Source organism: Bidens hawaiensis, unplaced genomic scaffold (assembly GCF_021521415.1).
Source record: "Bidens hawaiensis isolate Kalapana, Puna unplaced genomic scaffold, B.hawaiensis_p1.1 tig00017943_1, whole genome shotgun sequence".
NCBI classification, from domain to species: domain Eukaryota; kingdom Viridiplantae; phylum Streptophyta; class Magnoliopsida; order Asterales; family Asteraceae; genus Bidens; species Bidens hawaiensis.
The window spans coordinates 226,688-298,776 of NW_027492708.1; the positions used below are offsets into that span (position 1 = coordinate 226,688).

Sequence of the window (72,089 nt, forward strand, 5' to 3'; positions counted from 1 at the left end):
TTCTCAAGTTGGTGGTTCGCAACCTGCCGCAGGTCCTTCTGTGACCGTGCGAGGCGTACAGGTTATTGTGTCTGAAGGAGAGGCGACTGTTGGTCGGCTAGTACAACAGGGCGGCCAATCTAGCGGTATTGGTGGTGGTTATGATGGTGATGAAGAAGATGATGGTGATGAAGAGGATGATGATGATGATGAAGATGACGACGACGATGAAGTTCATGACAGCTTTGATGATGATGATGATGGTGATGGTGGCAACGGTGGTGGTGGAGATGGAGGGGCCGGGGCGGCAGGAGGTGGAGGTGGAGATAACACTCAATCACCTCCACACTCACAACATGATGCTCAAGACCCTGCTAACCCCGGTTCAGCCAGCAAAGTTAGAGAGGATGACTCACTACTTGACAACTTGTACAAAGATATCATCTCTCCAACTGACAATACATGTGTGATCGTTGATTTCATCAATGCAGGTATGAGCTTTGAGGAATTCATCGAGGGAACGGGAACGGAAAAGGCAGTAAATGAACAAGACGATGACATTAACTACTCGCCAAATCCGGATACTCCTCCCGCTCAAGCTTTAGAGGCACCTGCAACCGATCCTATCATTGGCCATCCGACAAAGAAGAAGCGAAAGATGCACATTATCTCAAGCTGTGCGTCTGCCCGCGTGCTCAACTATCCGTATCACGACGACTCGCTGATCGTATATGCAAAGTATGATCAGCGGAATAAAGTTTGGGCCATCAGACGTTACAGCGGGGACCTCATCTATCTTAGTCATCACGAGCTGAAGACTCTACCTGAGCTTGATCTGAACTATCTACAGAAAGCTCTAGGTCATGGTGCTACTGGAAGTACGCTGGAAAGTTGGGTCCCGACTTATCTACAGCGTCAATCGAGAGTCAACTACAAGGGCTTCGAGCCAAATAAGGGTCGCAAGTACAAGAACCCAAAAGAGATAAACCCGGCTACCGGAGAGCCTCGCATGATGTGGAGATACAAGGCGCCGAAAGAATGTCACGAGATTTATCATGGCGAGCCTTATCTTCCCAACACTATCCGAGACTTCATCGATTGGGAATTAGATAACACAATCGGCGAGGCCGTCATTCACTGCCGTGATATGCACGAGATCAGAGTGTTTGATAAGCATGAGCTTATGGGACTACACATTGAAGATGTGAAGAAGCTCTACAACAAGCCACTGGGAACTGTCGAGGATTTGAGACGTCAGAATACCGACCGGATAGTGGAAGCCTTCAACAAGTTCGTGCTTAGACTTGTTGAACTTCCACTAACCGAGGACGAATGCCTGATATACGACACCGACGGGTTTCAATACTAAAGACTAGAGGGAGATTGTTAGGCCCCGTTTTGTATATTTAGTCTTTTGTATTGATTCAGTTATGTATTTAGGCCGATAGGTCATTTTGTATGTAGTTGGGCCACTGTCCATTGTAAAGAAGCCCATTGGGCATTAAATTTGTTTTACTTCTCATGCATGCTTCCCTATAAATAGGAAGCATGCCATGAGAAGTGTGGGGTTGATTATTCAATAGAAAACCTTTTGACAAAAACTCTATCATTCTTTCTCTTCTCATCTCTCTCGGCTATCTCTCTCTCACTAACCTTTCACTAACCGAAAATAAACTCAAGATCCGAGACCTCTTGGTTGCTTAGTGTGATTTCCGCTAGCACTAAGTTAGGTTGATCCAAAGACGTTGTTAGATCCACCCGGATCGGGACCTATAGAAATTATAAACGATTATTATTGCCTGTGAAATGGGTATGTATAATGTATAAGAGCATGAAGAGCACTACTGTTGCCTTGAAATGAAAGACTCGGTGGCATGCTATGTTGAAAGATGTTGGCATTCTTCAAGTAATCGAGCCAAAAAAAAAACTCCGAAAACCATTTGGATACTTGCAAGAGATGGAAGCTGTAACATTTCGGTTTTGTTTACTCGTTTTTGTAATCGTACCCAACCCATTTTGTAGCCGGGTATTTCATCAATAAAAGCCCCGCAATTTCTTAATTTTATTGTTTATTTATTTAATTATTTATTTGATTAACTATTAGAAATATACAAGATACACCCCTTATGTAATTTTAATCCACTTTTGCACCCATCTCTAAAGATCAAGGACCATATTGTAATTATTATTCAAAAAAAATATTATCTTTCTTCTTCTTCTCTCCCCGTCGCCAACAACCCACCTCAAAACCTTTCCTTGGACCTTAATTCTCCAGTATAATCAAGAAATTGAATTCACCAAATCTTTTGTTAACCAAAACCAATCCTACTGACACGTTAATCATGGTAATTGAATCAAAATTGACAGCTAATTAACCCTAATTTAAGCCACGACTGCCTTAACCTTAAAACACTATATAAACACGTCTATAATTGAATTAAACTTGCACACACCTTCCTCATAGCATCACGATTCAAAACCCTAACCTAATTTACCCAAACAAAGCCGTCAAGACCTGAGTTGATTTAAAGTTCCAGCCGTGATCAATTATTGCTCAATAACCCTCAATTCTTAACTGTTAACGGTAATATTCATTTGCATTAAACTCGATTTTAGTCGACAATCAAAAACTCTAAGTCAATTTTAACATACAATGAGTGAATCAACGAATTTGAAAGTCTAGGGTTTATGAGTAAATAAGAATGGCTGAACCATATGTTATATATATATATATATATATATATATATATATATATTATTTTGATCTATTAACTGAGTTAGACACCTGCCCTAATGGCAGGTGCATATGCGTTAACTACGAACCGGCCTGGAGGCGTGGGTTCGAATGCCTCCAGGCCAGGTTTTGTGTTTTTGAAGTCTATAAAAGGCATGTTTAATGTTAGAAAAATAGTATAATCGACTGAAATACACCGATGAATAACATCTATCATAATTATCATTCATCAAATCTCTGTTTATGTAAGTCCATAAGTAATTATAAATGATTATTATTGCCTGTGAAATGGGTATATATAACGTATAAGAGCGACTCGGTGGCATGTTATGTTGAAAGATGTTGGCATGTCTTCAAGCTAAAAACAAACTCCGAAAGCGTTTTGGATACTTGCAAGAGATGGAAATACAAGTATAAAAGTGGGTTAAAGTAACTATGGACATAGCCACAAAACTTCCAAGGACACAGAGGGGACACGACAATATATAAGTTATAGTGGATCGGCTGACCAAATCAGCACACTTCCTATCGATTGGAAGGAGTTACTTCATGAATAAACTAGCATGTATGTATGCGAATGAAACAGTGTAAGATATGTGGTAGGGCTGAGTATGGTTCGGTTCGGTTTTTAGGTGAAACCGAAAAGTTAGTTTTTCAAATACACAAACCGATCGGTTTTCGGTTTTTCGGTTTTTGGTTTTTTTTCGGTTTCAGTTCGGTTATAATCGGTTTTTTTTTTGTGTGTAGACATTGCAAAAAAACTCCAAAAAAATGAAAATGCACATTAGATTCAAAACACAACAAACTTGCAATGGTACTAGAGTTTAAAATTCAATAAAGTTCTTAATCAAAAAACACTAAAAGTTTAGTTCCAATCTTCATTCTTCATCTTATTCATCTTCAAAGTTTACTCCAAATCTTAATCATCTTCATCACCATCAACGGTAGATCCTTTCGGTGTTTTGTTTCGGTCATAACATCTAAAAAAACACATATAATTGTATTAATATTTAAGTAAAAATACATATCGGTTCGGTTTTTTCGGTTTTTTAAAAATAGAAAACCGAACCGAAACCGAAAATTCATTTTTTCAAAAAAACAAAAAATTAGCCGTCGGTTAATGCTTCGGTTCGGTTTTTTCGCTCCTATTTTTTCGGTTAATTCGGTTTTGTTTCAATCAGCTTTCTGCTCACCCCTAACATGTGGTACCACTTTCCATAGTGCCCCAAAGTTAAATCAGACTAAATCTCATGTGTAACAAAAAATAAAAAGTTAATGGCCATTTTCGTCCATGTGGTTTGCTACTTTCGTCACTTCAGTCCAAAGTTTGAAATTTTGTCAATTTAGTCCTTATAGTTTTAAACATTAGCCAATTACATCCCCTCGTCTAACGGCATCCAACTATGCCGTTAGTTTAAGGGGTATTTTTGTCTTTCTCCTATTTATTTTTAGTTAATGGTCATTTTCGTCCCTGTGGTTTGATACTTTTGCTACTTCAGTCCAAAGTTTGAAATTTTGTCAATTTTATATTTAATTTAATTCAGTTTTTTTTTTTTTTTTTTTTTTGCAACTTCAGTCCATGATGGAATTCATTGGTAAAGTGGCCAGGATAATCCCTAAAACCGAACTATACCGACAAAACTAAAATAGCTTCTCTGATTAACGTATAATAGTTAGGGTGTAGAGATTAACATATCGTAGCAAACATCTGGGTTGAAATCAACATTAGGAGGTCGAATATCCCACATTTTCATGTTTGCTCAAGAAATCGATGCACTAAATCACATGTGTGTTCTTCAAATCGTGATATTGTTCTTGAATTCGTCGGATTCAACCCTAGAGTTGTTGTCGATTTGAAGAATTCAAGAACAACATCACGATTTGAAGAACACATATGCGATCTAGTGTATCGATTTCTTGAACAAACATGGAAATGCGGGATATTCGACCTCCTGATGTTTATTTCGACCAAGATGTTTGCTACGATATGTTAATCTATAAACCCTAACTATTATGCATTAACCAAAGAAACGGTTTTAGTTTTATCGGTATAGTACGGTTTCAGGGAATTACCTTGAGCACTTTACCAATGAATTCCATCATGGGGGAGAGTTTAGGAAATGTCTATAAACTAAATACAAGGGGGGGATATGATTATTATTGTCGACAGAGTAAATGTAGACCTGTTTTGTTCAATGCTCGATGGTTTTGGGCTTGGATTATGCTCTTAGGGGTTATAGACAAAACAAAACAAACAAAAAAAACAACATAAAATTGACAAAATTTCAAACTTTGGACTGAAATAGCAAAAGTATCAAACCACAGGGACGAAAATGACCATTAACTAAAAATAAACAGGAGAAAGACAAAAATACCCCTTAAACTAACGGCAAAGTTGGATGCCGTTAGACGAGGGGACGTAATTGGCTATTGTTTAAAACTATAAGGACTAAATTGATAAAATTTCAAACTTTGGACTGAAATGGCAAAAGTAGCAAACCACATGGACGAAAATAGCTATTAACACAAAAATAAAAATTCGTTGTTAATTAAGATTGATAGTCCACAGACATCTTGAACAATAAAGAAAAGATTGATAGCCCACAGATATCTTGAACAATAAAGAAAAGATTTATAGATTTATGTAGTATATGTTTAGGATTTTCCTAAATCGTAAATTGGACATTAACGGATCAAAATCCCTTGATTTGCAATAGGACCACATGTGCAGTGCATATATTTGTTTGCTTGAAACTTACACACAACCATGTGCTATGTGCATTATTTTGTTTTACTTGATCATCAGGACAATTTGGTCACGTGGTAAACTTGTGGTGGCTTGTTATACGGTGTTAGTGCATTCACAGCCCATTCTCTTAAAATATATGAGGGTTTGTAAATTTCATGGTATGGTTATAAGTGGTTATGAGTAGAGAAGAGAGAAAATGTTAGTTAAATTTGAGGATTCACGTACAATTTTTTTAATATTTTCTAAAAGTGGTTGTGAGTGAAGGAAACAAAAAAATAATGATAAAGGTATAAAACGTATTATTTAATTAAACAGAAGAGCGAAAAAACAATGATTTTTAATATAATTATACGATATATATGGATATAGGATAAGAAATGAGTTGGGAATGCTCTTAATAGACTTGTAATTTGGAACTATTGTCTTAGTCATTTTTACATGAATTCATGCTAAGACTTTAACATTTGGAGTTTTTATTTTTTTTTTCCTTTAGTTGAGTTTTGAAATTTTGAAGTTAAATTGAATCGCATGAGATTAAAAAAACGGATCGAATAAGAATTCTAAGTCGGTTTACTTTATGCGAATTAATAAAAAGAAAATATAAGTGTAATCCAATTTAAAAGCATTTATTGTTTAAATTTTATACATAAAATTAAAATGAAAAGTTATTATAATTCAAATTGAATTTGATTCTAAATATTTAAATCGTTTGAAAATTGAAAACCAAAATCGAATCTTTATTCCCATAAAATTACATTTTTTCTTTTTCTAAAAAGCAACATGCAATCATTCGTAACAAATCTATAACGTATATGCCAATATTCGACCGAGGCTTTTTTTAGTTAAATTGATACTTGTTTTACCAAATCAAACCACTAACTAAATTAAAATACGTAATTAAACCCTGTACAGATCATCAAAACAAAACCAATCAAAGATAACAAACTGGAACCTTTTATTCAAGAATTTATTACCCAAAGCTACAAATGAATTCATCATACAACTATCAATTTAGTTCATCAAAACTCATTACAATTAGACTTCTTTCTTCAAATCCTAACCCCTCATCGATTATACATCTCCGGATCAAGAATTTGAAAACCACCCGCCGCCCTCCATCACGCAATCACCGTCGGATTTTCACCCATATGTCCAAGATTCATGATCAAGATTCGAAATTTACGCCTCAAATTGATGCATAAATCAAGAAATTTGTTAATTGCATAGTTTAACAGTGCAAGCTACTGCTTGTGCCCAATATTTGAGCCTTGCTTTCACTTCCTCAGGATGATCACCTACAAAAATTAAATCAAATAAAATTAAAAACCAGATCTTACACACTTTATGAACGTTTATAAAACTCGAATAATAAACTAAAAATACACATTATGTTAATAAAATCAATCAATATAATCTTATGCAAAAATATAATTAAAATTCACCTATATAATTCAAATTCTAGTTTCAACAATAATAATCAGACTAAACCCGGATCTCGTCCACTTAATGTACATTTGTTGTGTTTGACTACGCGTTTAGATCACAATAAATTTCTAAACGCGCATTCAAACACCGTTAATAAATAATGTTATGTTTTACATCTATACATTAACAAAATTACAGATTAAATATAAATTTTGAATTCGAATTTCGAATAAACCAACAATGATCTGACTAAACCCGGATCTGGTACACTTAATGTACATTTGACCATTTGGGGTGTTTGCGTCCTCGTTTAGATCGAAATAACTTTCTAAACGCACACGCAAACGCCCATCATTAATTAATAAATAAATATATAAATAAATAAAACTCACCAGGACTGGAGATCTTCCAATTAGCAATAGGAGCCGGGGGCGGAGACGCGGTTTCATTAACAGACTCCGCCTCCGGCTTCTGTTGCTCATCAAGAAACTTCTGACTCATGGAATAACACAATTCAAGCGCCGGAAGCGTATTGCAAAGCTCCGGAATCTCATCATAACTAAACCCAAACCCCAAATCAAAGCACCCTTTAAGCTCATCAAGATCTTCATCTGTTAAGCTCTTGGCCCTCACAAGATCATCTTCATCTGATGCCTCCACATACCCTTCAAGGAACACTTGTTTCTTCTTCTTCTTCCGAAACCCAGATCGAGTTTCTTGATCGACCGATGACTGGTTTGAGAATTCAACATCTGGGTGTTGTTCCTCGTGGAAGATTCTTACGGAAATGGATTCCATTGATTCGAGTGAACAGCTGCCCATTGTGGATTTGATGATCGTTTGTTGTTGAATCCCCTGTTTTTTCTGGGGTTCTGTTGTTTGGGGTTTGTAAAGTGGTTTATGTGAGAGAGGAAAGAGTCAGGTTTTAAAGACTTGGGAGAGTATAATTGTCATGTATGATGGATGTATCCATGTCATGTGTGATGTATGTATCATATATAAACCGAATTTTCCATAAATACCCATATTTCATCAATTTGGTTTTTGTAACATTTAATTTTCAGTGTCTAGCTCAAAAATATCTCGAGTGAAAATAAACGCAATTGTTAAAAGTTTTTACTTGTTTAAATTAAAAGTTTTGTTATAAGAGAAAAAAAAAACCATACAATATGGTAGATGAGTAACTCTATTGTTAGTTTTAGTACTAGTTTATTTCAACAAGCTAAAAAGACCACACAATATGGTAGATGAATAACTCTGGTATTAGTTTTAGTACTAGTTTATTCTAACAAGTTAAAAAAACCACACAATATGGTAGATGTGTAACTTTGGCATTAGTTTTAGTACTAGTTTATCTTAACAAGCTAAAAAACTCACACAATATGATAGATGAGTAACTCTAGTATTAATTTCAGTACTAGTTTATTTTAAAGTTAAAAAAACCACACAATATGATAGATGAGTAACTTTGTCATTAGTTTAAGTACTTGTTTATTTTAACAAACTAAAAAACTCACACATATGATAGATAAGTAACTCTGGTATTAATTTCAGTACTAGTTTATTTTAAAGTTAAAAAAACCATACAATATGATAGATGAGTAACTTTGTCATTAGTTTAAGTATTTGTTTATTTTAACAAACTAAAAAACTCACACAATATGATAGATGAGTAACTCTGGTATTAATTTCAATACTAGTTTATTTTAAAGTTAAAAAAACCATACAATATGATAGATGAGTAACTTTGTCATTAGTTTAAGTACTTGTTTATTTTAACAAGCTAAAAACCCACACAATATGGTAGATGAGTAGCTCTTGACACTTGTAATAACCGGAGCTAGGATTTTAGCTTGTTAAAATAAACTAGTTGATCTAAACTAGTTTAACTTTGAGATTGAGCCTGAGTTTAAACCAATCTAGACAACTGAGTTTGTTAAGCATCCTGTATCCTTATTAGTGTTTTAAAAACCGGTTCAAACCGGCCGGTTGAACCGTTAAACCGGATTTCGCACAGCAACCGGTATTTTGAGCCCGGTATTTTTGGTCGGTTTGCTAAAACATCGTATCGATGGTTTTTTTCTAAAATACCGGTTTTTACCGGAAAACCGGTTTTATGTCCAAGAAATTTTTGATATTTGCGGCCCATATTTTATCAAAATTACGTTTAACCCAACAATTAATATTCAAACGTGTAAACTTTATGACTATTTTTTTTAAATTGAGTGCTTTAGTATTATTTTTTTAATATGGATTAACTTTTAGATTATTTTTTGTTATGAAATCATTTACTTTTGGGTTATTTTTAGAGTTAAGGTTGTATTTATAGGAAATTATAAGGTAAGATGTTCAGCCGGTTGAATCTCCCAGTATAACCCGGTTCAACCGGTTATACAATTTTATAGCCAATCCGATACGTGTAAAAAACCAGTTTTTAAAACATTGATCCTTATGTTAAATACATAGTCGTCCCCATCACTTATCCAAATAAGAAATAACATATCAAATAAATTGTTTTTTTTTATAATGTTTAGAAAGTATTTTTGGGTTTTAATCTATGCAATTTGACAATGGTTATAATATTAGTATTAATTTAGTTGAAGATAAATGAATTGAAACTATAAAACTATATTTAAAGAGAAAACTAGTTGAAATTCTTAGTAAAAATCATTAAGTTGTAAATTATAAATACAAGATTTATTTTGCTCAAGACTGCTGTTTTCTCGAGTGAATGAGAGGTAGTTAATTTTAACTTTCTAACGGTGTAGTTTAATTCAAAAAAAATAAAAAGGGCATAGCAGACCCATCAAAAACACCTAAGGTCACTAAGTTACAATAGTAAATTGAAATCACACCAATTAGTTCATACTAATGCATTATTTTCATACTATTTTTTATCCAATAAACTTTAGAACTTTTATCTCTTTGAAAACCTTGGATGGGTATGCTCATCTTTTCTTGGAATGCTTTTTCGTTTCTAGTTTTTCAAATGCTCCATACTCTGACAAGAAAAATAGCATGTAGAAGCTTGCTTTTCTTATCAAATGAAGATACCAAATGAAGAAACTCCATGAGCCCGTCAATGTGGTTGAGGAAATTGAATTAAGCCAGCACCATTGTTGGATTCTAATCCAAATAATTTTAGCGAAATTATAATGCAAAAAGATATGTTCAATTGTTTTCAAGAAACCGTGACACTTTAAGCAATCAGTCAAGTTTATCATAATGCCCCACCTTACAATATACCCTAAATGGAAGTTGCTTCAAGAAGTCTTCAACTAAAGAAATTCACCTTAATCAATACGAAATTGCTCCACTTATACTTTTTAGTCGGCACCAAACTATTGAAGCCATGCATAAGCGATCGTATCCATGAGATGGAAAATCACTGAAGCATCAAACTAATAATAGACGGCTGAAATTCTGTTTCGGTACTTGAACTCGGATATTAATGATTGATAGAACTAATAGCCTGTTACGTAATCAAAACGTTTAAAAAAACAAATGGATACCGTGTGTCATATAAAATATGGGATGTTCTAGAGAAGTAATTAATACGCGAAGATGATTTCATGTAGTACCAAAACAATTTAATCAATGTTTCTTGCCCGTTTCAAATAATGTGAACGAGTAATAAATGGACACGTTTCAAAGGAGGTAGTTGATTAATTAAATTGTCAATGAAATTCAAATCCGTTTAGTCAAAGGCCAATACCAACTAATTTAATGTAATTTAGTTTGCCACGTAACTCTAATTTGTTATTTTATCTTAGTTAAGGCCAGGGGTATATCTTAATGTTCAGGACATTAAAGCTGATTGGCAAGGGTTAACAAGTGGTATACCCACTCCTTTCATGGGTTAAGGGACGTTAAATGCCAAGGTTGTTAAATGTTAACATGCTTTAAAATCATCTACACACACAATAATTTAACAATCAATTTACATTAAATAAAGAGAGGTATAAGGAGGTTAAACAATTTTCTTAGAATGGGGTGGAGTGAAATGGGGTAAAGTAGTTGATGTGGTGCCTATGGAGAGTTAAGGAGCTTGAATATATACCTCATGGCCTACGACCAAAGGTAATAGAACATGGGTATAATCTCTAATGGTTGTCAATGAGCTTTTAGCTTAACTGGCATTGGAGGAGAATTGAAGACTTTGGTAGAGACTATAAGGTCTAAGTTCAAATCCCAAGCGGGTTTTATTACAATGAACCTTGGAACAAGATATCGTGGGTTTGGGCTACCTAAGGCTGTAAGCGATCGCGGGCATATGGGTTGTCTTTTTCCATTGAGTCACTCCAAGTAGTAAAGGTATATTTCATTTGTAGTAAAAAAAGGGAATGAAAAAAATTTAAGGCCAACTGCCATGCCAGCAAACTTGTGCTGTCCTTTCATCATCCACTTGATATTGTTATTTCACAAATAAAATTTAATTTCATAAAGTTATATATTTATGTTGTATGTTTAATCTTATAAATAAATAGTTAACCGTAAATTGTATATCACCAATAACTAACTCTGTGTTATACCAAACTTTGCCTTATTGTTACATTCATCATCATCATCGTACTCAGTAACACCAATAGCAAAACTATGATAGGATCTGAAGAGAGTAAGATGTAGACAGCCTTATTGTTACATTGATTCATACAATAAGAAACTTTTTTAGTTGTTGGTGATTTTAGTCGTTTGGTTGTTGTTTCATATCATTTTTATATGGTTTCAACAGTCTTTGTTTATAGAACCCTCACACACTCTATTTCCTAGCCTAAACCATAAAAAATCCATGATCACTAAGTTTTGTCTTACCGAGCTCATCTAAATTCTTCATAACTAGATAGACACATACGTTTAACTATGCACCAAGAGCCTAACAACAAACATCATTGATGAAATAAGTGTATTTGATTTATTAATTACATTGATAATATTCAATCAATAATAGGTTTACTTTTCTCTAAAAAAAATAAAACATATTTAATAACACTAAAACCAAAAAGGAAAAAAAGATAACTTTGTGAACTAAATTGAAAGTTGTAAATCATGATTAGTGTACTAAAAAGTTTTTTTTAAGTGTTTATAAAAATCATTATTTTTTTTGAAACTCTAGAAAGTATTATATTTTAAGAAATAATATTAAAACATGGCATAAAAAGAATATTCTTTTCTATTTTCTAATTAGAAAATGGATCAACCGCCGAATATGGGGCTTTTTTCACACCTGAAAGTTAAAATTTAAGTGAGCCAAGCCAACAGAGGTTTACCTGTCGACGTAGGTGACAAGTGTCCTCTTACACCTTTTACAGCCGGGTCGGGTCTTTTGAAGTGGTCCAAAGTGACAGCTCATCACATATGGAATATTGATGCTACACCATACATCATGCATGTATGTGTATTACATTCATATCATGATGGCATGTTGTATTCAATCAATGCCCATCAAATACACATATAATATTCTACTCTATTTTCAAATTACAAACTCTTAACTCTATCCTAAATAAGTAAATTTCACAAACTTACACACTCACTCTTTGAAATGAAAAAGTTTTACCTAATATCAGCATTTAGTATTATTCGGAAAGAATTGGCATATGTATTATGCACGAGTAAGTTATGCAAAGTATACTTGTGAACTTGTAGTGAATATTTTCAGGGCCGTATCCGAGAACTGTTAAAATATCTTGAGTCAGATGCGAAAAATATTTTGGGTCTTAAGTGAAATGAGTATTTTGTTGGGTTTAAACAATTTAAGTTTTAAATTGGCATACTTGGTTATGATTTGGGTTGTGTAACAACTTTTGTATAAAAATAGGCTTAAACATATTTCAAATGAGACTAGGCATAACCTTTTGGTTGGGAGTCATACTCTTTGCCACTAGACCAAGCTGGTTGTTGTCACACACACACACACACACACATATATATATATAGGCTAAGTATAAAATGAAAACTCACTTGAGTTGTGAAAACTCTAGAAACTCATTCTCAACCACATGTTTTTAATTAATGTTTAAATCTTGTGGTCCACAATTAAAGTGAATAAAAAATGTAAATATAAATATAACTTTTTCTCTCTCCTGAAAACATATATAAAAATTAGTAAAAAAATGTTAAAAAATAGCAAAACATTTTTTTTTATGTTTCGATGTTTTGTATTAAATGTTACAACATATATTACATGTAACAAAAAAAATGATCTTATATGGGGTTTTCACAACTCAAGTGAGTTTTCATTTTAACCTTACCCTATATATATATATAGAAAAAAAAATCCGGGGCTAGCGGGCTGTTGACCTGAGGGCTGTCGACCATCATCATGCATGCATGTATGTGTATTACATTCATATCATGATGGCATGTTGTATTCAATCAATGCCCATCAAATACACATATAATATTCTACTCTATTTTCAAATTACAAACTCTTAACTCTATCCTAAATAAGTAAATTTCACAAACTTACACACTCACTCTTTGAAATGAAAAAGTTTTACCTAATATCAGCATTTAGTATTATTCGGAAAGAATTGGCATATGTATTATGCACGAGTAAGTTATGCAAAGTATACTTGTGAACTTGTAGTGAATATTTTCAGGGCCGTATCCGAGAACTGTTAAAATATCTTGAGTCAGATGCGAAAAATATTTTGGGTCTTAAGTGAAATGAGTATTTTGTTGGGTTTAAACAATTTAAGTTTTAAATTGGCATACTTGGTTATGATTTGGGTTGTGTAACAACTTTTGTATAAAAATAGGCTTAAACATATTTCAAATGAGACTAGGCATAACCTTTTGGTTGGGAGTCATACTCTTTGCCACTAGACCAAGCTGGTTGTTGTCACACACACACACACACACACACACACATATATATATATAGGCTAAGTATAAAATGAAAACTCACTTGAGTTGTGAAAACTCTAGAAACTCATTCTCAACCACATGTTTTTAATTAATGTTTAAATCTTGTGGTCCACAATTAAAGTGAATAAAAAATGTAAATATAAATATAACTTTTTCTCTCTCCTGAAAACATATATAAAAATTAGTAAAAAAATGTTAAAAAATAGCAAAACATTTTTTTTTATGTTTCGATGTTTTGTATTAAATGTTACAACATATATTACATGTAACAAAAAAAATGATCTTATATGGGGTTTTCACAACTCAAGTGAGTTTTCATTTTAACCTTACCCTATATATATATATAGAAAAAAAATCCGGGGCTAGCGGGCTGTTGACCTGAGGGCTGTCGACCATCATCATGCATGCATGTATGTGTATTACATTCATATCATGATGGCATGTTGTATTCAATCAATGCCCATCAAATACACATATAATATTCTACTCTATTTTCAAATTACAAACTCTTAACTCTATCCTAAATAAGTAAATTTCACAAACTTACACACTCACTCTTTGAAATGAAAAAGTTTTACCTAATATCAGCATTTAGTATTATTCGGAAAGAATTGGCATATGTATTATGCACGAGTAAGTTATGCAAAGTATACTTGTGAACTTGTAGTGAATATTTTCAGGGCCGTATCCGAGAACTGTTAAAATATCTTGAGTCAGATGCGAAAAATATTTTGGGTCTTAAGTGAAATGAGTATTTTGTTGGGTTTAAACAATTTAAGTTTTAAATTGGCATACTTGGTTATGATTTGGGTTGTGTAACAACTTTTGTATAAAAATAGGCTTAAACATATTTCAAATGAGACTAGGCATAACCTTTTGGTTGGGAGTCATACTCTTTGCCACTAGACCAAGCTGGTTGTTGTCACACACACACACACACACACATATATATATATAGGCTAAGTATAAAATGAAAACTCACTTGAGTTGTGAAAACTCTAGAAACTCATTCTCAACCACATGTTTTTAATTAATGTTTAAATCTTGTGGTCCACAATTAAAGTGAATAAAAAATGTAAATATAAATATAACTTTTTCTCTCTCCTGAAAACATATATAAAAATTAGTAAAAAAATGTTAAAAAATAGCAAAACATTTTTTTTTATGTTTCGATGTTTTGTATTAAATGTTACAACATATATTACATGTAACAAAAAAAATGATCTTATATGGGGTTTTCACAACTCAAGTGAGTTTTCATTTTAACCTTACCCTATATATATATATAGAAAAAAAATCCGGGGCTAGCGGGCTGTTGACCTGAGGGCTGTCGACCATCTAGCCCCCCCCCCCCCCCCCCGGGTAGGCTCTGAATATTTCACCTTTAATTCTTTTATAGAAAATTACGTCTCTAGTTATTACTGTTCACTTTAGTTGCACATATACAGTTGTTAGACATGAATATCGTAAGATATTTATATTAAATTCGTGTGAAATCAACATTTAAGGTTAAAACTCTGAAGCCTCTACCAAATTCCCAACATTTACAAAACCGATTTGAAATGATCAAATTCTCGTGCTTGATTATAAGAATCATCTAGCAATTTCTTGGTTTATTTCATAGCTTTAACATATTTAGTTACATTGGATCCATCTTATAAGATTTTAAAGTACAAGTTCTTGATTCATTAACAAACTCCATCTCCCTAGGTCCGAATCTATGTGGCGGACGGCAAAATCGAGAAAAGCCAAGTCCACCTTTGTGGAGAAAGGTCTTTGAGAGGAAAGTTTGCTCCTGCAAACTTGAAACAAACCTTAGGTGGCACTTTCTCTCTCTCTCTCTATCTCACATACATATATATACACACATTATATGTATATAACTTTAATAATTTTTTAATTATAGAGGTTTGTTGTTGAAAAAAGGTAAGGTTTTTGAAAAATGTTTGGAATATGATGTGACGATGAATAAAGTTTGTAAAATAATATTTTGTTACCTATCTCTAAAAAGAACTCATTTCAACTAAAATAATAAAGAAAAATTAAAATGGATTAGCGGTGAACCTATTTTGGTATCCCCCCCCCCCCCCCAAAAAAAAAAAGACGCGTTTCTAACCCGACACCATTTTTATAGAACCAGTTTTGACCCTCAACAATCATGCTTTAAAAAAATAACACATTTTAGCCCGACCTCATTTAGCTCAGACCTTATATTAACCCTTATATTAACCCAAACTCATTATGACTCTTCACCCAAATTTGCATGACACACAATTTGGCTGACTTTAAAATCATCATTTGATAAGATAAACTCCAGAAAACTACATTATGAAAAAGAACAAAATAAATAATTTTATAATGCTTAAAAGAAAGAAAACATAATATTCGATGTTTTGTTTGATATAGAAGAAGAGACATGGTGATGGTAATTGACTAGAGCGATGACCATAGAAAATGGGTGGGGGCTATATATAATGAAGAAGAGACAATGTAAGATCCAACATACCACATGGAGGGTCACCATCGGACACCGGTCATAACCATTCGGGTGAACCATGTCTTTCCCTACGTCCCCACCACACCAAACCACATATTCATTGCACCCATCACCATACAAACCACATGATAATACTCATTTGTTAATTTGTGGTTTGGTTTAGTTTAACTTGTTGCGGACTCGTTGTTTATGGTCGATTTAGATTTGTTTTAATAGGCGATTTGATTTCGGGTTATAGATCTAGTGAAAGAGACTATTCTCGAGCTAGCCTGTCCCTTATAGGGACCATATTTTGTACTTTTCAGAAAGATAAAATGCTAATAACGACAATTAAAATAATTTTGTCGATTTAAGATGTATTGGTTATTTAGTTTTCACTATTTTTAAAAGATTCAAAGTTTATCACATTAAGTCAGGGGACAACTAGTAAAAAATGTTGATGGTATGCGCTGAATCAGCCGATTTACTAATTTTTTTTATTAGACAGTCTCAACAATCGGATAACTAAATAAACAACCTAATAATTAAATATATATATAATTTTATAAAAAAAGTATATATACTAATTAAAAGACAGAAACTAGAGTTAAAAGTATAAAAGTATATAGTTTTGTTATCATTATGTCATTATGCAACCAATCAAATTACAAGAATTATCTTCTTCTTTTTTTTAAGAATAAAAAATCACACACCTATCTAATCTAATTAATAGTTCACAACAAGGCTTAAACCATTCGGGGACACCAAATTATCATTGAGTCTTTATGATCAGAGATATCTGAAATATAAACACTTACATAGATACACGCGCACACAATTACATTGTGTTCAATTGCGAAATAAATAAACTGGCCAGTTCATCCTATAGTTGTCCAATCCATACGAACCGAAGCAACATGTTCTTCGGTCCGCTCCATGTGTAAAAGCATTCTCAAATCATTGACTTGCAGGGGTGTTCCTTACACCTATTCCCTTTTTGGATATTTAGGTTTGAATGAATGTCCACATGTTCTAAATGTGCTCTAATGGTTTAAAGATATGAATGATCACATTCGTTACTTCATGGATCATGGACTCATGGTTTAGTTTTCATGTGTTAGGCTTCTTTCAGATTGTTAAACCTAATTAAATCTAACCGAAAAAGACAACCCTATAAATATCCATAAAAGGGTTTTTAAGTTTAGGCACGTTTTTAATAATTTAATACTTTGTTCCTAACAACTGTTTGTGGGCACGAACGACCTCACGAAAGAGACCGTGGGCTCCTTTCAGTTTTAATTCCTTTACTTTTCTATCTATAAGTATTAAACCTATAGTACAAAAACAAATGAAATGGTGCCAGGACCAGCCAGACCTCATTCTAGGCTTGACGAGTGTTCGGCATGGTTTCAGTGGGGTATATCCGTACATAACTTTTAATTATTTTTAATTATATATGTATATATACACACACTAGTAAGAAACCCGTGCGATACAGTGGCAACGACAATTTATAACACGGTATTTGTTTTTCGTTAGTTTATCCATCCTCTCGTTATATGTTGTATGGTACTTTTGTTAGTTTTCTTCTTCGTAGCGGTAGTGAGGTCTACCTATGCCATGAGACTTTCTTGTATCCTCTCCTCTTTGAATGCTACATATACGAGAGCAAGTTTGACACTGAAAAGAACAATGTTCAATCTCTAATCTGTTTTATCGAAACAACAATGCTATATATTTCGTATAAATAGATAAACTGAACAACAATTGTTAGATGTTAAATTGATGCGTGAATTTGCCCCAAAAAATAAAACATTAGCAAGTGAATTTGGGCAAAAAAAAAAGTAAGAAAAAATGGCCAAGAAAATTAGCAACTAGTCTTAGGACTGATCAACCCGATTACACTTTTAGGGTGTGTTAGGACTTAGGAGACCCTTTACCCTACCCTAATAAGTATAAACGGGCCGAGTCCTAAAAGGGTTGGGTTAAAGGGTCCTTACGAAATACCCGAAAATAACAAATCCAATTATTATCATAGTGTTTTATAATAAAATGCAAGTCATATGGGATTTGAACCTGTGTTGATGGATTCAATGTTCCAAGTGCTAGCCACTGCACAATTAACAACTTTTGTTATGAAATGTAATAATAAGAAATGATATCATATTCAAGTAAAAAAACACTTGTAAACACTGCTGAAAACTAAAACCATATGTAAAATGTAAACACCATTTGAAAAATATGCAGAGTTCAGTATACTTAGAATTTTTTGTGTACTGGTTTGAAAAGTATTTAGAGTTCACTTCAATACAAACTTACAAAATGTTTGTTTTATTATTTATTTAACAATATTACAAAATAAAGATATGAGGCTTTAATTTAAACGAGCGAGCCTCAAGTCGAGCCAACCCGGGCTCAGGCTCGACTCGTTTACGGACTGAGCCGGCTTGGATTGTTACAAGCCGATTTTGAACAGCCTTTTTTCAAATGAGCTGCAAGATTTTCAATTAAATATGCCTTATTTAGATGGAGTTGGAGCTGCAATTGAGTTGGTGACTGTTTTCATTATTCTACAAACCAACCCATCTAGAAACAGTTTGGTTCAATCAAGTAGACCGAACTGATAAAAAGCTTGGTTCTATCGAATTGACTGTTTTGACCAAAATATTAACTCAACAATCATTGTTACATGGATTATATATCAATATATAATACATCAAAACTCCCATAGCAGATTGTGAACCAAAAAAAACACCTCAAAGTCATAATAAACCACATTATAAAGTCATGATGGTAAACAATTATTCATTAAAAAACGCAAATACACATTGTTTCTTCGCTCTTCCCTCATGCTTCAAGACAGATTTTCCATAAATCCTCATGCCATCTTCATTGACTCGACCTTCTCAAAAACATCTAAATAATACTAACGATTAGAATGTAAACAAAATAATAATAATAATAATAATAATAATAATAATAAAGTAGTATTTGCTATTGATAAAATAATAATCTATACCTTTTATGAACTCGTCGAATTTCTCATAATCTTCCCCATCATTAATTTCTTTTCTCCCCTTTCTAATCCAGTCTTGCCTGCAAAATAGCGCCTCGACAATGGTGGGGGGTAACGAACTTCTATGCTCCTCGACTACCCGTCCGCCCGTACTGAAAGCAGACTCAGAGGCTACAGTTGAAACCGGAATAGCCAATAAATTTGAAAATAATATAAATTAAGTTCAAGCTAATTTTCAAAAATTAAATAACTTTATGTAATAAATACTTTTTACCTTTCACCATTCGTGCCAAAGTTGGATATCGAGTTGAATTTACCTTCCACCAGTTCAAAATATGAAAGTGGTCTCTCATTTCTTCATGATCTTCCAAAATATATCTTTCCAATTCAGTTTTCTTAATAGACGACTAACCAACACCACCCCGAAACCTCTCAAGCTGGCCCATCCATGATTTTTTACAATGGACTTGTTCTACTTGAGTTTCTGTAGTAACCGGATTGCTTGAACCAACATTATTTAAAACCTTGTACTCTTTTAATGTTTGCTGCAATTCAAATTTCACCTCATCAATCATTTCTTTAAACCTTTTCTCACACTCATCAGCCGTCTTCAACACATCTGATTCTTTCAACAAGTTACATGTTTTTTGACACTCCAATTCTACCGTTAGGCAAGTCTAGTATGCTTATTTTTAATTGGTTCAAAATATTTTGAGAAAGAGTAAAGTGTCATCTTCATCTTCGTCCTTATGGTTTGACAGATAATGCGAATTTAGTCCAAAAAGTTTATTTTTTGCATATGGACCATCCATATTTCCCAATTCTTGCCAATTATATCCAAATCACTAACCCTGTTAAATTTAATAGTTAAGTCAGGGGTAGACATGTCTTTTCACTCTTTCTTTATTATATGAGTAAAGTGCCAAAATCATCCCTGATGTTTGGTCTCATTTGCGAATTTCGTCCAAAATTTTTTTTTTTTTGCAATTAGACCCTCGATGTTTCCCAACCATTGCCAATTTCGTCCAAATTATTAACTCGATCTAAATTCAAAGTTTACTCAGGGGTGTTAATGCCATTTTACATGTTTGTTTACATTATTAATTTATTATTATTATTATTGATTTATTATTATTATTATTATTATTATTATTATTGGTTAGTATGTGTTTGTACGATGACATATATAACATCTCACGATTCCTATGTTTGAATCTAATATAGTATCCATTTGTTTATTTTTTTTTTATTTTTAGTCATATAAAGGGTTTAGCTTAGTGTAATAATAATAATAATAATAATAATAATGTAAACAAACATGTAAAAAGACAATAACACCTCTGAGTTCACGTTTAATTTAGACCGAGTTAACAATTTGGACGAAATTAGTAACGATTGGGAAATATCGAGGGTCTAATTGCAAAAAAAAAGTATTTATGGACGAAATTCGCAAATGTGACCCAACCTAAGGGACGATTTTGGCACTTTGCTCATATAATAAAGAAAAAATGAAAAGACATGTCTACCCCTGACTTAACGATTGAATTTAACGGGATTAGTATTTTTGATATAATTGACAATAATTGAGAGACGTGGATGGTCTATATGCAAAAAATAAATTTTTTGGACTAAATTCGCATTATTTGCTAAACCACAAGGACGAAAATGACACTTTACTCTTTGAGAAAAGAATCAAGTAATTTAGCAATTAGTCTGTTTATATTTAATTTGACTAAAAAAATCTGAAAATAAAGGCATAGTACCTTTTTTTATATATAAAATCTATTTTTCTTATTTGTCTTTAGCACTAAAAATATAGATGACTTTTGATGCTATGGGTTGTGTACATTGCACGATGAAAGGTATATAAGAAGAAAAAAAAATATTATTTTATATTTCCTTAATAGAGTATAGATTGGCTTCAAGGAAGAAGAGAAGATTAATTCCTATAATCTATTTTCCTATTATTATATATCTTTTCACAAATTTTAAGTATGTGATATAGTTTTTTATTTATTCATATGTATGAGAACACTGAAAAGAATTTTATAATCAATATTTTGTTTATGAAAAGTAGATGTGAAAAAATATAACGTTTTTTATTTGAATGGATGGTGCAGAAAAAGTTTCTAGTTACAATTGTCGGTTGACTATGCACCACTATTTTCATGTTTTTTTTTAAATCGTACACTACAAATGGTCTTTGGGTATTTATCTACCGACTTAGGCTTAATGAAGTAAACACCTAATTAGCATTTTAAGAATTCAATAAATATACATTTATAAGTAAATAATCACATGATCATTTATTTGTTAGTAATGAGTGAGATATACATGAGGGAGATAGAAAGGTAGTTTACATAAATATCAAAGTTATATGCATAATATGTGTGATATCATGTGTTCCATAACTATTTTATCTCAAAACTATTATAATCTTCACGTAGGGAACTCTAAATAAATATAACATAATTCTTTAAATCATATAATTCTTCACAAAAATACAAATCCAAGTCTTTTATTAAATTTGGCACTAATCTTGCTGCACCTTTTGTACAAACCTCAAAAATAAAACCCAACAATATATCTTACATTCAAGTTTTTAACCATATAAACCACACCTATACACATCTTTGCAACCAAGCCTACCACTACAAACAGGGTGCCTTTAGCCATCAAAATCGGCTCACGCACCACCCACCCGACCAACCCCCGGTCCACAACGCTCCCACGCCACACCTCACGACTCGACCCCCTTCTCAAGAAGTCCCGAGCCAAGGTCCCTACCCCAAGCCTTCTCCTTCCAAATCCTCTCAACCTCATCAAATGTCAACCCTTTGGTCTCCGGTACAAACACGTAAACAAACACGAATGCCGCCACCGCAATACCGGCCAATATTAAAAAGGTCGAACCGGTCCCGACCGCATCCGCAACCGAAAGAAAACTCTGAGCCACAATCAAATTCGAAACCCAGTTCACTGTAGCCGACATTCCACTACAAGTCCCTCTATATGATTCAGGATATATTTCTGAGTTCACGGTCCATGGAACAGGGCCCATACCGGGGGGCAAAAAAGGCAATGTAAAGTGTTAGCCCAAGAACAGCGATCCAGCCCACATTAGCAGAACCCGATGATGAAAGGAAGAATGCGACAGCGAGGAGGATTAAGGAGAATATTACGCCCGATAAGCTGCTTAGGGCTAACTTCCGGCGGCCCGAGTAGTCTATTAGGTGAATGCCGACAACGGTGCCGGCAGCGTTCATTAATGCTACTATTAGGGAGAGTAATAGGGCTAATTGGTTTGACTGGAAACCCGCCATTTGAACTATGGTTGGACTGTAATACATCACGGTGTTGATCCCAGTGAATTGTTGAAACGCCTGCAAACCAGAAAAACGATCAGAACCGAATTTATGGATTTTCATGTTAAAATTTTAATTGCAAGTGATTTATAGGAACTTAATAAATAATGTTCAAACTCATTATATTGGCCAAAGGTAAAGCAAAAAAAAAAAAAGCTGAAACCAAACAGTTTTCAAAAACTTAAAAACCGAATTTTCGGTTGGAGCCCAAAAGTAAAACCGACCTAAGCACACCCCTACTAGACAGTCAGTTTAATTTAGATAAAACACATAGGTAGAAGTCTCAACCCGTTTATTATGAATAGATCGATCGGGGTTGTACTTTTTCTCAAGTGAGTCAAATGGGTCGCAACTTTATGGGCCAATTCTAAAGTAGGCCCGTAACAAAAGCAAACTTACAATTTATAACTAATGTTAGCAATCACATTAATTCAGTTGTATCAACAACTGACAAATTCAATGTGTATAATGCCATATTTTTGCTGATATTCAAAATATGTAGCATGTAACATGTTATTTGTCATATCAGTACACATGTACATCCATGTCACATGTCATCTGACCTAGCATTTAACATTTATTTTTTAGAATAGATTATCTTTAAGAACATTATCTTTTCAAACTTGCATTTAATTTATTATTTTAATTTTAGAAAATGTGGCTTAAGATGGTTCATACGTTAGGCCTAATGTAAAACCGGTTGACGAAGTCAACAGTAAGCTTTCAATTTTCATACATAAATACTTTTTGAATATGTGGCTTAAGATGGTTCATACGTTAGGACTTAGGCCTAATGTAAAACCTGTTGAGAAAGTCAACAAAAAGGCAACATTCTAATCACTTTTACAAAACCCATTTCGGCTCAGCCCAACCTAACCAAATTCAGCATACGTCAATAAACTGGCCATCTTGAACTGACCCATTTGACACGACCCATTTTGGCCCATGGCTTTTGTAATCATATTTACACACTAACAATTTATAAATAAATAAATTTTGGACAAACCCCATTTTGACGTATTGCTCAAGTATCACATTTACACAAACTATTTATAAAAAAATAAACTTAGGACAAAAGCATTTTGGGTCAGCCCAACCCAGCCCATTTCAACACGTGCCAAGAATGGCCCATTTTGACCCTTTACCCAATCAGTCAGCATACCTGAAGACCGGCGCCAGCAAAAAACGCAAGTCTGATTTCTTTAACTCTGAAAACATCCATATAACTGACGGCATTTTTTCTCTGGTTTTCTTCCTCTAAAGCAGTAGAAAGCTGATTAAGTTCTTCCTCTAACCGAAACGGATCATAAATTTTTGACATCACAACAGTTGCCTCAGATTTGCTCTTCTATATAACATAAAAGAATAATAAATTGTAAATTGATTTCTATTTTAAGTAATAAGAGTTCAGATATAATTTCTTTAATTTGTACCTTCATGTAAAGCCAGCGTGGAGACTCGGGCAAAAACAACATTAAAAAAAATTGAATAATAGCTGGCACAGCAGCTACTCCAAGCATCCATCTCCATGTCCCGGGAACCTGTTTCACAAAACCGTTTATAAAATAAGATCGAAAATATTATATAAAATGTATCAACATATTGTTTGGGGAAAGATATGAAATCATATGATTATTATAAAAAAAAATATAGTCTAAAACTGTATCATGTTGAAAAGTATTAAAAAAAGATATTATGGAAATATGTAATGGCAGTCTAAATAATACTATAACTAGTAAAAACGAAAAATATAAAATGGTGATGCACAAAAAACCACCTCCGTTATGGGGTAAGCCAAAGATCTAGCAGCAAATTAGTATTCCATGCAGGCTGCCTTTGTAAAAGAAAGCAAGATGTAACAGGGAACACATGTTATAATCTCATATGACCTAAAATAAATTCCAAAATCTTTGTATGCAATGTTAATTTTAGTAAAAGAATAGTACTCCTTTCATCTCAAAATAAATGCACGATTACTCTTTTTACCCTTTTGGCAAAGTTTCATTCTTGAACTAGTTCCTTGCATATTTGGATTAAATAGTAAATAAGTAAACAGTTTTATATAAAAAGTTGATAGTTATTTTGAGATTGAAGGAGACATTTGATTGCAAAAATTATGAGGTGAGATATTAGAGAGTGATTTTGCCTCTTTGAGCAAACTTATTAAGCGGGCCCCGCCCCTAACTCAACCTTGAAGCTGCTTCCTTGAAAGTTGAAGCTGCACAACCACAATCTTTCATGTTTATCAAAACAAGTTGAAGTGCAAGTTGATCATAATTTGGGGTTAAAACTTACTAAAACTATCTTTTTTTAAAGGTTTATTAGTTTATACATCATACATATAGCAAATGCTTTGAATAGTAGAAGAGTAAAATAGATGAATATTCTTAGTCATTAGCATTTACTAGTCATGCATCAATCTAAATAGTAAAAGTGTTGTCAATAATCTAATATTATTAAAACATTATTATAAATCTTTGAATAAAAAGATGTGCGAGGTCATATGCAATAAAACATAGTTGAATTACATTCAATTTTATGGTTTTTTTTATCAATTTAAGATAAATCCACAAGCCCTAATCAACCTGCTCATAATTTATTTTTATAATTGAGTACGAAAAAGCAAAAAGAATTAACCTGAGTGAAAGCAAGATTAACAAGGTATGAAAGAAACTGTCCACCAGTGATCATAAGCACATTGGTGCTCACAAGACCACCCCGTATTTCAGATGGGGCTGCCTCTGCAATATACATCGGTGCGGTAACCGAGGCTACACCCACACCCAACCCAACCAAGAACCGACCCAATATAAGCACATAAGGGTCGGGTGCACCTGCCATCACAAACGAACCAAGTGCAAAAACCACATCAGCAAGAAGTGTTGCACGCTTACGCCCGTATGCATCGTTTATCCAACCTCCAGCAACAGCCCCTATCATTGCACCCACTAAAGCCATACTAACAATTGTCTCCTGTGAATAAAAATAAAATAAAATAAAATAAAATCTTTTTAAAAAGAGGATTGTGTTTGGATGTGGATTATAAAACAGGTTATCTGATTATTGATACTTAAAGTTGTAATAACTAATGCTTTGACGAACTGATTTTGATTATGATTATTCAACAACGGAATAATTAGTTTCATGCATGTTAAGAGCAAAAGTTATTATTTTAAAAAAATATGAGCATTACTTAAAAGACATGATAACTGGAATAACATATACCAGTACCATTGGCCCACAAATAGTTTTAACACATAATGAAGTTGATAAGAGATATATATTCATATTGTACACGTCACTACGCCAATAATATATAAAAATGTAAGTTTTGGTCATTTTAAATTTTAATTGTTATTTTCTTAAATAATCATAATTTGCCAAACGCTCAACACCATAATCTCACCATCAAATTTTAGGGGAAAAAAGCATTGGCCCACAAATGCCTAATTATAGTTTGATACGGCATATTTTCATATTATATACTGATCACTTCAATAACATATAAAAATGCAAGTTTTGGTCATTCTATTTGTAACTTTCTTGATTAATCATAGTTTTCAATTAGTTGATAAGACATATTTTCACATTATATATTGAACAAATAGTTTTAAAATACACTCTAATAGTTGATAAGATATACTATTGTAGTTAATAAGACATATTCTCATATTAAATATATTGAACACTTCAATAAGATATAAAAATGTATTTTTTGGTCATTTTACTTGTTACTTTCTTAATTAATCATAATTCGGTAAACACTCAAAACACCATAATCTCACTATCAATCACCATATCTGGCAGCATGCTTATCATAATTCATTATGTGATTATCCGACAAGTTAAAATTACTTTGAAAACGCACATCCAAGCAATCCCAAAATAATGAAACTATCAAGGTGATCAAAATAATTTAACTTGTACCTGTAAAAGACTACTTTGATCAACGGCCTCAAATTCATCGCGGATGTACAGAAGTGCACCAGATATGACACCTGAAACACATATTTCAGCTTCAAATATTAATAAAAACGTTTCATAAAGATATGTAACACAGCTACGTAAGCTACCCGATTAGCCAAATAACACGTAAATCGGTCACCAACAGAAATTCATTAGTTATCATCATCTAAAATTTTCAAAATTTTCTTTTCAAGGAACAAAATTTGTTTATGATTTTTAGATTAAATATTAATATTTCTAAACAAGTTTACTAGCTAGTCCAATAACAGGAAAAAGCTCTTAACACAGTACAAATTTCGTAACAACTAACATCTAATAAGACAGCAACATCAAAATCAACTTAAATCATTGTGTAGAGTTACAGGAACAAAATCTTAAAGAAAAGTGCTTAACAAATAGACCTGATACAGTTTTGAAATGAAAAATAACAAAAGATCAAATATTATTATTATATTATATTATTATATAACACCCTCTTAATCCTTTTGTTAATGATGATCAAAACTATAACTGACTAGAACAAATAAAAAATCTGCATATGCACATATATCAATCAAAGACAAAAACTTTTTTATCAGATCTGGCAAATATGATATTATGAGCATCAAATATGCTAAACAAACAAAACCCATGAACAAAATGAATCAAATCAATACCCGTATCGTATCCGAAAAGAAGACCACCAATTCCAGCAACCACAGTCAAACCCAACACATATGTGTTACTAAAATACGTTATCTTCCTATCAATACCCGCATCTATATACCCCGAACTCCCCGGAAACGATTCGATCGTCATCTATAAAAAAACCCACAATTTCAAACTTCTCACTGACGCAATTTATCAAACACCTGGCGTGCAAACGTAAAAACCCGATAAAAATTGGGGCTTTGGGGCTTTTCACATCAATTAAAAGCAAGCGGTTAACAGGCTACTTAAATCAATAATAAAGTTGGTTGATTATCAAAATATACAAACTTTAATGGTGGAAATGATGAGCAAATGAGGCGTGTTTTTGGGGGTTTAAAAGTTTGGTAGGCGGAGTATTCAGCAAAGACTATTATTCTTGTTGACTACAAGTTACTGAAAATATGGAGTAACGTGTGACAATTGCCGGTATCGGATGCTGAGAACCGAGTGTTATTTATAAAGCGGTTTATGAAGAGAAGTGTGATAAGGTTACAGGTAGGTGAGTCACCTGACTTGTACTTTATCGACTTTTTTACTTTTTTTCAATATTGTAATTAATGTATACCGAAAGTGCCCACATTATACCCGGTTTATTTGGTCACGTGATTGGGAAGTTTCCTAAACTATGAAAGTAACGTAAGGGCATTTTGGTAAATTAAAATTTATTTTGGTTATTAATTGATTATTAAATGGGTATTAATAAATTAATAATGTAATATACGGTGTGAAAAGACAAATACCGGATAACCATGTGATGGTTGTTGATGAAAGGTGTGATAGATATGGGCGTACTCTATGGGTTCTTATCTACAATCTACATTGCATGTCATGTATGTGTATGTAATTGTATTGTTATCTACAATCTAAATTATCTATTTTAGTCATTTTAAACTCGTGGTTTTAGTGTTTACTTACCGTACTAATCGTTTCTTGATTTAAAACAAATCAATCATGGAGATGTGAGTAAAGTTGTTTGCGACTTTTGTTAATTACGGAAAGGTTAAATCTTGATGTGTGTATTTTATTGGAAAGACTGAAATACCCTTCTACCAGACAGAAAACTCTAACCGTGTTTAATGAGGTGAAGTTAATTGCAACGAAAACAGAAGATCATGGACTAGAAATCGTTGTTTTTAAACTATTTGATATGGAAGAAATGGATTTACAGTAGTCAATGGTAATGATAGTGAGAAGAGTGAAAAGGTTCATGAAGAAGACTGGTTGAAGGTTCATGGGTCAAAACCCAGGTTTTGACAAATCTAAGGTTCGGTGCAACAATTGTCAAAGGATCAGGAATTTTGCTCATGAATGCACAAATGAAAGGGTTGTGAGAAGTTCAAGTCAACAGAAGAATTAGTTTTGTGGAAGAAGTGAGGTAAAAGCTATGGTATCTCGGCATAACAGGGAGTATCTGGAACGTAAAAGTTGAAGAAGTAGAAGAACAAGTACGTGTTGCAAAGTTGGATTTTAACATGTTTAGATTTTGACTGAAAAAGTAATTTTTAATTAACCACTTGGACCATAATTTCCACCTTCCAATTTTACAATTAGTATACAAAAACTATCAATTAGTACACTTTTCAATTTTGGTTGAAGGTAATGGAGTTGAGGAGGAATGGAATGGACAATTAAATGAAATGACTAATTGCCGTTGCTTTGTAGTGTTTGGTTAACATACAGGAATGGAATGAATTATTATAATTTTATGTTGTTTGGTAGAAAAAAAAATCCGTATGAATGAAATAGAAATGATAAAAATATTCATATCTCAAAATTAAAAAAAAATGCAATTTTGATGGTGGCACCATCAACGGTGATGGTGACGATGGTGGTGGTCAGGCTGCTATAGTGATGTTAGCGTTGGTAGTGTGGTGGTGATGATCGTGGTGGTGGTGGCGATGGTGGTTGTCAGTTAGTGTTACCTAAAGAGTAAGGTGGAAGGAGAATGAAATGGAAAAAAAAGGGGGGGTGGATTTGATGGGATGGGATTCCTTGTGTATATCGTTGATTCCATTCTATTGACCAACCAAACTCCATTTTTTCATACTCTCGTAATAACTCATTTCATTCCCCTTTCTCATTTTTACCTACCAAACGCTATCTAAAAGATGAAAGTAATGCAGGGACATTTTGGTAATTAAATAATCTATTTTGGTTATAACTTGATCTTTTTACGAAAATAATATAATATATACGATGTAATAAAACAAATACAAGATAAAAATGTGGTATGTGATAGTCCTTGATCAGGAGTAGATAATAAGATATGGATGTAACGTATAGCTTCTTATCTAACATCTTCAATACATGGCTTGTATGTTTGTGTGTACATATATGCTATATATGTTTATTATGTATCATTAATACATGGCTTGTAAGATTGTATGTACATATCTATCTACTCTAATAAAAGACTACAACTTTTACCACATGTCTATCTCATAGTTCTCCTTTCATTTTTTTCAACCAATTTTAATATACGGCTCTTATCTTTTAAGTCATTTTAATAAATGAATTCAATATTTTTATTCATGTAAATCATAACCGGTTCATTTATTAATATTAATGATGAAAATAAGAAAAGATAAAAATTGAAGTTGCAGATCTATTAGAATAAAATTTTAAAGTTATTGGTTATTGTAAATAAAGAAAATAAAGGTGGATCATTGTCGAAGAATTTGGATTTGTTTGGTAAACTATAAATTGTTTTTAAACTGGGTTCGAGCAACCGTGCATAATTTTTTTTATATAAGATTGGTTTCAAATTTGGATTTAATATTTTCTCATATCATTTGAACTCAATAAAATGTGTATTTTCTTAATTTTCTCCAAACATTTTGTATAAATATTGCAAACATGGAGAATCTATCTACTCTAATAAAAAACTACCACTTCATTAGTTATTTACACAATTTTAATATTATATAAACTTATTGATTTTATTTTTATACAAATACAGCGAATTGGGTTTACGTTAGTGTTACATGTTGGTTAGTACATAATTAAAGTGTTTATTATGGGTTGTATTCAAAATAATAAAGCGATATATAGAATTTAAAAAAAAATTACAGTCATAACTTTTATTATTAAAACATGTTATAAAAATTCATTAAGATCACACTTATTATAATGTAACTTAATAGAAATATTTATTATTTTTGTTTTATTTTTTATTATTTATAACTTAATCATGCTCCTCATTAAATTTCAAGGAATATTACATTTTCACATTATTTTTAAAAAATAGTTAATCCAGTTAAAAGTCATTTACCATGCTGCCATAAAATCCGAAATCTTTGTTTTTTTTTGTTTCTATAAGTTGTTAAAATATATATATCGATTAATTAAATATTCCAACAACTTCCCATAATATTAACTAATAACACGGAATTAGTATTCAAATTTAAGCATTTCTAATTTAATACTTTTAAGTACTGTAAATAAGAATAACTACCTTTAATTTATGCAACTTTAAATTTTATAATATTCTGCTAATTCATTGTTATTTGAACATGACTTTAAGGTTAGTATGTTTTTGTTATTTTTTTGGCAATTACATTTCATATGAAATGAAATAAATCATTTTGTTATAGTTTTTCGGTTTTATATGCTGCTTGATTATACAATTGTTAATTGTAAAATATAAAATCAATTAAAAATTTGTCATACACGGAATATTAGTGCCAACAAATTTATCATAAATTCTAAAGATTCTAAAGAAGATTATATCAACAACGTTCAGGTAATCTGGTTTTGGGATAATCATGTTTTTTTTTTATAAACATGAGCAGATCTCAAATAACATCATATTAATTGATTAAAAGGTATGATATTTTATGTGCATGAATATATATATATTTTTGTTAGTTTCATGGATACATTATCATTTATCTAGGTTTGTATGTACTTGAAGAACCTTATTTATCACACAGAAGAGAGCTATAAGTAGACCTATATGTTACCTTATCAAGAGTTACAAGCAGACATGAACTAAAGATGTTGATTTTTGATAAACAATATATACCGACCAATACAATCACAAATGTAGTGTACAAGGAAGGTTTTACTTTTTTTTTGAACAACAAATTAACAGTCAAGTCGTATGCGACGTCGCAATGTACATCCCATCACCCCTTAGTAGCAGACGTGTTGTCAATGGGTCCACGCTGGACCTTGGGGATCATCTGGTGTTCCCGGTAAAACCCCTGCTCACCCCGCCCGAAGGCACGACAAGTTTTTATGCATTAGGGAAAATCCGGTCGACATCAAGGCTCGAACCCGAGACAGCCGGGTCATCCTATCATGTGTCTAGCCATCTGAGCTAGCTTAGATGGTTAAGGTTTTACTTATTTGTAACATATTTATGTAATCTTAATTATGTAATTTCTGTAATTTTAATGTAAATTATAATTGTATTAACAACATATAATCATTTTATTGACTGTATTTCACTTAATGGTTAAATTTTAAAATTTCATCAATTATCTTGTGATACACGGGCCTCAAACTAGTATGTTATGTATCATTAATTCATTTGTTACATACAATTTTACCATAAAAAGGTTGTGTTTGTTGAGATCTTGAAATTGTGACAAGTCTTTTTGAGATCTCAGCAAATATGCTGATGTCTCAATGGCTGCATCTCACAACAGTTTATTTTTCCTTTCTTGAACAGCAATAAAGATATATTGATATTGAAAAAGTAAGTCTAACAAGTAGACGAACACACCCCAAAGCAAGTAGACAAAGAAAAGCTAAACAAGATGATTACCCAAACAAATGAACAGGGGCGGCCCTGAGAATTCACGTGTCCCGGTCGAACCGAAAAAAATATGTCCTCCTAAACATTAACGTACTAAATAATGTAAACAGTTTTTTAAACGACAATCAAAGTTATGACAATAAGCATAACAATAGCAAAATAATTGTATTAAAATGAGTTTATGACATATTGAATAAGCTAGTAGCTAACCAAAGATTTGTGAAGCTCATATAACATTCTTGATAGCAATTTGGTGAATCAACTCATCGAAGTTTATGCTCTCTAATATTTTGTTCTCGATAGTTATGATCACCAACCCGTTAAGACTTTTTTGGGGCATAGTGGATCTTAAATAAGAATTCAAAAACTACAATTTCGAAAAACTCTGCGGATGCTACCTTGACTGTTGGTGCTCGAAGTCGACGTTGTTGTTATCCCGCCTATTCATTTCATTTTTTCTATTTACCTTTTACTGATTAATAAAAAGTAACAGATCTTTTTCAATTTTTAATGATCTATAAGTTTTTAGGTAATTTAAAAAATTGGGTCTAAAAATGTGAGTATTATAAAAATAGTGAGATTATAAGTGCTTGGGTATTATACATATATATAACACTGGGAATTTTTTTAAAAAATTATATCCCCGCAAAAAATGTGTCCTGACGGGGCCTTAGAGCCGGCCTTGCAAATGAAACCTCAAACCAATCTTCCTAAGACAAAACAACCATTTTTACCTTATTCTTCACTCAAAGAAACCTAAGAACTTTAATCTCATTTACCAAGTTTGTTAGTAAGATTGGCTTTCCTTTGAACACCAAATCATTCCGCTTGATCCCAAACACCATAACAAATCAATCGAATAGCCTGAAAAGCTTTTCTCACTTTTCAAGAGATTGGAGAACTCATACAACTCAACCAGGTTCCGGATTCCAAAAGCAAAAACCGCATGGACCTTACTCCATTGTGAGATATTCTGCCGATATCGCATTTTTGATTGCTAGATAGGTACACCTTTTATACATCATTGGCATTAGTAAAAAAAGGTATAATAATCTTAATGACTTTGTACTTAGAGATTTTCATGATGAATTTGTTTAGTCTAAAACTTACATTCATTTTACAATTTTAGCATTAGCAACCACAACTTAACTGCCACGATTACATAAAAAATGTAATGGCCGAGCATAAACAACGAAGCATTCGATTTGGCTTATGTTTCAGGATGTGACGTTACTATTTATTATTTTAATAATTAATTTCCAAAGAAACTGTTAAAAACGTTAATCAATTGATGATGTGATTTCGTTTTTTATTTGTGTTTGGTACAGACCACCCACGTGTAGCATACATAAGAAAAGTAATAAGACGACGTTTTGTGACGCGCTAGAACGTACGTTTGAGAGTCACACTCTTATAGGGCCACAACTGTGTTTGATTGGTAGGTGGTGGTTGTCTTTAACCGTCAGTGCATGTGCACGCGCTTTTGCCGGTATGGTGTCTCAGTCAGTTGCAGATGCTTCGGCCCCTATCTGTTTCAGTGTTTCGATTTCGACAAATGCACGTACCACTCTATGTTACAACACGTGGATGGATGGATGGATGGATGGATGTCCAAGTTTGTTTTCTATCAACCTTTTCAAACTATAGCACAAACTCAATAAAATAATACACATAGGACCACTAAAATTTATTAATTAAAAAAGTTATTAATTAATCAATAAATTAATAATTATTAATTTATATATTAATTAATATTTTATTAATTTATAATAGAATGTTCTGACTCACCTAGAAGAAAATGTAGTTGTACAGTTATTGACCACTAAAATTTATTAATTAAAAAAGTTATTAATTAATCGATAAATTAATAATTATTAATTTATATATTAATTAATATTTTATTAATTTATAGTAGAATGTTCTGACTCACCCAGAAGAAAATGTAGTTGCACAGTTGTTGACTGATGAAGAAATTATTGAAAGCGTTATTGGAATTAATAAAGATGATATCGATGAAGAAGATGATAAAATTTCTACAATGGAGCCCCCTTTCGCGAAACGAAGCTATTAAAGCGGCAATCACATTGAACAATTTCTTGTTGAGCTATGAGAAAACAACACTAGAAGTTCTTACCATGCTAAGGAAAAAAAAATTAGAGACGAGATTCAAGGGGAAATTGATTTCAACAAAAAACAAAAGACAATTGAGTTATTTTTCAAGAAACCTTCATAAATCATTCATGTAATATGCTATATATAAGGAATTATTAATTTATATTTTATATGGGGTCTAAAGAAAATATCAAAAATGTATTATCTTATAATTTTAGCGAATTATTAATTTAGCACCCTATCCCCGAGTCGAGACTGACAAAAAATATTATCTTAGAGAGTTTATTAAATAATCGAATGTAACATTCCGAAATTTCAAAGTGATATTAATTATATTACTTACTAATAGAGGGAAGTTTACTCGGGTTGTCAGGAAATAAATAATAGAGTAGGAGTTGGTATGAGTCGGGCTAGTGTTGGATTAATGGAGACGGGTTAAATGAGAATGGGCCTTAGGTCCATGGGATTTCAGGGATATAAATACCCTAGCACCCCAAAATATCTTCATTTCTATCATTATCCAAACACACACATACACCACAACTTCGCCGGCGGCCGGAACCGGGCAGATCCGAGGAGAGGAACGGGCAGATCCGAGAGAGAGAGAGAGCGATTAGTTGTGTTAACAAGTTAAACGAGATCCAAACAAGCTCAAAAAGGTATGATTCTTGATCTTTGAAGTTTAAAGATCCAAGCTTTTTAGTGTATAAGCGACCGAAAATGGTCGGGAAGCGTAGTGGGTGATATTGAACCATAGCAAGGGTGTTAAAATCGCTCAAAATGCTGGAAAGAAACCGAACAGCGGCTGTCTGGGCAACTTCGCCTGCATCTGGGCAACTTCGCCTTCAAAGCGATGAACTTCGCCTGCAAGCTAAGTTCGCCTGATGAACTTCGCCTGCAAGCTAAGTTCGCCTGATGGCAACTTCGCTGTAAAATTAAGTTCGCCTAACTGGTAACTTCGCCTGAGGCCAAGTTTGCCTGATGACAACTTCGCCTGAAGCCAAGTTCGCCTGATGACAACTTCGCTGTAAGGCTAAGTTCGCCTAAGGTTTAACTTCGCCTAAAGCCAAGTTCGCCTGAGGTTTAACTTCGCCTAAAGCCAAGTTCGATTAGAAAATAAATTAAAAGCGATAAGTTAAAGTAAGCTAATACTAGGCCACCAGATTAGATCAGGCGAGTATTGATACGTGTAACTTGTACAGTCAGCCGAGCTCAGTTAAAGAAGGGATTTACAGATATCAGAGGAAGAAGCAGAGTCCAGGTGAGTTTCTAGCCCCATTCCTTGTTATGTTTTCGGGGCTGTGTACATACTCGATGTGAAGTGTGAATACACTTACCTTAAGTGGTAAGTGTATGCTATAGATGTTATACGAGGTATATATTTTATAATGCTTGTCGGTACGTGAACGATCTTCGGATATTGCACGTATCGCCAAGGATAGTAAATTCCAAGTGGTTGATAGTGTGTATGAATGTTATGATGTGACTTGTTTATTACATAAATACCGAACTGATATGAAGTGTGATATAGGCAGGTAGAGGTAGAGTGTGTTAAAAGTGGCAAGGGTCTAGTAAGGGTGTTAGTGGCATAACGTGAGCGCGTGATAGGGAAAGCCTGTACGTGCCATCGTTATTATGTGTGTATGATTGTTGATGTGACTTGCTTATTATGTAAATGATATGAAGCGTGTTGTAGACAAGTAGAGGTAGAGCGTGTTAAAAGTGGCAAGAGTCTAGTAAGAGTGTTAGTGGCATAACGATAGTACGTGGTAGGGTAAGCCTATACGTGCCTTCGTTATTAAAGTGGCAAAGTGGCATAACGTTTTACGTTATTAAAGTGGCAAAGTGGCATAACGTTATACGTTATTAAAGTGGCAAAGTGGCATAACGTTTTACGTTATTAAAGTGGCAAAGTGGCATAACGTTATCCGTTATTAAAGTGGCAAAGTGGCATAACGATATTCGTTATTAAAGTGGCATCAAGTGGCATAAAGTGGCATAAGTGGCTAAGCTGTAGGGGTAATTAAGAGCCTAAGCTATAGGGGTAATTAAGTGGTTAAGCAGTAGCAAGTTAGATAGTGGACTACGTGTCTTCGGATACGCATATGATGCATGTAGTGGTTGTATGATGAGTTGCTTGATTAACTAGAACTCACTCAGCGTAGCTGACTTTTAGTATGCACGCAGGTGAGCTGATTATAGAGTTAGCCTGAGGATGGCACATGGCATGGATTGAACGGCTGGCATCTGAAGAAGAAGAAAGGATGTTTTAAATATAAGTTTTGTGTTAAGGTATCAAAGAAAATATTTAATGTTTTGTAGCAAATGATTGATGTTTTACCTTTCCGCGAAAAGTTTTAATAAACTCAGTCATTTGAAGAACTGTGTTTATGAGTAAATCCGACGCTAAAGTAAGGTTACCGGGTTCGGGGCCTTACAAGTTGGTATCAGAGCAAAGTTCGAGAGATTTAAGCATCCTACATGCTTAGACTCGAACAGAGAATGGGATTTAAGTAAGAAAGGAAAGAAGATGCCAGTTCAAGAATGCCATGTGTCGCTCAAGCAAGATCAGTAAAGGTAAAGTGTATGATTAAATGATATATGTTAATGAGAAAGAAAAGATATGTGAACGACAGGGATAGGAATAATTGATTGTTTGATTTGACTAATTGCTTAAGTAGAACCAGCACAAAGAGACTCATAAAGGGAAGTGTATAGGACACGGAAAGCAACGTGATCAGCTAGTCACAGCTGGCCACTGTTATTACCTGTTAGCCTTGCTATCCTTGTACTAAATAGTTCCTTGAGTGATGATGTTTGTGTTGTCCCTTCTAGAATACTGATGGCTGGAGCTGGAGAATTTGTGGGAAACGGGGGTCGCACTGGACGTCGTGGCAGGCCGCGTCTTGTCCGGCAACCCTCGGTAGAAGAAGCTTCCCACACCGAAGATGAAGGAAGCGCCGCTGGAGGAGACCAGAACAACAACAAAGAAGTTCAACTTAGCCCTGCAGTTCAAGCAGCCGTTGTTCAAGCTGTAGTTGCTGCTGTGAAGAACCTGAATCCCGAAGGGTCTGCTGGAAGCCGTGAACGAACTGCTGAAGGGGCTGGTGGTGATGGTAGGAAGGATGGGGAAGGAGAAAGAGGGGCCTCGAGTGAGGATAAGTCTGTGAAAGTCGATGACAGGAGAAGAGGCCAAGGTGGGTGCAACTATAAGTCCTTCAAAGGATGCGACCAGCCAAAACTGACTGGTTTGGGAGACGCAATCGCTACTCTCCAATGGATAGCCACTATGGACAAGGTTATCCGCATTAGCGAATGCCGTCCCGACCAAGCAGTGGGTTATGCCACTCAGTCATTTGAAGATGAGGCCATGTACTGGTGGGAAACTGTCGAACAAAGGAAGACCCGAGAGGAGATTAAGGCCATGAGGTGGGATGACCTTAAGGAGTTAGTGATGAAAAGGTTCTGTGCTGATGCTGAGGTTGAGAGGGCCGAGATGAAATTTCTGAATCTAAAGGCGGACAAGATGACACATCGTGAGTACACCACTGAATTCAACCGCATGTCTAGGCTGGTTCCTAACATGGTGAACACCGAGGCGAAACGGATCAAGTGCTACGTTAGAGGACTTCCCCAGAAGGTCCGCATGTTGGTCAGGGCCAACAAACCTGTTACCTTTGAGTCTGCGGTCGAGTTGGCGGAGATGGTCTATGATGATCTGGCGGCGGATGATGTGGAAGTGAAAGATGAGGAAAAAGGGAAGGGAACTAAAAGAGCTGGGGATGTCGTGGAGCGTGCAGGGAGAAAGACACAGAAGATAGCAGAAAGGGAAGCATGTAAGGTGTGCGGGAAGATGCACTTGGGGGAATGCAAGGCTGGTCCAAATCAGTGCTACCGATGTGGGAGGAAGGGGCACATCTCCCGTGAATGCACCGAGGACCAGAAGTGTTACAAGTGTGGTAAGTCAGGTCACATAGCTAGGGAGTGTGGAGAAGCCGTGGCAGTGGGGGAAGGAAGAGGAAACGCGTGAAAGGATGGTCTATTAGCTGCTGAGGAGGTTGCAGGAGAATAAGTGGCATGTCACAGTTGTTTTATGTTTAGTAGTTAAAGAGTGTTTTATGTTACAGTTGAACCTATGTTTGTTTAGCAAGCTTGAATGATTTCCTTTTATGTTATGAAGTACCTGTGACTTCTTGTGCTTTTGTATGAACGATCTATGAATTTATCTTGAATGCATGTTGGTTATGATAAATAGTTGTGTGATGGTAAAGCGTCGCCTTAGGAGTTAGCGTTATTATATAAAACAAGGTTCCTCGGGAAGGCGATACGAGACTTGGTACATCGAGGGCTTCATGGACAAGCTACCGTAATAGCTAAAACACATGATCACCGCTCGATGACTACAAGTCAGGAGTAAGAGGGATAACTCAGAAAGCGAAGGCGATTCAATAAAGCGTGTAAATATAAGAAGTTTTCCTTTTATAGGGAATAAGTTAGGTTTCGGGGACGAAACCTCTTTAAGGAGGGAAGACTTGTAACATTCCGAAATTTCAAAGTGATATTAATTATATTACTTACTAATAGAGGGAAGTTTACTCGGGTTGTCAGGAAATAAATAATAGAGTAGGAGTTGGTATGAGTCGGGCTAGTGTTGGATTAATGGAGACGGGTTAAATGAGAATGGGCCTTAGGTCCATGGGATTTCAGGGATATAAATACCCTAGCACCCCAAAATATCTTCATTTCTATCATTATCCAAACACACACATACACCACAACTTCGCCGGCGGCCGGAACCGGGCAGATCCGAGGAGAGGAACGGGCAGATCCGAGAGAGAGAGAGAGCGATTAGTTGTGTTAACAAGTTAAACGAGATCCAAACAAGCTCAAAAAGGTATGATTCTTGATCTTTGAAGTTTAAAGATCCAAGCTTTTTAGTGTATAAGCGACCGAAAATGGTCGGGAAGCGTAGTGGGTGATATTGAACCATAGCAAGGGTGTTAAAATCGCTCAAAATGCTGGAAAGAAACCGAACAGCGGCTGTATGGGCAACTTCGCCTGCATCTGGGCAACTTCGCCTTCAAAGCGATGAACTTCGCCTGCAAGCTAAGTTCGCCTGATGAACTTCGCCTGCAAGCTAAGTTCGCCTGATGGCAACTTCGCTGTAAAGTTAAGTTCGCCTAACTGGTAACTTAGCCTGAGGCCAAGTTCGCCTGATGACAACTTCGCCTGAAGCCAAGTTCGCCTGATGACAACTTCGCTGTAAGGCTAAGTTCGCCTAAGGTTTAACTTCGCCTAAAGCCAAGTTCGCCTGAGGTTTAACTTCGCCTAAAGCCAAGTTCGATTAGAAAATAAATTAAAAGCGATAAGTTAAAGTAAGCTAATACTAGGCCACCAGATTAGATCAGGCGAGTATTGATACGTGTAACTTGTACAGTCAGCCGAGCTCAGTTAAAGAAGGGATTTACAGATATCAGAGGAAGAAGCAGAGTCCAGGTGAGTTTCTAGCCCCATTCCTTGTTATGTTTTCGGGGCTGTGTGCATACTCGATGTGAAGTGTGAATACACTTACCTTAAGTGGTAAGTGTATGCTATAGATGTTATACGAGGTATATATTTTATAATGCTTGTCGGTACGTGAACGATATTCGGATATTGCACGTATCGCCAAGGATAGTAAATTCCAAGTGGTTGATAGTGTGTATGAATGTTATGATGTGACTTGTTTATTACGTAAATACCGAACTGATATGAAGTGTAATATAGGCAAGTAGAGGTAGAGTGTGTTAAAAGTGGCAAGGGTCTAGTAAGGGTGTTAGTGGCATAACGTGAGCGCGTGATAGGGAAAGCCTGTACGTGCCATCGTTATTATGTGTGTATGATTGTTGATGTGACTTGCTTGTTATGTAAATGATATGAAGCGTGTTGTAGACAAGTAGAGGTAGAGCGTGTTAAAAGTGGCAAGAGTCTAGTAAGAGTGTTAGTGGCATAACGATAGTACGTGGTAGGGTAAGCCTATACGTACCTTCGTTATTAAAGTGGCAAAGTGGCATAACATTTTACGTTATTAAAGTGGCAAAGTGGCATAACGTTATACGTTATTAAAGTGGCAAAGTGGCATAACGTTTTACGTTATTAAAGTGGCAAAGTGGCATAACGTTATTGTAACATCCCGAAATTTCAAGATAATATTAATTATGTTACTTAATAATAGAGAGAAAGTTTACCCGGGTTATCTGGAAATAAATAAAAGAGTAGGAGTTGGTATGGGTCGGGCTAGTGTCGGGTAATGGACATTGGTTATGGATTTGGATTAATTGAGATGGGTTAAATGAGAATGGGATTTCAGGGATATAAATACCCCCAAAATCCCAAAATAACTTCATTTTCCCCTACTCTCCTAAACACACACATACACACACACCAAGCACACCCAAAACCGCCGCCGGCCGGGCCGAGAAAGAAGGAAGGATCGAGCGAGGTCCGGGTAAGAGAGAAAGATTAGTGGTGATACCAAGATAAACGAGATCCAAACAAGCTCAAAAGGTATGATTCTTGATCTTGGAAGTTTAAAGATCCGAGCTTTTAGTGTATAAACGACCAAAAATGGTCGGGAAGTGTAGTGGGTGGTATTGAACCTTAGCAAGGGTGTTAAAATCGCCCGAAATGTTGATCAGAAACCGAAACAGCGGACATCTGGGCAACTTCGCCTTCATCTGGGCAACTTCGCCTTCATCTGGGCAACTTCGCCTTCAACGTGACGAACTTCGCCTGCAAGCTAAGTTCGCCTGATGAACTTCGCCTGCAAGCTAAGTTCGCCTGATGGCAACTTCGCTGTAAAGTTAAGTTCGCCTAACTGGTAACTTCGCCTGAGGCCAAGTTCGCCTAAGGTTTAACTTCGCCTGAAGCCAAGTTCGCCTAAGGTTTAACTTCGCCTGAAGCCAAGTTCGCCTGAGGTTTAACTTCGCCTAAAGCTAAGTTCGCCTAAGGTTTTAACTTCGCATAAAGTTAAGTTCGCTTAGAAAATAAATTAAAAACCTAATGGAAAATGTGTTAAGACAGTTAATGTAAATAAAATTTTTCCAAGCTGACCTGGCAGCTCGACCCCAGCCAGGGGCTCTGCCCCTTGGACCCTGCTAGGGGCTGCCGCCCCTAGACCCCGCTGCCAGGGGCGCTGCCCCCGGACCCCCGTTCGTTGTGGGTCACATAAAGATAGAGATACATTATGAGAAGTGATAGTTAATTGATACGTATACTTGTTATACAGTCAGCCGTGCACAACTGAAGAAAGGGATTACGATTAACGGTGAACGTAACCGTGTTCAGGTGAGTTTCTAGCCCCATTCCTTGTTATGTTTTCGGGGCTGTGTGCATACTCGATGTGTTGTTAATACATTTATCCTAAGTGATAAGTGTATGTCATATGTGATATGTGTGATAGATATGAATGATTGTTTGTCGGTACGCGAACGATCTTCGGATATTGCGCGTACTGTCAGGTTAAGAATAAAGGTACGAATATTATATATCAAGGATGTATGAATATTTCAAATGAATACTTGTCGGAGCGTGAACGATCTTCGGATATTGCACGTAACGACAAGGGGTATGGTTGTTAAATGAATGAGGTAAAGAATGCATAGAGTGTTCTTATGTTATAATGTAAGTATGTGTATATAGGTACACGAATGGCATGTGAGTTCTACGTTCGACATAGTAAGTTAGGATGGCAAATCCCTCTAGCTTCTGTCGGACATTGACTCGGCTGGTGATGGCGTAGTTAAGGACTGCGAGCCTTATACGTGAAGTAGATGATATATGTAAACGTAGATAAGGATTGCGAACCTTATACGTAATGTAGATAGGCGTCAGCATAGGAAAGGACTGTGAACCTTATACGTGCTGTATTGGTAGCATAGGGGAGGACTGCGAACCTCGTACGTGCTACGAATTAGGTTGCAACATAGGGAAGGACTGCGAACCTTGTACGTGTTGTGGATGTATTTCAGCATAGGAAAGGACTGTGAACCTTATACGTGCTGTATTGGTAGCATAGGGGAGGACTGCGAACCTCGTACGTGCTACGAATTAGGTTGCAACATAGGGAAGGACTGCGAACCTTGTACGTGTTGTGGATGTATTTCAGCATAGGAAAGGACTGTGAACCTTATACGTGCTGTATTTGTAGCATAGGGGAGGACTGCGAACCTCGTACGTGCTATGAATTAGGTTGCAACATAGGGAAGGACTGCGAACCTTGTACGTGTTGTGAATGTATTTCAGCATAGGAAAGGACTGTGAACCTTATACGTGCTGATTTTGTAGCATAGGGGAGGACTGCGAACCTCGTACGTGCTATGAATTAGGTTGCAACATAGGGAAGGACTGCGAACCTTGTACGTGTTGTGAATGTATTTCAGCATAGGAAAGGACTGTGAACCTTATACGTGCTGATTTTGTAGCATAGGGGAGGACTGCGAACCTTGTACGTGTTCACGACCTTGAGTACAGGTATAGACGGTGAACTATGAACGTACTCTCGGTAGACTAAGGTTAGTGATTGTAGATATGTATGTATGTATGGTAGCAAGTATGTATGTAGAACAGAAGGGTAACTAGTGAAGTATGGATATGTATCTACAGATATGTATGTATGTGTATGTATTGTATGGCGTTCGATTAACTAGAACTCACTCAGCGTAGCTGACTTTTAGTATGCACGCAGGTGAGCTGATTATAGAGTTAGCATGAGGACGACACACGGCATGGATTGAACGGCTGGCATCTGAAGAAAGAAGTAAAGATGTTTTAAATATAAAGTTTTGTGTTATGGTATCAAAGAAAAGATTTAATGTTTTGTAACAAATGAATGATGTTTTATATTCCGCGAAAAGTTTTAATAAACTCTGATTTGAAGAACTGTGTTTATGAGTAAATCCGACGATAAAGTAGGGTCACCGGGTTCGGGGCCTTACAGTTATCCGTTATTAAAGTGGCAAAGTGGCATAACGATATTCGTTATTAAAGTGGCATCAAGTGGCATAAAGTGGCATAAGTGGCTAAGCTGTAGGGGTAATTAAGAGCCTAAGCTATAGGGGTAATTAAGTGGTTAAGCAGTAGCAAGTTAGATAGTGGACTACGTGTCTTCGGATACGCATATGATGCATGTAGTGGTTGTATGATGAGTTGCTTGATTAACTAGAACTCACTCAGCGTAGCTGACTTTTAGTATGCACGTAGGTGAGCTGATTATAGAGTTAGCATGAGGATGGTACATGGCATGGATTGAACGGCTGGCATCTGAAGAAGAAGAAAGGATGTTTTAAATATAAGTTTTGTGTTAAGGTATCAAAGAAAAGATTTAATGTTTTGTAGCAAATGATTGATGTTTTACCTTTCCGCGAAAAGTTTTAATAAACTCAGTCATTTGAAGAACTGTGTTTATGAGTAAATCCGACGCTAAAGTAAGGTTACCGGGTTCGGGGCCTTACATCGAATATTAATTTATCGAGTTTCTACTGTATTTCATTTTTCTTTTTGCAAAATAAAATATGTTGACAATGAATTACGAACAAAGAAAATGAAAAGTTAAAGTTTACTACCCTTTTAGCCTAAAATGTAATAAATTTCATTTTTCGTTTTCAAAATTAAGAATAATAAAAGTAATAATCTTTGACATTCATATGACAAAAAATGAGTAGACAAAAATGAGTAGACGTGTCTTGACAACAAATATGCATTTATTTCTTTTGCTTTTGACATTTTTGGTTTCTTCGCGTCTGAAGCTGTGGAGTTACTTACCCGTGTTCAGCTGGTCATGCATAGTAATGTTATGACTCCAAGGTCAGCGAATATAGTTTTTAAAAGATTGGGTTTTGCAATTCAAAAAGGAGTAGCGGCGCAACTTGTTGCCCGCTTGCATTCAGTTTCGATATAATCTTAACAAATAAAAAAAATAAACAAACATACTAGCATTTGCTATTTTCGGTTAAGTCCGGTCATATAGAGTGAGCATAAAATATTTTACTCTTTTTATCCTGTTTACTTAATTATTTTTTTTTAAAAAAACACACTCAACTCTCTCTCCCTCCCTCCCTCCCTCCCTCTTATAATCTTCATCACACTAAGGGTTCATCCATTGTAGCATTAGGATGAGCTATGATTGTTTAAACAATTTGTGACTTATTATTTGTATTACTTGATAAATAGATTCTAAGTGGAGTAGTGGACTCAAGTTGTTTTATAGTAAAACTTTCAAGCTTGAGTCTAAATTGAGCCTGGTGTGACTCGTGAATAGTAGGATAAGTTATTATTTGTTGGAATCAAGCTAGTTCATGGTTTGTTAACTTGACTCGTTCTTATCAACTTAACTTGATGATTTTGTATAGTCTTTTATAAAAGTTTTAAATAACACAGTAACAAACTATTAATATATAATGAAAGAAGTTAATTTATATGAGGCAACGAACGAGTTACTTGGTTAAAGCAACGGGAGAGTTTAGAAGAAACTGAGAGAGAGCTACTTTATCTTGATGGATTTTATAATTATACAAGTCAACCAGCTCGAGGCAAAGCAAAGTAAGTTATTAATAAGTTTGTTTAACTATACGAAACGAAAAATGAGCAGTTATGTGAGCAATGAGTTGTTTAAATAATCTTATACACAACATGATGAAGGGACAAGAAGAACAATGTAAAGTATGGCACATATGCTACTGATTCATCTTACATTCAGAAGAGGAGCCGGACATTTGCTCTTATTTGGTCAATACTTTTTTGGTACTCACGGCCGGCTCAACGTCTTCGGAGGCCTAAAACTAACTAAAATTTTGAGGCCTTTTTCTCTTCTTTTCTTTATGCGTATAAGGCTAGATAGTATACAAGAATTATAGAATTTTGATGATATGCAATGATAATGGATATGAAGTAACACTCTTTAGCTTGTGACACATCAATGAGTTAATAATTCTAAAAGAACCCTACTTCAAAATCTCATAATACATAGCTCCTATTTAAATGGAGGCCCTATAAAAGTAGAGGCCTAAAGCCATAGCCTCGTTTAGCTTACCCAAGAGACGGTCCTATTGGTACTTCTAACAACATACATCAAAAGATTTGATACTTTAATAAAAATATGCCATCATTAGAAAACACACCATAAAATACATATTTTGAGAAAATACATATTTTGAGATTACATAGATGTAAACCGGCCAAATAATAAAATTTTGAATTTATATTCATACTAAATTACACACATTGTGTGATCTTTTACGTATATGTAGACCCATTTACGTCCTTCATTGATACACTAGATTACACACATGTACCTCTAGTATGTTCTTCGTCTTCTTACTTGATACACATAAATGTAAACTAATAGGAACTGCCTTATGCTAGATGGGTTCAATTGAAGTTTGGTAACCGGCCAGGATCGAAAACACAAACAATATTTTAGATCATAAGCTCGATCTTTGTAATCCTCACTAGCTCGAAAATTACAATTCTCTTAATCTTCTTAGTGATATAATCCACAAGCTCGGGTATATATACTAATTTAGATTTCAAACCCCAACTAGACTAGAATACAAAAACCATAATCATATTCAAATACTAATTGTTAAAAACAAATCTAAATAATTAATAAATAAATTCCTTGTTGTCCAAGTTATTTGCTCGACTTGTTCACCAAGTAATTTATTCCATGTAAACCAAGTCACGTGCTCAACTTGATAAACAAGACACCAACTCATCATACGCTCGATGAGTCAGCTCAACGGAAATTACGTCTAACATCAACCGACATTATTGTTTTTGCAACTTGCATAGAATGTATAACACGGAAATTTTGATTGGCAATAATCTGTTTCTATAGTGAACTCATATATTATTTGCACGAAAATGCTAAAAGAAACTTGTTTGGTTGAAGTGGTAAAGGCGTTTATTCTAAGTTTGTCCTAGGTTCTAGTTTATTTAGACTTTATGTTTTCTTTGATCGTAACCCTTTTGAAACTGATCAAATGCAAGTCGTTTTCTATAAAGTAAAATTATATATATGTGATAGGGTTTGGAACTAATTTACTTGAGAAGTATGACTAAAATTTACTAATCAAGTAACCTAGAAGATGGTAACTTCAACACCATAAAACCCAAAATATTTCGATGACCCGACCTAAAAGTATTTACCACAAGTTGTTAGAATTCCAAGCACTAAAAATTATTGAACCCATAGGACAAAAAATCATGCGTCCACCTGCCCACCACTGATAACAATAACATCAAAAGCAAAGTATTTTATGAGATCGCAGATGGATTCACTTAATTGAGTTTAATGTTTTATAACCGAAACCAAATCGAAAGATTAGTTATCAAAAAGCTAAAAATCAAACTATCTCTTATTCGTGTTTTTTAGATATCCTTCAAATATAATCAGTTTTTATATTTTTATGTTCATCCATATTAGTTACGAATTATATAAGTAGTTGCATGCTTACATAGCAGGTAACTACTGCATGAGTTCTTATTTTATGTTTGAAGTCTTCAGTCGATATAAACTGCAAGTTCTTGCCAGTCTATACTAGATTGGTAATGACTTGCAAGATGTAATTTCGGTCCGCAATCGAGTTCTATAATGGTTTTGATTCATTATCTAGCTTACAAAATGTATTAGCTTGCTTGCTTCCATCCACATTCGAACTTCTAAGATTCATTGAATGTTAGTGTATATTTTCTATTGATCTTTGAACATTTTCACGCTAATTGCATTCAACATCACTCTCGAATACTGTCGAGATTCCATCTTCCAGTCCATCCCTGTCGTCATCATTGCTGCAAACTCTGGGTAACTGATCCGACCATCCTACAACACATATATTATTACTTTAACAAACAATAACAAAACTTATTTTTAGTTATGTATGATAAAATTCATGTTGTATTCATCATTATTTTTAGTTATTTTTCACCTTATCTAGGTCTGGATCATGGATGATATCATTAACTAGCTTCTCGTTGTTTGTATTTTGGTCTTCAAACAAAGACTCCTTCAACTCATCAAACTCGATGTAACCATTTTCGTTCTTGTCGAAATGGTGGAAAGCTTGACGGAGATGATCATCGTTGCTAATTCGTTTCAAGTGAATCGCAACCATCATAAACTCTTCGCAGCTCAGTACACCGTTTTTGTCAAGATCAGCCTTCAAAAATATAAAATAAATATGTGCATTTAGAATATTAAAGTCTAACGTACAAATCATGTAACATAATTATAATGTAATCTTGATTCATTAATTACTTTTGAAAATTTTTGCGAGAAAAGTTAAAGCAATTGTAAAGTTTGCAACCAGATATGTGCCAGTTGCTAATTTTGTGACTGTTAAAATTTCAGTCACAAATCCATCATAAATTTTATGATTTTCCTAGCGGTCACAATTTACAAATGCCCGGTTTCCTAGCATAGAATGATCATGGTACTTACAGCATCCATTAACATCTGAAAATCAGGATCCTCAAGAGGTTGATCTCCAATGGAACTCAAATCGTCTTTAAACTCTTCAAACGTAAGCGATCCGTTCTTGTCCTTGTCCATATCATTGAACATTTGTTTCAGACCATCAACTTGTTCATGTGACAAGTTTTCTGCAACCACCTGAGTTCAAAATTCAAATCCTAAAGATAGTCAAAGTTTTGACTTCAAACTAGCAAAATGAGAAGGTTAATGAATTTAATTAACTTACCCTAATCACTTTCTTTTTAAACTTGTTCATCAAAGAGAACTGTTGAATTCTTGATCGTACATTTTCTCCCAAAGAAATATTGGGGACCTTGTGGGCATTTTGAATCCATTGGTTTTCTGTGCACATGTTACCAAGGTCATCTAGTAGCTTTATTATAGAACTTTAGGTTAATTTTAGTCACATGATAGCAATATCTATTTGTTCTGTGGTTCTTTAACTTGTGATTTTTTATTGGGTGCTTTGTATTGATGTTTCGTAGGGATGGCAATGGGTCGGGTTTAGGTATTCCCAAACCCATACCCGGTTATAAAAGTCCATCCCAAACCCGTCAGGTTTTAATCGGGTAATTACCCGTAGGGTTTCGGCTTTTCCCATTGGGTTTTCGGTTTCCTATCGGGTTTTGACAAAATACTCGTTGAGTATACCTGGCTCAAAACCCGTCGGGTTTCTACCGGGGTTTTGACAAAATATAACTAATTGATTACAAAGATGGTTACCATAAAGGTAAAAATATCTCAAATAATTGACATAAACAAGTTTCGACAAATAATATATTTGGAATATATTATATGTATAGTATAATAAGCTATATCGGGCACATCGTGTATATAATCGGGTAAATGGGTCTATGTTATCGGGTAATCGGGTATATTAGAAATCCCAAACCCGTCCCAAACCCGTGAAAAATTTCAAAACTATTCCCAAACCAGTCCCAAACCCTAACGGGTCGGGTATTACCCGTCCCATTTATGTTGGGTTTCGGGTTTTCCCATTGGTTTCAGGTTTCATTGTCATCCCTAAATTGTTTCGCAACATCTGGTTTCTTACTAGATAGTTTTTAATAGTATAGTGGTTGTTATATAACAAAAACATGAACAAAAGATTCTAAAGAAAATAATATTTGAGAAACAAAAAAATCGTTTCCCAAACAATTTCATGTTACAATAAGAGAATTCTCATATGCGGAGAATTTTGTTTCATTGTAGCAAGTGCTAGTAATCCGTCGGTGAAGGTGGTAACTGTTAGTAATACGGCAGTGAAAAGTATGGAACAAACTCTATTTCGAAATATAATCAACAACAGATGCCAGTAGATTAAGTCTTGCAAATTTTAGTTTATTTTTTTCCTCTTTTGCTTTTTTGATTTTCTCTACTGATCAAGTGATCCATCGGAAGTTACCAAAAGATCATTACGACCAAACCTCAAAAAATTATATTTTAAACATTTTCATTTTCATTTTCAGTAGACCGTTGACGATGACTTGTACTTTACTATTGATTTTTAAGAACTTGCTTTTACTTTTTTTTGGGGCATCTTTTCCTTCGATGAAAATCAGTTTTCTAGTAGTGTAAACTTCATCCAAATCATACCAAGGACTTGTTCGACAGTGAGTCGATCGTGCGGGTTTTGATCAAGCATGCCCTTCACGAGTTTTTTCGCGTCTTCAGATACCCTTTGCCAAGGGTCCCTAATGAAGTCTATGTCACCCTTTATTATTGCTTGAGAAATTCCCTCTTCCGTTTCTGTAAATTGTCCCATACAAAACACCAAAATGTGAGAAATTAATCTGCTAGGATTCATATTATTGCATATCTTAGGGAAGGATATTAATGAAACTTCGTATGTTCAACTTAGCCCCTTATAGTTTGATCTAATTACAGACCACCCCATAAAATGATCATACCTGCCCAAAAAGGAGGAACTCCACAAAGCAAGATGTAAAGAATGACACCAGCGCTCCATACATCGATTTCTTCTCCGTAATTCCGTTTTAGCACCTCGGGTGCCATGTAAAACGGACTTCCAACGACTTCCCTAAATCTTTGTCCTACATACAAATCAGTTTCTTCAGGGTAAGATACATATCTATAATTACATATATAGTTTGGCTGCATATTGTACTAATACACACTATATGGTACAATGAAGGTGTGATAAAGATGAGACATACAAAACAGAACTACAAATCCACATGCTCATGTCAAATCCTATTTGTTTCCTTAGTTTCCTATTATAACATCAATTTTTTGTTTAATTTTTCCTTTAGTTTACAACCTTCTTATTTTGTGTTTATGTTACTAAAACTAATAGGCAACAACGAGAAAACAAGCAAGTAAAATTTGTTTTTGAAGACATACCGGGCTCAAAGAATATAGAGAGACCAAAGTCGATTACTTTTAGAGATGCTTGTTCGCCTTTATGATCGTATAAGAAATTTTCAGGTTTCAAATCGCGATGCATAACTCCATTTTTGTGGCACGTCTACACAAATATGTTTATACCATATCATATATGTCTAAAGCTGAAGCATATAAAGTATGCACATAAACTTATACAACATCTATAACAGAGTTTGGATTTTTTTCACTATAATGTTATAGATTTATTTATATTGTTTTAAGAAAGCCTTACAATTATAGGAGCATTAACTTTTGTATGAATCCAAATCTAATCTATGAAATTAGCTATATAAATATGAAGAGATAGAAAGCAGAGTAAATCCTTAATCTGTATACAGATTACAAATTGATACATTCCACCTGGTTATATTCTCATATTAGAAAGACTAACTAATTACCAGACTCAACTAACTATATTTTATATTCTTTAACAAAGATAATAAATCGTGTAGCCACTAAATTCTTATTGAAGTATTTCCATAGACATTCAAAATCTTAGTCGGATAATAAAAAATAAAAATAAAAAATCAAGAACTAATATGTATAGATTGCAAAGCATCACAATGGTCAATTGACAATGCTTCATGAAAAAAATGTGTGAAGTTGACGGCTAAAAAAGGAAAATTAGATTTTAATAATCCCAACTTTCTGTTATTGGCCGATAATAATCCCAACTTCGTTTATTCCCACATGTGGTTCCAAATTTAAAAACGTTGGCTCTCAATCGTCCCCCCGTAAAAAAAAACTTAACGGCGTTAAGTTTTTTCCGAATTTCAAACTGATTTTTTAGGGCTTTTGATCGGAAGAAGGATACGAGTCGATTAACGTAAAACTTAGTTCGAAATGATGCTTCAAATGGCTTGATTAGTGCTTCAAATCGGGTGTTTGAACTTCAAATTAACAAAAATTAAGTTGTTTAGAGTATCTTTTCGAGCTAAGTTTTACATCAATCGACTCGTATCCTCCTTCCGATCAAAAGCCCTAAAAAACAGTTTGAAATTCGGAAAAAACTTAACGCCGTTAGATTTTTTTTAACGGGGGACCATTGAGAACCAACTTTTTTAAATTTGGGACTACTGGTGGGAATAAACTAAGTTGGGATTATTATCGGCCAATAACAGAAAGTTGGGTTATTAAAATCCAATTTTCCTTAAAAAAATAAGCGGTTAATTCTAATAATCGCTTACCAATATGTTGAAATATGTGTTTGCTTTCAATTCAATGTCAAACATTTGTTTGCATAAATACTTAATAACAATTTTTCTGGTATTGTATGTTTAATATGCTGTCGAGACACTATGGATTTTTGGAGTGTTATTGGGCTGATTGGTTGGATGGCTACTTATGGGCTTGGATGCTAGCTTGGACCTAAAGCTGGAGATGAGAAGGCCCATCCCATATGGGTTTATTAAAACGAGGAATATTCCTATTTCCTGTTGGTTGTATTTTTCATCTTCTTGATTCCAATTAGGGTTTCAATTGTTGAAGTGTAGTTTATGTAATCGGTTCGGTGTTTAGAACATGACAATGATGGTTTAAGTTCTTTTATTTTCTTATCTATCTTCCGTTCATTTTTTGGTTGATTTATTCCAGAGTTTCTCATCAATTGATAAAAAAGTATGATTTGTGACACAATACTTAGAGCATTCCCAACCTATTCCCTAAAATTATGTGAGGAGAGTTTGTAAATTATAGGGTGGGGTTGTGAGTGGTTGTGAGTGTAAATTATAGGATGGAGAGAGAAAAGATAGTGATTTTTTGTAAATTTGGGGAAAAAGTAGTGATTTTTTTGTAAATTATAGGGTGGATAGAGAAAATCATAATGAAAAATGTATAAAAAATATTATTTAATTGAACAAGAGAGAGAAATGTAGTGTTTTTTAGTGTAATTATATGATATATATAGATATAGGGATATGAAATGGGATGAGAATGCTCTTATTGTGCTAGAAGTAACTTAGTTATTGCTGATTTTTAGCTTATGTGATGTTTGGTCTTCAACACTAATACAATTAGTGTTGATCACGCATTTCTTACTGACCAATAAGTTCCTACCAACCAGATAGATGAGATGTGTGCTCTAGAGGCTCTTAACTAGAGGCACTAGATTTTCTGTCGCCGCACTATCAGAGAGTGTGAGGGGCTCTGTCCCCTACTCCCATATACCCCACGATTCTGCAAATGAGGCACTAGTCTCTATTGGCCCGTATTGTTTGTCATAGTCAGAAATCAAGTTAGTCTCATACAATTGTTCACTCCGCACATCCTAAATCGTAGTGAAACTTAGTTTGATAAAACTAAAATCACCAACATTTATTAGATAAAGGTGAAACAATTGTTATTTATTTATTTTTTTGAACAACCAATGGTTTTTTTTTCACCTATTTAAGTGAGGGTATAACCCATAACCATATGTAGGGCTGTCTTCGAGAACCTCATATTAATTGTGGAAACTGAACACATGACCTTTGTTTCCATAGTCCAGGAAACTTTTCATTCAACCAAATAGTCATTTTATAGACTTTTGTATTAAAACAAAACTATATATAAAATAGAAATCTTATTTTTTTTAACAATTATGGGCCTCACGGGAGGGTGGGCTTGGGTCCGTCACTCTCCTCGTCCTCCCTTTAGGCCGGGCCTGACCATATGGTTATAAGCCCATACACCTTTGCCACCAAGTTAGTGGTTGTGAACAGTTGTTATTTGGTCGAGTTTGTGGTTTAGTTTGACTTCAAACCAAGCAAGTTGTTTGACTTGTAGACTCAATACCCTTTTGACCATCCGGTGTCTCATTCTTTAGTACCACAATAAAAAACACTCTTAGACTCACACCCTTCATGATTTCAAAACCAAACCTACATGTTTGAGGGTAAAACGACGAACTACCAATTTTGCAGGTTCAGTTACAAACTACTATACCAACGACCATTCGATTTTGAGCGAACCAACAAGAACCATCTATGATCTATGTTCATCTCTTTCCTTGATTGCTCATTGACTAGTTTGTATTTCATGTTGACTGCAGGCGGGTACTTGAATCGTTGAACCGTCAAAACTACTAGCTCAACAATCCTTCCTATTTTTAATACATCGAATACCAAGTTTTTTCCTAATAAATCAACTATGGGACTAGGTTTTTTGTGATCTAGGGTAAGATTTATGGGAATGTATACGTTGCATGTATAAAAATTTCATGAAATCAAGAACTTAGTATAGAACACGAAGATAATTAATAATAACCTGGACAACTTCAAGAATAGTTTTGATAACAAGGGCAGCAGCTCGTTCAGTGTAATGACCTTTCGCAACAATCCGATCAAAAAGCTCACCACCTTCACAAAGCTCCATGAGTAAATAAATTGCATGTCTATCTTCATAAACATCTTTATAGCTCACAATATTTGGATGCATAGGCATATATCTCATAATGGCCACCTCTCTTCTCACATCTTCAACATCAATTTCTGCCCTTAATTTGCTCTTCAATATCCTTTTACACGCCACCCTTTCGCCCGTTGTTATATCTTGGCATTCATATGACACCCCAAACTGACCCCTACCGAGCTCTTTCCCGATTTCATAACGGTCATATATGTTTTTCCCATCTGTGTCTTGGATTATACGAGTCGGGCGTATGTATATAGGCCTTTGTGGTTTCTTGCGTTTGTGTTTAAATCGGTTGGGTGGAACGGGATGGTCACGGCCGTTTTGGCTTCTTTTAATATAGCTTGCGTTGGCAACCGACACGCAACCCCCCATTGATGATGTTGATGATTGTTTTATAAGATGCAATTAAGGGTTTGTTTGGATGATGCATGGGGGGTGCAACATAGATTCGAGATTCTTACATTGAGGATTGGAAACAATGAAAATTTGGAATATTCGATGGTGGTTTTGAGGTTGGATATTTTGTGGTTCTTTAACATTAAGAATTTATGATTCCGAAAATTTTGTAAATCGAAGGGACGATAAAATATTATCTTAGCTTTAACTTTGGTCTTTGTCCTTTTAGCTTTAGTGACTCAAAAGGCAAGTAAAGCTATTGAGTTTGAGGTTGGATACTTTGTGATTCTTTATTATTATTATTTTTATTTCTCAAACTTTTAAAATAGATAATGTGAAACTTAAAACTATTTTATTTACGTGCAATGTATTTTAAAATATAGAATCACAACCCGAAATGAACTCAACTTGACACTAAAAAGTGATAATCGAAATAGGGCATGCAATATAACGAGTATATTATATTTCACTGAATCAGCTTATACAAAAGAATCGTAACAGAAAGGGATGGGAAATCAGATACATAACAAGATGGGAAAAGAGAACAATCACTACTCGATTAACAATATTCATTTTAAAAGGGGTAGTGACATAGCTTGTTTATCGTTTGCCTTCTGCTTCGATGTAATCACTACTTTTCTATTTGAAGTCATCGTTGTGAATTGTGATTTTAATCGAAAATTTTGATATCTAATCTCCTATCCTCATATATATGTTTGATGATAGTTCCTTCACCGTTCACAAATGCGGGTGGGTTCACTTGTTGGGCCTAATATGAACTCAGCTGAAGAAAGCCCGTAAATTAGAAGCCCGGTAATTAATATCTGAAGTCTAAACTAGTGCCCTCGCAACTTAAAAGGCTTTAAATTTCAAATCATTTAAGCTCTAAACAAAAAGTTATTGGGTTGCTAATGGCCCACATAAAAAGTCTCGTTTAAATTGGTTAGCAGTAGCACACGATGTCTTAGGGCCCGACAAATACGGCTAGTGTTCCAAAGCGGGAAGCTAGACGACGGTGCTGCCGTTAAAGACCTAGTTTCCATATCACCTTCATTTCACCACAAGGTATGACGTCACACTTTTTTTTATTACATTCAATTAGATACATTACATGCAATTGATGGAACTCGAGAGATAGGATGTCATTTGTAGTTTAATAATTAGAATCAGCATCATTTCAATATTTCGCAAACATAAACACATATTAAACCGTGTGTTGGAAGCTTTTTTTTTTTTTTTTTGAGTTGTTCAATTTAGTTTCCTCATGTTTTCTAGGTTGAACAAGTAGTTAGTCTTGTTGGTAATGTAATGTTGTTAAAACCGAACCAGACCTGACCAGCCGGTCAGGCTTGTTGGAATGGGAAGCAGACCAGCCTCTAGCCCGGTGAGTAGTGAAGTGGTTGGACCGGTTTTGAGTAAATATATATTTTTTGATAAATATATTTGTAGAGAAGTTGTTTAAACACTGCAAATTTTTTAACTCCATTTTTTTTACACATATATGAAATTGTTTGTGAACAAATCTTGATCAATGCTGCTATTGTTTTTCTAGGTAGCTAAGTTAAATGCTCTCTTTTTAATTTTGTTTTTCCTTTCAGATCGAAAAAATAGTAGCTTTTTAGTCATTTAAAAACAACTAACATAATATTATAGTTATGTAAATTTTGATGTAATATTTAAAGAACTTAAAAAACAAAACTAGTTAGGAGTATTAGAGACATCGATTTCCGGCGTTTAAAATTGTGTATTTTGAATATGTATTTTGAATCGGGTGTTTCTCTAATAATAAGCGCATCCGGTTTTTAAGTCTCGTTCAACAGGTCCGACCATTGAATAAGTTGTATTCAATATCCTTTCTTGATCCTCAAACTTGGTCTTTTCTTCTTTGATGTCATCCAAAGAATGAAAGAATACTAACAAGTAACAATTACTTAAATTACAGTGTTCAACATGGTGTGCATTAGGAACAACCTTAAAGTTCACACACAAGAACTTGATTTCAACAGCAATACGCCTCCTATTTTTAGATCAAATGTCAAGACACTCGGAAAAAAAAGTGACTTTGAAGATGGCGAATTTGATATTAATTTGAGGAAAGAAGAATTACTTAATCGCGAAAACTGCACATGGTTATCAACAAGTGGTGCATCATCTCCATCATCATGTTATATAGATAACGGTTTATCGAGTTACATGGATTTTTAGATAGATGCTTGGTTCATTTCATTATTATCGACACCATCACCAACATTCGATACACTTTTCAACACAAAAACCACATTCTTTGATGGTTCGATAGTAAACCCGATCGAAGAAGCATCTTTAGTTCTTAATCAAAGCAAAAATTTGGATGAAAATGAAAGTATAGCTTTTAATGAGAATTTAGAGGAAGAAGTTGTTTTGTGGCTAGGTTCTGAATGTTATGGTCAAACTTTGGATAAAAGGTCAAAAGATTTCAGTGATGGTAGTGATGAGCAGTCATTGTTTTCTTCATCTTCTAGCTCTGATTACTCATCAGAAGTCATGGATTTGGAAGATTTTAATGCGGATAAACCACTTTTTTGGCCTTTTAATTCAACATATGATTCAGGTGTGGAGACTAAATGGGATTACTTCATTATGTCTCCTCGTAAGGATATATCCCAAGTCGATAAACAAGAACTGAATATAGTAAAAGGGTGCAACAGAAGACTCGTGTTTGGAGCACGCTTAAACACATCATCAAATATGAGAAAAAGCATGGATATTGTAGCTAAGGAGCGAGTAGACATTGATTGTTTGACCAGCCGATCTGTGAGCCAGCATAAGATGGTGTTGGAAGATCTTTTGTTAGTAGACAGATTGATTGCAGAGGGTGTGATTGAGAAAATATTAGGACTTAGTGAATTTGATGGACATGAGGGTATTGAATATGAATTCAACAAAGATGAGATCTCTGCATGATTTTAAAAACTGGCCCGGAATAGACCTTCGGGTCAAACCAGGAACCTGCCTTTTTATCAGTTAAGTCACTATGCATTAAACTGTTCGATTTGAACCGCTCGGTTATGAAGTCAGCTAGTCTAGAAATAGGATTGAGAAAAAGGTTTGAAGTTTCCTAGTGATTTTAATTTTGAAAAGTTAATATTTATTATGATGTAATCTGTGTCGAAAAACGGCTAACCCGTTGAGCACGGATATAGCGGCCTTCTACCATTCTAACCAACTCTTGCATATTTTTGAAAAACCAGCCACCAAAATCTTGACAAAAACCTTTTAAGATTAACTTCTTTCTTGATCTGTGAGTGTTATTTATCCATAAAAATCACAAAGTGGTAAAGATCATACTGTCATAGACAAGATTAAAAAAAAAAACTAAAATTGTTGCTAATGGATTTGAATGTCATTTAAAGATGAATATTAAACTAGAACTGCAACATCACATAGTTAATAGACCATATACATAATGACTATATTAGATACCTAATTTGTCAGATAAAAACTTCAACTGGATCATTAAAAAACATAAAGAATATATATACGTAACGACTTTGTATAAGAAGTTTTTCTTAGAAGTTTGTACAAATTATGACTCATGTGGCATGAATGGAATTTGGGCCTTAGCAGCTTAGGTGGAAGGAGAAAAGCGGAAAAGGCCTGCATTCGAGACCTGAACGTCCTTGAGATATAAATTGCGATGTACATTTCATCAGGAAAAGCTATATTTATATTTTTCAAGTTTCAACCACGCCTTTGTCATTTGATCCAGTAGTCTATCGTTAGATATGAGATATAATATAGTTGTTTAGACTTGGTTTACTTGGATAAAATAAAGGCACGAGGAATCACCTTTTATAGAAAATCCTATCAAATTCAATCATAAATTATAATAAATACTTAAACACGTCAAGTAATATTTCTACGAGTCAACATTTAAGCAGAGTAACCATAGAAAATGTCGACATACCAATGCAAGAATAATAAACGAATTAAAAGATGCTACATTATTAATATTAGAATAATGTGTATCTAAACTAACACAAGGATGTTACGTTTTTGAAGTCTATGATTTCACTAGGGTCGTGAGATGCTATAAGCTACTAAACATCATAATCACATATGGACTAATTAGATCGCGTAAACATACGTATTAATGTATTATCATGCCTGTAGGTGACTATTAAGAATTTGTTACTACAAAAAGTCGAATGTAACAGAAAATTATGTAGGAGAAAAATTGCTGCGAGGTTAAATAAGGATTTTTTTTTTGGGTAATGATAAAGGTCATGGAAACCTTTTAAGATCATGAAATAGTATTATTTGGGGGGTCGAGTCTATGTTGGGTAGTCACGGTTAGTCTCAATGCATGGTTTGTGAAAGCATGGTTCAAGTTCTGTTAAAGAACTGTTCGGCAATAGCGCTGTCCAAAATATTGTTAATGTTTTGTTATATATATAGGTTTATGTGGAACCATGAAAAGGTGAGAAATCGAAAAATATCGGTATCATCCTGATACAAGTACTGAACCTACGCCGAACCGAAAATTTCGGTACTGGTATAAAAAATTTACGATTTTCGGGATCGGGATTTTCGGTACCGATCTCATTCCTAATACAAACTACATAAGTATTATCCAAAAAAACGTACAAACCCATATTAAAAAATATTTTTTTGAAGTAATTCTATTTTTTATAATATTTATATCAGATTGTTTACAATAAAAAGTTAAGTGCAACTGCATATTTTTATTCTTTTTAAAAGTTAACTTACCTTTTAACATGTAATGAAAATATGAAATCCACATATTTGTCTCTTTTTAAAAGTTAACTTTTACAAGTGATTTACGAAAAATTAAGTTATTAGTGTAATTAAATATTAGAAAAAAATAAAGAAAAAAAGAAAAGTAATAAGAACAAATAGGATATGAACATGTGACTTTGTTTAATAATAAACTAATAGGTGAACTAATTATGAATTAAGTTGGTGGAGCAAACAATTTGTGAGTTAGGATTGCAAAAAATTGATTTATTTATTTATTTATTTATTTATTTTTAAATCAACATGGCAAACTAACCCAACGTAGTTCACCAATGTGCTAGTACATAAGTGTGTTAAGGGTTGTTAACTTCCATTGTGTGGTTGAAATTAAATAAAAGGATAAGAGAGAGAGACAGCTAAAGTTATTACACATAGGTTGTGTCAAACTTAGCATTGTTTTCCTTTTCAACTACTTCGTATATGTTGCTACTTGTGAAACTTGGGGTCACGTAATTAATATCGTGATATTTATTTTTTTTTTTCAATTAAATAATACACTTTTATACTTTATTATTATTATTTTTCTCTCCTTCACTTGTAACCACTTTTAGAAAATATTATACGGTGTGAACAGGTGAAACCCTAAATTTAACTTTCTCGTATAACATTTTCTCTATCCTCTACTCACAAACACTTATAACCATACTATATAATTTACAAATTTACCTCGCATATTTTTAGAGAACAAGCTGAGAATTGCTCTAGGCATTTAAAAAAGAAATTAAAACAGATAGTAGAAAGTGTGTTTGGATCTAGGGATGAGATCGGCACCGTACCGGTACTGGTCCCGAAAATTGCAAAATTTTGGTACCGGTACCAAAGGTAAAAAAAATTCGGAAAATACCGATACCGAAGCTCAAAACTTTGGTACCGATTCGGTACCAACGGTACCAAATCGGTACCGATTTCGATACCAACCGGTACCAGTACCGAATTTGCTTATCCTATTTGAATCTATATAACCCGACCTTAAGCGTTACAAAAAACCTACACCTTTTAACATGTAATGAAAGTATGAAATCCACATATTTGCCTCTTGTACCTTTGATCCATAAGCATAAAGGAAACCAAAAATTTGACATTTGCTAAAAGTGAACACAAGAAAAACATTCAACAAAATCACTATATTTAAAGCGTAATTGTCCCTGCCAAGTGTAACATAAGGCTCCAACTAAGTTTCAAGATTTAGAATACTTGAAAACCTTCAAACACATATATATAGGCATACTCAATTATTGATCATTCATCGTAAGTCTTGGAAAAAAGGAAAGTTGATATGACAAAACGGTCAAAACCGGTAATGGGCGGATAACCCAGGGCTAGCTCCGAGAGAGCAAAAAAACTTTTGGGTCGAAGGCGAAATTTTTTTTGGGCCTTTAGTAAAAGAAGTATCTTGTTGGATTTAAACAGTCTAATTTTTATATGGGTCTGTTTGGTTATAATTTGGGTTGTGTAAAAAACTTTTGTATAAAAAAGAATTAAACATGCCTCAAATGAGGGTAGAACCCACAACCTTTTAATTGTGAGTAATACCCATTTGCCACTAGACCAAGCAAGTGGTTATGCAATTGTGTTTAAACATTAAATATGCATATTGTTTTTAATAAAAATACATATAACTTTTTCCAAAAAAAAATTTTCGGGCCTAGCATGGTGTCAGACCTGTGGCCGTCGACCACCCAGCCACACTCATGGACCGGCCCTAGGATAACCAAATTATACACTTATACATAGATCGGTTAGAATGTGGATGTTGCGTTAAGAAATGGATAAATAACTCTAAAATATGCAACATATGTAGAATTTATTTTAAATAAATTATTTAGAAAAACACTATTTATTGTATTTAAAGTTTGGAATATTATTTCGACTATGGTTTTCTTCATGTATGCCTATTAATGTTAATATGTTGGTTACTTTAATCGAATATGACAAGTAAACTAGTAGAATTTATAATTTGTCTATAATCTATAGCTTCTAATCAATAAATGATTAAAAACGGTCACTTGCCATATTCAATTATTCACATTTCTATTCAACATACCCACCAGGAAACCTTCATTCGTTTTACATACGAATCTAATCAACCTGAACAAACTTACATGTGGAACTCCATAACCGGTTTAACTAAATGCATTATACTCGGATGTTATCATTTTTCTTTTAACACTACGTTTTTCCTCATTCAAATTCTAATCCAGAATATGCATCACACAAACCGTCGTTCCTGGTGGTTTTTCATCCAATGAACCAAGATTTCAATGTAACAGATTAATCAATCACTCTTATGAACACAGGTCCACAAACTCCATCGTACAGTGAGTAAAAACGTGTTTTTCAATATTTTTGTTATTACTTATGAACAACAATCAAAATTTTTATGTAAGTTTAATGTAAATAAATTATTTTAATATTCAGAAAATAAAAGCGTACAATAAGATGCATTTTAAAAAGACATGAATTCATGGCCTTCAATCTTTACAATAAACCTTCATTGTGAATAAAAGGATAGACCCTCAAAACACACCTACGAAACAGATATGATTAGTATCTATTTTTTTTATCTGGAAATTTATTTGGTTTATATCATTTCTGCAATACAATGCATCTAGGTTTTTAAGGGTTCTTTTTATGCGTGTGTAATCTATTAATTAGAAATGAATTTTTAACTTTATATGATTACCGAAAATAAAAATAAATAAATAAAAATAAAAAAGAGACATATCTTTTGGGGTATTTATGTTAAGATAACATGAAACCTAAGTGCTTTTACATTCATTTCTATTCTTATGTTCTAGGTTATGCAATATCACTTAGCTAATTATAGAATTATATGTAACTAATTGTTATTTTATACACGCATTATATCTACTTGTGTGTGTGTATACATTGTGTTATGCAGAGTTTTTTTACCAATGTTCATAAAGAAATATGCAAATACAGCAACTATCTAAAAGGACCAAAATGGGACCCGAGTTCAATTCTGATGTGATTCTTGAAATACTATTGCATGCATCTTTGAAGTCATTCACTATGATGCGATGTTCAACTAAAAAAGTTGAGAAGATGACGACATCAAAGTTGATTTATTCAAGCAAAAGGAATGACGTTGCAACAGGTTTTGTCGCACAAAAGACTGAAAGAGAACACCCTTTTCAATTCTGATCAGATTTTGTTTCGTTTTTTGGTAGGCAAATTTTCAAAATAGATCAAATTAGGAGAGATAAACTCAAAATAGGCCAAATTTCAAAAACTTCCCAATAGTGATTAGTTGAAAACTCACGGAAGCCGTGACATTTGGGTTTGTGCCGTGAGTTTTCACTAGCCATTAATATTATGACACATGTTATATGCCCAACCTAATCCGTGGGATTTCAAACCAAATCCGCCTGACCTGTGAATTTTGATACCAAAACCGTCTTCTTGAAAACCATCTCTTCCGTGAGATTTGGAAAAAGTTGAATCCACATCATTCCACCATTAATTCACCACCACCACCATCACCATCTTCGTCCTACAACATCCAACATCACCATCTCCCGCCACCGTCAACTACACTATCTCCGACCACCGTCGTATTCACCATCTCCGGCCACCGTCGTCTTCACCACCCGACATCACCATATCCGGTCACCGTTGTCTTCGTGCTAGCCTCCATTTCGGCCAGCCACCATCAACTTCGTGCATCACCACTATTGTGCTTGCGACGTTTCAGATTCACTCGTTTCAGTTGCATTAATCGTCTTCTCCGATTTTCGGCAAGTGATGGCGATGGGGGTGGTGGTGAATCAATGGTGGAATGAGATGGAATCAAACTTTTGCCAAATCTCACGGAGGAGATGGTTTTCAAAGAGACGGTTTTGGTATCAAAACTCACGGGTCATACGAATTTGGTTTGAAATCTCACAGGTGGGGTCAGATATATAACACGTGGCATAATATTAGGAGCCAACGAAAACTCATGGCACGAACCCAAATGTCACGACTTCATGAGTTTTCAATGGATCATTATTGAAAAGTTTTACAAAATGTGACATATTTTGAGTTCATCTCTCCTAATTTGGCTTCTTTTAAGAATTTGCCATTTTTTATTCAATGTTTATAAACCTTAGATTCTTTCTATTTGGGTCTCTAATTTAAGCATCCTCTCAACAAAAATATTAAGTTGTGGAGGCTACCCACTAGAGATGGCCAAAAAAACCGGTTGGGGAACCGGTTTACCGGTTTAAACCGGAAACCGGTTTTTACGAAAACCGGTTTTTTAAAAACCGGTTTGACCGGTTTACAAACCGCCGGTTCGTATATCGGTTACAAGTTCTAGAGAAAAAACCGGTTACTGAACCGGTTATGGAAAAAAACGGTTAATTTTAAAACCGGTTATTATGAAAAAAACCGGTTATTAACCGGTTATTTTTAAAAAAAACCGGTTAATTAAAAAAACCGGTTATTAACCGGTTCTAACCGGTTTCTAAACCGGTCCTAACCGGTAAGACCGGTCCGAGTTTTGCACCAAAAAAACCGGTTAATAAACCGGTCCGGTTATTTAAAAACCGGTTTTTTTTCAGGCCAAGAAAAACCGGTCCGGTTATTAACCGAACCGGTTTTTTTAAAAAAACCGATTTGTGCACCTCTACTACCCACTATAGTTTGTACTATGATATCAAACATGCTACCAGCCAGGCCAAGTTGATTCCAAGTTCTAAGCTAAGATACCCTACCTCGAGTGTTTCAATTGCAATACGTTCAAACCCGTTGTGTTATAAGATCTTTCGACCATTGTTATCGAAATATTGGTACGTGTTAATCTTTGTTAAAAACACTACTAGAAAATAGTTCATTTTTCTACAAAAATTTCCTATAAAATTCATACAAATTTCAAACGAATTTCCAACCAAAAAAAATAAAAAATTAGCCCTTATTTTATGCAGATTTTTTAAAGAAGTAGATTTAATATTAAAAAAAAATGGTTTTTAAGTACCTGACAATGGAGCAAATTAAATTTAGGTGTCCAGCCATCTAAGCTGGCTAGATCGAATTCCTCTCTCCTAGTGGCAATTCACGTAAGCGACAACGTGTAATAGTATGGTGACTGGATAAGCCATATGAGATGGCTAGATCCAACTTTATTCTCTTTCACACTATTCTGCCACTTGACACCATCATATAAGACCGGTTATTTGAGATAGTCGAATTCGTTTCCAATCATGACAGCTATTTTGAAAGATGACAACATGATTTATGATTAGAACCATGCAGAACGCCTTTTGAATACTATTACCTTCAGGGCCGCCCTTGAAGGTGGTGAGCCGCACATTCGGCCGGGGCACTTTTTTTTCGAGGGCCAAATTTTTTTATATATTCTTTTTATATTTATTAAAAAAAATAATTCTTATGTATTATAAATTGATTTTGATCACTTTTAAAATTATTGGGTCCAAACCAATTTTTATTTAAATCTAATGGTTAAAATTTAGGTTATTGAACACAAATCAAAATGAAAAAATCAATGATAATAAAAAATTAATAATCAATTAAAAAAAGAAAAGAAAAGGCCGATAAAAAGAAAGCCTCGGGCGACGCTTTGTCGTTCTCATTCTCCCTTCCAAGTTCCAACCCTCCTTTTTTAGTTCCCTGACACCACTCACCACCATCTCCGGCAGTCCACCACTGTCGGTGCGACCGAAAAAGAAGATCAGTCACTGCCATATCAACTTAGTGACTTACCAAGGTATGATTTTAAGTTTAACTGTTTGACTATTTTATTTTATGGTTGTTCCATGGTTGTTTCGCTATTCGGGCGAATGATTGGATGTTTAGATAATATAAACTGCAAAGTGGTGATCAAACAATTTGTTATCAAGAATGTTATGACGAATTACCGGTTTAATGTTTAGCTATTATTATATTTGAATTTATTACTATATTTTTGTTATTTTTATTGTTATAACGTTAATGTCGGTTTAAAAAATTAGTTTATATATTTTGTTACTCGTTAGGGCTTACGAGCCTTTTTGTTTCAGCCCGCCCGAGGTATTAAAATTCTCGGAGATGGCCTGATTACCTACTAATGCATCGCCCTACTAATATTCTCACATGTTAGGGTCACGCATCAAAGGGAATAAAGTTGGATCTAACCATCTTAGATGGCTGATCCAGTCACCATACAGCTACACGTCGTCGCTTACGTGGATTGCCACTAGGAGAAAGGAATTTGATCCAACCATCTTAGATGGCTGGACACCTAACTCCCATTTGCTCTATTGTCAGGTACCTAAAAACCATTTTTTTATATTAAAGCTACTACTTAAAAAAAATTATTTTATGTTACCGTATTGCAACAACATACTAACAATACGATTTTTTGTTGGAAAAATGTTGATGACTTCCAACAAAATTCCAACTAAAAATACATTTATCGATTATGTTTATTATTTTCATTGTGTTATACTTTTGTTGGAAAGTTGTAGCAAATTAGAAAAGTAAATATATACAAAAATAATATATGTTTGTTGGAAAACTATAGAAACTTTGCAACAACATACTTTTGTAGCAATTTTGTAGGAAAAATTGTTGGAAATGATATTTTAAGCATGCGTTTTCCCCACATAGCTTTTTGTAGGAAAATAGTTGGAAAATGGATCTTCCAACACACTTCCAACAAAACCGCCGTAAATGTAAATCTAATTTTACACAGACAAATATTATGCTATAAATTGTCGCTGCAACAACATTGTATGGCTTTCCTACTTGTGTATGCATATATGTACATAATCAATTTACAAATGAAGTTACTTTTATGAACAAATTTGGTCTTTTTATATGCAATAAATATATATAAAGTTCACAGTTGGGTTATTAACAATAAAGAAAAATCAACAATGGTTTTCCTATATGTCTTGTTCCCGTAGACGTTCGATATGTCCAAAGAAGTTTGAAAGACCAAAAGCTTGTCATCATTGGGTTTTTGGACTCAGGCCACCTGGCATCACAGAAAAAGAGTTGCGGTACATTACCACTAATACTACGCACCACAACAACCAATCCAAGCTTGCAACCGGTTGACATATATTTCAATATATGTCCTTTCTTTTTTATTATTTAAATTATTATTCTTTTGTACTATTTAAATTATTATATAATAAAATATAGGTTTAAGTTGGGTTATGATAATGAGTAAATATTAAATTAGGTTGGGTTTGATACTTGTATAGATGAAAGAGAGATAAATTAGTTTTTTTAAAGTAAATTGGAAATAAATAATCTCAATTGTTGTGTATCAGCTGATAATAATCCCAACTTTTAAAATCACTACCAGCGGTCACAACGTTCAATTATTATTGTCTCAATGGTCCTCCGTTAAAATACACTTAACGCCGTTATGTTTTTTCCCAAGTTTCAAACTGATATTTTAGGGCTTTTGATCGGAAGAACGATGCGATTCGACTGATGTAAAGCTTATCTCGAAACGGTGATTCAAAACGATTTGATTTTTGTTAATTGGAAATTCAAACACCCAAATTGAAACATTGTTTCGTCGATTGGATAACAGTTTCGAGATAAATTTTATATTGGTCAAATCGTATCGGTCTTCCGATCAAAAGCCCTAAAACATCGGTTTGAAACTTGAGAAAAATACATAACGACGTCAGGTGTTTTCTAACGGAGGACCATTGAGACAAAAATAGTTGAAAGTTGGGATCGCTGGTAATGATATTTAAAGTTGGGATTGTTATTGACCAATACATAGAAGTTGGGATTATTTATTTTTAATTTGCCTTTTTTTTAATAAAATGCTAGGTCAGGCTGGGTTGTGATGGATAGTCTAAACAACATTTTATGATTAAAGAATAAGCATACTTACATAAAATATAAATTAGATTTATGTCAGTTTTAAAAAAAGTAAAGTGCACTAATAGTTTGATTTTTCTCGCGTTTATAAGTTCCATTCAAAAATATGTTTTTCTTGTTTTTTTATTTTTTGTATTTGGGTGTTACGATTTTATGAATCTTGCTATTACAATCCAAATCGATAATTCCTTTAGTTGAACTCGAGTTTTGCTTGTAACTAGTGCCAGCTCCATGGCTCATCGAGCCGTCACATTTATTTATTTAAATTTTTACTCATTGGTATATAAAAGAGCACTAAATCTCTTTTGAATCACATGTAGTGGTTTTAACTAACTGCATTTATTACCCTCATCCACCTCCGAGAAGATAAATCATTGTAGTTGATCGATTCTTTTTATAAAATATGAGAAAATTAGAGTGTGAGTTATGTGAGAGCATGGCTGAAAAGATATGAAGGTTTATATATATATATATATATATATATATGGGATGGATCTTACGAGAAGTCAAGTTACAGTGAGAAGTGTGATAAGTCAATTTGGGCCACTCATCTAATTTTCAATCTTCCATCGTTAAAATATATGAAAAGGGTATTAAATTAATACAAATGTATTCTCTCTCTAATTAATATATATTATTAAACCACATGAGTTACATTTCTAACTAATATGTTAATCTAATCACAATAACTAAAAGATTTAAAAAATCAATAAATCTATAATACAATAAATTTATCTTTTTTACTCTATCTTTTGAGTTCACCCTACACAACTATAATTTTTTCCTACAACTCTTTAAAATTTTCATACATATCTTTAATTTTTTCATACACATCTTAGTTTTTTTTCCTACACATTTTCAATTTCTTCATACCTATGCTTTTCGTCCTACACATCATCAATCGTTTCCTACGCGTATTCAATTTCTTCCTACACATCATTAATTTTCTCATACACATCTTAATTCCTACACACATTTTATTTTCTCATACACAACAAATTTTCTCATACACAATATATTTTTTTTTCCTACACAACTACATTATCTTCAATTGTTTCTTACGTATATTCAATTTCTTCCTACACAACATTAATTTTCTCATACACATCTTAATTTTTTTCCTACACATATTTAATTTTCTCATACGCTATATATTTTTTTCCTACATATCTACACATATTTAATTCTAGAAATAGTCCAATCCAATACAATTGTGAAAGAGATTTGTGTGCCAATGAAGGGATGACACGTGGCATTCGAACTCATCATGAAGATGAATTTGAGAAGTGTCAGTTTTTTATAGGTGTTTGAAAACTAATAGTTGACTCCAGAATCTCATCGCCACAACTGGATTGGGACGGACTATTTCTGGAATTAAGTAAAAGTGGGGATGTTTTTGGACTCTCTGTCCTAAAATGGATCATTTTGAGAATTTCCACAAAAATAAACTATGAATTTTATTAAGCTTGGCACAAAATAAACTTGTTGCAAAGCCTTTATCCCTACTCTAATAAGGGGGGGCTTGAGTGAGCTTTTAAATTTTGCTTAATTTCTTATTTGATTTTTGAAAAACAAAACCATTTTTGCAAAACTCCGTTTTAAAGCTTTTAAAGGAGACTTCCAAACACATTTTGCTTTTTCAAAAATCAAATAAACAAGTTTGAAAACCTCACTCAAACACCCCTAAATAAAAGTATGATTGTGTCGTTTAACATTTATTTTGGCCAGTAATTTGTAAACTCCGTTCTTCAAACCTTATTTTGAACTGACTTGTGATTCATGCATACCCTAGACCACTATAGGTTTTCTTTTTCGAAAGGTCAAATTATATAAAAGAAAAAAAATAGGGAAAACTCAATAAGAAGCAAGGCAAACAAACTAAACGTTTACAAGTAAAACATGACCCTCACCTAAGAGCATTCTCATTCAATTCTCTATTTCTATATTTATAATTACAATAAAAAACACTACATTTCAATCTTCTGTTTAGTTAAATAATATTTTTTTGTACTTTAATCATTACAGTTTTCTCTCTCCACCCTATAATTTATAAAAAAATCACTACCCTTTCCCTAAATTTACAAAAAATCACTATATTTTCTCTCTCCACCCTTTAATTTACACTCACAACCACTTAAAACTCCCCCCTATAATTTACTAACTCCCCTTACAAAATTTTAGGAAACCGGATGAGAATGCTCACCTAAGTGAGTACAAGTAAAACTATTAAAAATTAAAATATGTTTATGAATGTTGATAAATTGAGTTGGAATAAATTATTTTTAGATAGAAAGAATTTGGGATGTATAAATAAATTGTATTTGTTACTGTGTATAGAATAAATAAAGAGGGATGATAAAGAAATTATAAAAATAAATTCATGTTTTTATCTTTTTAATTATTATAGTTTGATTAGCTACATTAATTAGAGCGAGAATTATAATGGCTTTATTAGTCATGTTAATTGAAAGAGAGAACATATTTATCGTGCAATCACGGTCTTTTCATTTATTTTTTAACATTTAAAACTTAAAATTAAATTAACTGTCCATATCGACTTTTTATACTTCTTGTAATAAGAATCTCTTATCGCATTAACTTAATCCTACACACACACACACTAGCTGTACCTGCACGATGCTGCGGGGTATGCGTGTAAACACGACATCAAACGCGTAACCGGTGCTAGTACGCGCCTGACATTGCATCGGCATGCGTGAAACCCAACAATAGTGTGCGTGTAACGCTACATCGGACGTGTAACCGGTGTTGGTAGACGCGTCACATAATGGTTGCACGTGTGCAATTCAGTGTCGGTACGCGCGCAACCGGTCTCAACCGGACCTGGACCAAATTAAACTTTTTTGTATCACGTGTTTTGACCATAACCATTTTTGACCCATGACCCGAACCCACCTGACACAGCCCGTTCGCAGGTCTTAACTGGTAATCGTGTAACACATTAAGTTTTAAAATTAAAAAAATATAGCAATACCATACTCAAATTAAAAAGAATAAAATGCTCGTTTTTATAGTGTAGTTATTTATTTATTTATTTTTTGAAAAAAAATAAAGCATGTGTAAAAGTTTTGACCATTTAAAAGTCATTTGGGTAGTTAATTTAGAATAAGGGGATGAACATGTAACTATTATATAAATTGACAAAATGTGATTGAAGTTAATAGACCATATTTTTAAATACTTTTGAATCAAATATTGTTAATCGTAGAAAAGATGATAAAAAACCGTAATACCCCTTGAATCTTATAAATTTATGCATTGTTTGTTGTATCTTGTGCATGATTTTGTGTACCTCTTAAAATTTAAGAGTTCCATAACTCATGTTTTATATATAGTATAGATATACATTCTAACTTCGTATACTCTAGTACTCTATATCAGACTGGCTCTAATACTTAATAACGTGAATCACAATTGATCTTCCCCAGAACCCGTTGCAACAAACTTAGCTAACTTTATCTTAAATAATAAATATAATTTATGTCTGTAGAGAGAGTTGTAGAAAGCTTATAAATAGAAGATATAGGATATACTAATCGACTTGTAAACTAATGATATCAAAGTATTTGTTAAGGTGAAGTTCTTTTAATAAAAGCTTAAGTCTCATATGCCGTTAAAAAGAAAAAAAGAAATACGAATGAAATACGATATTATCCGGCAGCTCTGTTTTTCTTTTCGTGCCAATCACACAATGTAATGTTAGAAACTTGTATGAAAATCAAAAATAATAAAGAAATAAAATAAGAAACGATAACAGTGAACCGGGCTTGTGTTTGACACAATTCCCTTAAACAGATTTGTGGTCTGTTCTTAGATACGCCGGTTCGAAGCGTAGTGTCTGACTTGATCACTTGTTTGAGACAAAACCGGAGCAATGTTGTAGCAGAGAAGTGATGTATTTGATAAAGTACATACAATTATTTCTCCTAACACAGCCATGATAAAGAAAAGATAACAATACAAACAAACAACATGAAAATACTGATAATCCGAGCATGTGACTCTTATTAGCGAATTTGCTTTAATGAAACATCAATTCACTTTTCCTTTCCATGACGATAACGGAGGAGTACTCGAATTCAACCACGTCCTTTGCATGTACACATGCCTATCCCCCTTCACTACATCACTTGAAGCGTAAGATTCAAGTTCTGCCATCTCCGCTGGTGTTAACTTCACAAACAAAGCTTCAATGTTTTGTTTCAAGTTTTTAAGCTTTGTGGTTCCTGGAATTGGAACCACATCACTTCCTTGGTGGTGCACCCATGCCAACGCTAGTTGAGCCGCAGTGCACCCTTTCTTTGCAGCCATCTCGTTCACTCGCTCAAATACAGTCTTATTGTGCTCAACATTCTTAAACCTTGGATATTCCTACAAGAAGTCTTAGTTTGCTTATAAAGTGTGTTCATTTTCCATCATTTGTGACCAATATTATTATAATATTAGTTTATACACATCATACCTTCCTTGTGTCTCCTTCTGGCAAGCTTTCTACCAATGTTGGACCTCCAGCCAAGAATCCCCTACCAAGAGGACTGTAAGGAACAATCCCAATGCCAAGTTCTCTGCAAAAACAAACCATCAAACTCACCAATAAATGAAGACCTTTAAAGTACATATATAAATTAATATCTCACCTACAAGTAGGAGCAATATCATCCTCCAAGTCACGTGACCATAAAGACCACTCATGCTGTATTGCTGTTATGGGAAAAACAGCATGAGCCCTTCTAATTGTTTCAGCACATGCTTCTGATAACCCTATGTACTTCACTTTACCTTCCTCCACCAGTTTCTTTAGCGCTTCCATCTTTTCATTCAAGTTTCACATGTGAAAGTATTAATCAAGAACAACTCAATCTTGCCATATATGGTCACCGTACAAGAATAACATTTTAGTTTAGCTTTGATTAATTATTTGTTCACGTTTATTGCAACAAAAACTAAGCGACCACTATAATTTCTGACCCAAATCACTCCCTAACTTTGCGACTGTTTTTTATTACAAACTAGAAACTAGGTGGTCACAAATTTGTGACGGTTTTGCAACTCGGTCTTGGTCGTTAATTGACTTACTAACCGCTATGACTGCCAGTGACGGATCTAAGATATTCTTTCATGGGGTGATCATAGCCAAAATTTTTGGTGGATCAGAATTTTAGCGTATAAAAAACACTAAATTATTTTTATGGAGGATGGGTCCCCCTCTTTCTTTTAATGTACGTAGTTATATGACTTTAGAAGCAAATCGGTTGCTAATTTACTGTTTTTTTGGTTTTATAGTAGTGAGGCTTAAAGTGACAAGATTAGAAAACACGGAAAAGCAAGATAGACAAACCGTGATTTCGATGGGGATACGAGTGTCAATCCTATGAGCATAGAGTAGATCAATGTAGTCGATATCGAGTCGTTTCAAGCTAGCTTCACAAGCTTCTCGGACATAGTCCGGATCACCACAAACCTCTGGTGGCTTTCCATCCATCAACCGTACTCCAAATTTGGTAGCGATTTGAACCTTCTCTCTATATCCTCCTTTCAAAGCCTGCATAAAGTATAACAATATTCCTTAAAGTTGAA

General features: G+C 34.1%; 3 protein-coding genes and 1 pseudogene across 4 annotated transcripts in view; all 4 read right to left on the reverse strand.

Moving 5' to 3' along the window:
* Nucleotides 1–6,425: 6,425 nt before the first annotated feature.
* LOC143555014 (uncharacterized) lies at nt 6,426–7,746 on the reverse strand. The gene is made up of 2 exons (XM_077044657.1): nt 7,280–7,746; nt 6,426–6,757 (listed from the first exon to the last, which is right to left on the reverse strand). Exons 1-2 carry the CDS (start codon nt 7,707–7,709, stop codon nt 6,678–6,680), a joined length of 510 nt encoding a protein of 169 aa, XP_076900772.1. The 5' UTR covers nt 7,710–7,746; the 3' UTR covers nt 6,426–6,677.
* Nucleotides 7,747–21,978: 14,232 nt separating this feature from the next.
* Nucleotides 21,979–27,466, reverse strand: LOC143555020 (inositol transporter 1-like; annotated as a pseudogene). The gene is made up of 6 exons (XR_013139131.1): nt 27,237–27,466; nt 26,542–26,612; nt 25,252–25,587; nt 24,048–24,155; nt 23,777–23,962; nt 21,979–22,632 (listed from the first exon to the last, which is right to left on the reverse strand). The product of XR_013139131.1 is annotated as an inositol transporter 1-like (transcript).
* Nucleotides 27,467–46,733: 19,267 nt separating this feature from the next.
* Nucleotides 46,734–53,830, reverse strand: LOC143555015 (calcium-dependent protein kinase 24-like). The gene is made up of 8 exons (XM_077044658.1): nt 53,304–53,830; nt 50,019–50,142; nt 49,565–49,708; nt 49,251–49,403; nt 47,881–47,996; nt 47,622–47,792; nt 47,110–47,340; nt 46,734–47,003 (listed from the first exon to the last, which is right to left on the reverse strand). Exons 1-8 carry the CDS (start codon nt 53,820–53,822, stop codon nt 46,875–46,877), a joined length of 1,587 nt encoding a protein of 528 aa, XP_076900773.1. The 5' UTR covers nt 53,823–53,830; the 3' UTR covers nt 46,734–46,874.
* A 16,688-nt stretch (nt 53,831–70,518) lies between these two features.
* Nucleotides 70,519–72,089, reverse strand: part of LOC143555021 (putative aldo-keto reductase 2) — a 1,986-nt gene continuing 415 nt past the window's right edge. Inside the window, exons 2-5 of the mRNA XM_077044662.1 lie at nt 71,851–72,054; nt 71,150–71,322; nt 70,975–71,077; nt 70,519–70,883 (exon numbers count right to left, since the gene is read on the reverse strand). Of these exons, the coding sequence (XP_076900777.1) occupies nt 70,545–70,883; nt 70,975–71,077; nt 71,150–71,322; nt 71,851–72,054 (819 nt within the window). The 3' untranslated portion in view covers nt 70,519–70,544. The remainder of the gene's footprint in view (nt 70,884–70,974; nt 71,078–71,149; nt 71,323–71,850; nt 72,055–72,089) is intronic.

Coding starts and splice junctions, on each gene's coding strand:
- LOC143555014 (XM_077044657.1), bottom strand. CDS start 7,709: ATGGGCAGCTGTTCACTCGAATCAATGGAATCCATTTCCGTAAGAATC. Junction 6,758..7,279: donor TTGGAAGATCTCCAGTCCTG/GTGAGTTTTATT, acceptor TAATTTTTGTAG/GTGATCATCCTGAGGAAGTG.
- LOC143555015 (XM_077044658.1), bottom strand. CDS start 53,822: ATGGGGGGTTGCGTGTCGGTTGCCAACGCAAGCTATATTAAAAGAAGC. Junction 50,143..53,303: donor CTATTCTTGAAGTTGTCCAG/GTTATTATTAAT, acceptor ATATTTGTGTAG/ACGTGCCACAAAAATGGAGT. Junction 49,404..49,564: donor AGTTCCTCCTTTTTGGGCAG/GTATGATCATTT, acceptor GACAATTTACAG/AAACGGAAGAGGGAATTTCT.